General features: G+C 36.4%; 2 protein-coding genes across 2 annotated transcripts; one reads left to right on the forward strand and one right to left on the reverse strand.

Moving 5' to 3' along the window:
• The first annotated feature begins 11,514 nt into the window (after nt 1-11,514).
• RXFP1 (relaxin family peptide receptor 1) lies at nt 11,515-60,276 on the forward strand. Its single transcript, XM_026848152.1, has 18 exons — nt 11,515-11,700; nt 29,707-29,862; nt 42,378-42,482; nt 43,323-43,428; nt 44,634-44,705; nt 46,313-46,384; nt 47,417-47,488; nt 48,295-48,366; nt 49,151-49,225; nt 49,496-49,567; nt 50,515-50,586; nt 51,323-51,394; nt 52,366-52,437; nt 54,847-54,918; nt 55,150-55,379; nt 56,492-56,902; nt 57,411-57,629; nt 59,682-60,276. The coding sequence occupies exons 1-18, from the start codon at nt 11,652-11,654 to the stop codon at nt 59,981-59,983; spliced, it is 2,301 nt and encodes a 766-aa protein (XP_026703953.1). The 5' UTR covers nt 11,515-11,651; the 3' UTR covers nt 59,984-60,276.
• A 1,303-nt stretch (nt 60,277-61,579) lies between these two features.
• On the reverse strand, nt 61,580-63,112 carry C4H4orf46 (chromosome 4 C4orf46 homolog; the record flags this gene model as incomplete). The annotated part of the gene is made up of 2 exons (XM_026847958.1): nt 61,580-62,865; nt 62,963-63,112. Coding segments are annotated over 2 exons (306 nt in total), but the record flags the coding sequence as incomplete, so codon positions are not given.
• Between the last annotated feature and the right edge of the window lie 2 nt (nt 63,113-63,114).

A 63,114-nucleotide genomic window follows, 5' to 3' on the forward strand; every position in this document is an offset into this window, starting at 1 on the left:
AACTTAGCCAGATGTTCGAGGCACCTGAGGGTGAAGATCATTGGGCCAGAACAGTAGAAAGATATTTATTTACGTATACCCAAAAATATTATTTACCTTCTTTCCTCTTTTTGTTGCTCTTGTGTTGGCCATGTGATCATCTTGAACTTTTGAGTAAAAACATCCAGATAAAGAACATTAAACACTAAAATACAATTACATTCAACAGCCTTCACAATACCATTTATCTGTAAGCACAGTCCCAATTGTCCTTTCATTTTAAATTATGTGTCCAAAAATTTTTTGTTCTTCTTGATGTCCCTTGCTAGTTGCACGTCATTTTGTCCTTTTGACTATCTAATTTTGGCCAGCATGTGTGAACTATACCTTTGTACCTTCACCAATCAGATTTCATTTCCATTTCCAGTACAGTCCCCTTTTGTATTAGAAGGCAACAAAAAGTTACTGATTAAACCCAACTTATTTTTCATTACTGCCTTTCTTCCCCCCAGAATAGTATCATTTCCACTTTTATTCTAAATACTGAATCTCTAAGGAGCTGTCATATTTCTTCAGCTTTTTATTTTAGATCGGTATCCCGGAAGAGTTCACCTATGAAATCTCTGATTTATGAAGTCTGCTTTTTGAAGCCTGCTATTTTTATTTTGTACTACACCAGCTTTTCAAACCAAAGCTTCCCCGCAGCTGTATTTTCTCCAAACATGTCAAAAGTTTCAGACCATTTTGGTTTTGTTAAATTACATGCGGATGCTATAAAGTAGCAATAACAATTGAGTACATGTAATAAGCATGAGGGAAACAATGACTGCCTAAAGGTGGCAGCTTTCTTGTCAAAATATTTTGTGATATTTTTTATTTCACCTCGTGAAGAAATAAACAGAAGAGAAAAACTTGCCCCAAAGGAAAAAATGTATGTTATTGCAGCAATAGCAACATTTTTAAAGTGCATACAGTAGTACATACAGCTAAAACCACATGACCTGAACTAAGCAGGAATCTTATGCCAAAAGAAACACAAAACTAATTTCAAGAAAAACAAAATTTATTTTAAAAAAAATTTGAAGAAAAGCCTGTCTCAATGACTTTTCGTGGTCCATCCATGAAGAAAACCTCTGAGAAAACTCTTGTGTCTTGAGTTGTTTTAATAAAAGTTACTCGGACTTGTATCTTTCCTGAAGATGAGATGTCCTAGAACAGATTTGACCTGTAGCACTTGACAATGAAAAGGATTCCATGGTAGTAGGAAGAGCAGATATCTCATGTAATATCTTGAACACACATTCATATGAGCAGATTTTGAAAACTTGAGAAGAACTGCTAAAAATCTACTGAATTCCTCTTCCCTGATTACTGCTTTACCCCCCCCACACACAAAACCCTGGCACAATTTCCTAAATTTAGCAACAGTTATCAAGAAGAAATTCGAAAAATGTATTCAGTGTTTGACAGTCTAGTCCTTCAGACATTTATAAGAATTTTGATGTTATAATACTTGGTTTCCATTTTCCAAGGCTGATATTGATAAAAATACTCTAGTTTTCCCAATCCCAGTATATTTGACTTTAAGATGCTTCAGTAACAAGAAAGTGTTTGTAAAGTTATATACTTAAGGGATAGGGAACTATTTCCAAAGTTAAAGATACAAAGAAATGACAAACATGAGCCAGACAGTAACATGGGACTGACTGGTAACCAATACCAGTGCATTTCTACCACAATAATATGTTGTCAGGCTGTTTCCTTTCAAAATAATAAGTTCCATGAGGCTACAGGATGAGTGAATTTAAGTCATATCCCCAGCTTCGGGATGGACGTATTATTAGCAGCAAAGACAACACTGTAAAAATTTGTAGTTTAGAGAGGGCCATTTCCAAGTGCTGCCTGCATTCCTAGAATCAGATAATAGATTAGATTATCAGTGCAACATTTGCAGATATCTCAGAAAAGGATTGCTCTATCTGTACTGGAAAATAGTATTATTAATTCCTACTTGTCAGCTGCTCAAGATAGGGAGAAGAAATTCATTAAAGCATCATCTGAATTCTTACTACTTTCAGATATTTTTGTGTTGCCCAGTCCACGCAAAAAATTATTTAATCAGTTGTTATGACCAGTGGAAAAGGAGCCCAAAGGGTTAAACAAATTGCATCCTAAAATAGTGGAAAAAATAAGGGGAAAAATAGTGAATTTTTTTTCAGAACTTGAAAAAATATTATATATTTCTTATTATCCTGAAAACTAACTTCACCATTTAATAATTTTTTACTTGTTTTCTAACCTGTTCTAAAAAGAAGTAGAACAATGGAAGAATTTTATAATAAAGGTCAGGTAGGAATAAATTCATCATCACACAAAAAGATCTACTTAAAAACCTCCCCTCAGAAATCTGTGTTTTGACAAATGGAAAAGTGTTATTCTCTTCACTCTAGTGTTTCTATGTTGTTCTGAATTATGACTGTTCTTGGGGCAGGTGTATTTGTAATTAGAGGACAGCATGTTCTGCAACCTTCTTAGCCATGGGAGAGGAAACTATTGATATTCAGGAGCTGAATAATAACCATTTTTAAAGAAAAATATTCATCTGGATCAGCAGTTACTAATAAGAAACTGATTTACAGTTTGCTGATGCAAGTAAAAAAAAATTAGTAAAGTCAATGCAAACATAGTGTGCTGCTTATGTCAACAAATTAACCACTGACCTGGTACTTAGGCATCGTGTGTACTACACTTAGAAATCAGAGATGGTATTTGGGCAGTGCACAGGAATGCAGTGTATTGTCCTCATATTTCCCAGCATCCAGAACTGCTGGATGAGGTGTGTCAGGGTGTACAAACCTGTCTGGACCTTCTGGAGACCAATCATGACCTTGTTGCCCTTGACTTTACCTAATCCCCTTTGAACTGTTGACACTATCAGGTTCCGCAGCAAGTTGAGGACTGCTGAGTGAAGAGTTTGGGCTGAAAGGAAATGCCCGGGCCCCTGACCAGGCCATGCTAACAGACCAGGATTTGTGAAACTGCTGACTGTGAGAGATTACACTGTAAGAAACTGCTGAAGGTCACAGATAGCTCCCCTGAGGGAATGGTGGATTTCAGTGGAGGGGAAGTTTGGGGATGCTGGTATCCCCATGTCAGGGCTGGTCCCAAGACTGATCGGCACCTTCCCAACTGCTTCATGATGCAGAGATGCTGGTCTCAACACCTCCAGTACCGCAGGATTTCCAAGACATCAGGATTTGAATTTTACTCTATTATGCCTCAGAGCAATAGCCTAATTAGTGACTGGTTAGAGGCATAAAAACCTATGTGCTTTTGGTCCAGTTCTGTTTCATGAGAAAACACATAGTTTGATGTGAGGAAAAACTATTTCAAGAGAGATTCAGGGTAGCAAGAGCTGCTTGCTCCAGTCCCAGGGCAGGATGGTCTGTAAGGCATTTCATTCTCCTCAGCATTTTCTAATGGCCACATCAGGAAGGCCCATGCCTCAAGGGCTGCCATTTGTACCTGCTTTCATCTTCCCATGTGCTTCTCATGGCTGTGAAGTGCAAAAGGTTGCAGTGGCAAAAGTTTAGGCACTGTAGTTCTTCAGTGGTTGCAGGGATGTAGCATCAGCTGTGACAAAAATGTGTTAATGGAGTTGATAAAATTCAGACCGTAGCCTATGTGACAGCTGAAGGTGTTGCTATAAGTTGCATAGACTCACTTAAACCAGCTTTGCATTAGCCAAGATGAGTATTATCGTACTGTGGCCTTGGAAAAACATCCCAAAAGCCTGACTAGTCTTACTCTTCAAAGTCTTAACTGTTGCCAGTTGTGGCATTATTAAAACCTAGCTACCCGACTTTAGAAGCAGGTATATGTTTGTATGGATTCCCACCACATTTTTAGACTGCAGGTTACAAATACTTTTTTTAAAAGGTGCAAATTTCCCACCATGTTCTGGAAGGGCCCGGTGTACCTCTAGCTGTGTTGAATACAGACAGTCCTTATACCAAGTGCATTCTGCTTAGGTTTTTTGATTTATACTCTATATTATTGGAATTCAATTATTTATGCTAAAACTATTTTAGCACACAGGTATTGATTCATCTTTTAAAAAAAAAAAAAAAAAGCAGCTTTATATATTGATAGAGAAATACAAATCTGGAGAAAGCCAACACTACTACAGAGGCATTTAAATGCCTGGACAAAGCATGCATAGATCAGAAATACAATAATTGTTGCTTCTTAGCATTCAATCCATCAGTTCCTATTTATTTGTTTTAACATTTTGGGCAAAAAGTCAAAAAAGGAATAAGAACTGTTAATCTGTATTTCCTCAGAGTTATGAAGATAAAAGCCTTTGGGTAGAAATGTAGGTAGTCAAAAAACATACATTAAATTGTGCAAGATCAAAACCTGTAGAAATGTACCACATCTTACAAGCAAGCAAAAAGGGCTGAAGATAAATAGGACATCAGATTGCTGAAATCACAAAACATCTATACTAGTAGAAATCATTACTAAACTGCTGCTTCCAGGCCACTGGAGACACAGTTTGTTATCTTGAGGTTAACGCACCTGCAAGTTTTATTTCACTTTACTTTGACAGGATCCAGAAATTCAGTATTCATCTGCCTGAGCCCTCTGAAGACTTAATTTCAGAGCACAGCTATACACCAAAATAGAGCCAGCCTCCATACAAAGCATAATGATGGCCCCTGCTGTTTCCTTTAACCTGTGTGTGTGTCAGCACCAATCAGTACTGATCGTATTGCCTCCTTTCATGTCGTAGCCCAACGTTTAAAGCTTTTAAGCAGGATGCGGAAGATTTCATTCAGTCCTCTCATATCTTAGAGGAGCACACAAGGGATCAATGGGAAGAGAATGAACTGTCTCTATTACTGAATCTACATTCCTGAACAAAAAATAATCCCAGACGGAGCCAGAAAGAGAGCACAAGCTATAGCATGCCACTAAAATGTTAATGGTTCAAGCACTTGTCTAGGATTTTGTCTTATTATTCCTACTACAGGGATATTTTCTAGAATTAACATGGAAATCATCCTGGGAAAATGCATTGTTTAAAGTTATCTCACTATCTGTTAAGATTATAATTTATATTCTTAATGGTATTATAACCTTCAAAATAGAAAAAATATCACCAAGGAGAAAAAAGATTTTTATAGTGTTAGTCAGCCAAACAAGTGGGGAGAATACCAAATATTTTTACTTGAAATGTTTATTTTGTAAAACTATCAGTCTTGCAAACCTAGCAGTTTCAGCTGTATTTCAAAGTAAAATCAGAAAACAAACAAGAAAAAAGCTGGAGGTCATAACTTCCTGTGGCTTAACCATGCATTCTGCACTGTTACTTTGCAAATGTTTTCTCCACTTGTATCAATCCCAGCGCTTTAGAACTGTATGATTAATATTGAAGTCAATTCCTCATTTTGGCTCAAGCTGCTCATAGAAATATTGATTTTTTTTTTTTTCATGCACAATTTAGTTGGAGGAAAAGAAGAAAAGCTCACCTAAATAAAGAAATTTCTGTTAATATAAGCTCCTTAACTACAGTCTATCAGCTATTCCCTAAACCAAAATCTTTCTTAGCTCTGTCAAACAATTTTCATTTTATGCTTCCCAAAAGCTGCAATATTAGATAGAAATAAATGTTATGCTTTCTTTGCTGATTGCATCAAATGTGTATGTGTGGCAAAGAACAAATCCAAATAACACCCCAAATCCCTAGTAAATTTAGGTCCTGCATATTTACTAACAATAGGAGAATATTATTTTACTGATCACTTGCAATTATATAGCAATGACCTTGGGATTTCTGAATTTCACCGTTCCCCTCTGCTCTTTCTGGTCCGTTTTCTGCAGCCTGTTGCAGAAATACAAAATTAGAAGTGTAAAATAAGGTATTACATAAAAGCCACTGGATCGGAAATCATACCTACTTCACAGAAGGCGGGTTCACTTTACACTTTATTTTCTTCACAAATGTGCAGTGGAAAACTGCAGGTATGGATTGTCCTACAAATAATCTCTCAAATGCACTCTTCATTTCAGTGGTTCCTACTTCTGATAGTGCCTTCTCATATTATGTATTTGCCCTTTAATAAGCCCTGCTTCCTCATACTGCAACTCTTCTCCTCTTCCTTCTCACTTCTTATAAGGTTTTTGGTGGTTTTGGTTGGTTTGTTTGTTTTTTGGTTGTGGTTTGGTTTTTTGGGTTTTTTTTTCACTTTACCATGTGTTTATCCTACATGTCTAACTGGCTGTTCTTTTTCTTGTATCTCAGTTAATTATTTCCTCAATTCAGTTTATACCTTACAAGGAACATTATAGGTTCACATGTAAAAGCATCAATGATTAAGCAAGCTGTAAGCAGTCCAGGAGGCTCTTGGAGTGCATTGAGCATAATTTTTTTAATCCAGGTGATAGACAGCCTACCTGTATGATTGTTCTGGCACCACACATCTATTTCTTTCTGACTTTAAAGTTGACTTTGATAATTCTCTGACACAAAGGTTCTCACACCTCCATTATTGAAATGCCTTGCCTTCTCAAAACTATATAAACTGCATATTTTTAGAGTTCATTCTATCAAAGTACTACTTAATTGTCAGTTATCATATGTTTGGTACCTTCTCATGTTAAAATATGCAAATATATTGCTGGTGAACTTTTTATGAACTTCACATCTTCCAATATTGTATATTCACCTATTCATATTTGGGAACTTTGCCTTTTCTTCTAGAAGATTAGGTATTGTAAAAAAAAAAAAAATTGCAATCCTCTAAATACAACAGAGATAACGTGAAAAAAGAGTCACACAGAAAATGCAGAATGCCATATACAATTCCTATGACATTCCCAAATGGTATAGTAACAATCATAGAAATACTGTTACAATTTTTAATCAAACAAAAGGCTGAAAATGGCTGATTAGGAAAAGATATCATTGGCAAAACTTATGTTTGGTTATTTTGAAAGAAATATACATTCTACATTCCAGCAGCAGATTTGAATCAAACATGCTGGTGAGCTTTAATTTGATTTAGCCAAAACACCCAGCTGGAACAGACATCTGGAGAAAACTGGGGAAAATGAGGGAAACAGTAAATGTTTGCTCTGAGTACCTTCCTTCACACCTCACACACTGAGGTCCTTCACACACTGAAGTCCTTCACACACTTCACACACAGCTATAGAAGGACAGCTGAACAGGGTCACCAAACCACCCAGCAGCAGAGACCACCTTTTGCAGAAGAAAGGAAAGCATTTTGATGATCTCAGAGCTAGCTAGATACTGCTGCTGGCACACCATCGTCTACAGTCAATCAGTGTCCCATTTACAAATAACAGAATATGTGTAAGGGAGAAATAGTCATCCCTGAATCCTTCCTCTTATTCTGTCTGCCTTTTTCCTGTGGAAAAGTGAAACTCGTTGTTTACGTTCCCTTCCATAGCTACAGCCATGGACATAGAGAAGGAGGATCATTATGCAACTGGGAGTTGGCACTAGAGGCAAACCTTGTACAATTGCTTTAGCTGAAAATAAGGTTGACAGAACTGGTTTCTGTTTTGAGACACTTGGTGGATATACATATGTATCCAAAATTTTTTTCTGTATTGTCCCTGAAAAAAAGCCCTTCAGGAGAGAACATCTAGCTCAGGTAGTTTCTCCGGCAGAGGAAAGTCTCTCCCCTTTCTCCAGATGCAGATGCCAGTAATCCCAGCTCAGCTGCAGCTGTGCTGATAAAGAGGGTCTGGAGAGGAGAATGTGAAGTGAGGAGCCCCTACAGCAAAGGTGGCTGCGTGGTTAGTTTGGCCTGTTAGGCCAGGTGTTGCTGGCTCTTCAGGTTTGGGGAGATAAATCCTATTAAATCTCTGCAACTGTGCAATGGGGAAGAGTAATCTTTATGAAAAGATAACACATTCTTGCAATACTTGTTGAGTCACAAGTGTATGAGATAGACAAAGGTACTGCAGTAGTGCTTACTGTTTGGAAAGAGCTGTTGTAGATGAGGTCTTTTCTTATCTTTCTGGGCTTAGACTGCTTAGATATTCTTGTCCTTTCCCTAAGAGGTCGTTTAGTTTGCTTTGCTCCAAACTCAGGGAATCTGGATGTAGGTGTTAAATAATGAACAGATCCTCCAAAGGTAACAGTTGCCCTGTAAAATATAAATGTCTTATTCTCAATTACACTGTCTGCAAAGCATACCAATGGAGCTTTGAATACAATGTTAATTAAATAGAATTAAACTAATTATGTTCATTTGCACAGTTAAATCTTTTGGGTTGTAGAATTGGCGTGTAATGGAGGATTTAAATTTTAAATACTATGTTTTGAAGCCTTGTCTGTACATTATTTGCAATGCTATAATACAAAACCTAAAGTTTGGCCATCAGATGGCTGAGAAAGAAAGAGGTTCACTTCTTGGGGTGTCATTTCTAAATGTTAATTATATAATCTTCATTACTGTGGATAGCAACAAGGGCCCAGTTTTAGTTTCAGTGCTTCATTCTGTGCCTTTTGTGTTTCACTAGGGTAGCAGAACAGCTTACAATCTAGTCAGCATTTTCAACTGAAAATTTACCTTGCATAATGAGCAACTCTTAGTTATAGAATCACCATTGACATACCTATTGTCTTGTGGATCTCTGACACATGACATAAAACATCCTTGAAACTATTCTTAATCAAACCAAGGAAAATTCCCACATAAGGAAAGATCAGACATATCTCTGAGACTCATACTAATCAGTATTTGGAGCAGTATGGTAACAGGTAGAGCATGTATACATACAATCTGGCCTACGTAGACTAAAATTTATTTAGAGATCCGTTTGCTCTCACCTGTACTGAATCTGGTTGAAGCTTATCAGCTGTAACATTGAGCATGCTAGAGTCAGAGAGTCTGAGGCAAAATATTTGTTAACCTCCAAGGGAGCTGTAGCTGTGGGTAAGTAAACCTTTTTTTTTTTTTTTTCAAGCTGAAAAGGAATTTTAATTTATTTCTGCAGTAGCAGCAATTTATAGCTTATTGTATTTTTAGTGGTGACACTTACAATGATGATGCATATAACTCAAAGGTAAACATCTGTATCATAACCCATGCTACAGTTTTGTGTGATATTTTTGGAATTTCAGTTGCAGAATTGCTGTAAGTAGAAATACAAGCACCCTAATGAAGTTGAATATCTTCTCAAAGTTTTTGAAACGAAGATCTAATTTTGATGTGTGATTTCTTTGCTCTGTAAGGAATTTTCAAGAAAACAATATGTTTTATATGCTAAGAGAGTTCTAAACCACCAAAATGTCATAGCTTTTTACATTTTAGGCGGAAGGAGGGAAGTATTTATTGCCTTTCTAATGCACAGATGTATTTCTTCAAAGAAGGAGGAAAAATGCTTTCAAGTAAGGTAAGCCAAAACTATTTTTCAAAAGCTAGTAATGTCTTATTTAATGTTTTGTTCTAATAATGAGCTTGCCTCCCCTCCTTCTTCTGCTCTGCATTCCAGAGTTCAGCAATGTGTGTGTTTGTAACGCTAGCTTCTTGATTTAAATATAAATACACTGAGACAATGGGCTGGAAAGTGCTGTTGTTTCTTTATGTATTATTATGAATGTGTAAGAAATTTAGAAGAGGGAAAATCTCAGTGGATTTTCCATAGATCAAGTGTTTGCAGCAAAATTAATTTTAATGACTATCCTTGCTAAAGGTCCTTGAAAAAGGGGAAGGCAGGAAAGTGACAAATCCCATTAGGCAGAACTTCAGAAAAATAATGTGGGTGGGATGTATCACGTTTTGGGGTTTTCCATGTTTATCCTAAGGTAGAAAATCTTGAGCATTTGTAGTGGGGTCAGACTGCTTTTCGAGAAACAGCTTGCTTGATCTATTGTATTGTCAGGTAAAAATAGTCTATTCCAAAAACCTATACAGTTCCTACACATCTCAAACAGATGTGACTAAATCAGAAGCAAAAAGCCACAGAGGAAGCTATACTAAAGAACTTTCTTTAGAACATCAGTTCTGTCTCATCCTGCAGTAAAGAGGTAGAGCTTCTATTTTAATTTTCATTGAAAGTATATTTCTCTTATTCTTCCCATTCTTGGTTCAGTTTCTTCCTCTTATTTTCACACCTTGGAAGCCCTTTTTTTCAGTTTAGACATTAGCCCTAGACTATCTAGGTATTAGCTTAACTCTTGAATAGTTGTTTGAGGCAAGTGTGTTTTTACTTGATGTGTTCCAAAACTAGTCCCCACCTTATAAAAGAAATCTTTTATAGGTCCCTAATTCACTTTTGCCTGTACACTGCCTAGTACTGGTATAGTAGATAACAGCATACTACTTGGGGCTTCCATAGATAAGAACCTGTTGGTTTACCCCCTTCTATATTTTGTATGATTTTATATTAGAAATCAAGAGACTGGCAGTTAATGATCTCTATTTTATAGACAACTTTACCATAGCAACAATGTGAACTTTGTTTTTGACTATGATATAGATTTTTCCCATTCTCTCAACTCACCATTTCATGTACGTGTCCATGCACGCACATATTTCCTTGGTCTGAGAGACTTTCTTCCTTAGGTACCTGATGTAGCTGCTGACATGTTACCAGTGCTCTCTGACCCTTGTTATCCTGGCAAGCTGTTGAATCTATCAAGTTTTTGTTGGTGGTGTTTGTTGTTTTGTTTGGTTTTGTTTTTGGTATTTTAATATTTAAAAATCTGAATCTCTTTGAGGGCAGGTAAAAGTTAGCTCCTCATCTTGAGTTCATCTCAACTGATCAACTCATTTTGAAATAGGTCTTGCTGTGCTGATGAGTGCTAGCCTTCACATCATATAAAAGATTTTTAACCATGCAATTGTATATGTGGTGGAGTATATCATGGTCTACTGGTTACAGCAAAGTCACGAGCCAGATAGGAATGTCTCAAAGTATTAAAGGAAGGAGAAAATCTATGAAAAATGTTGTCCCCATACAGTGTATGTTTCAGAACACCCTTCTTTGCTCTTTCAGATTGTTTTCTTCAGCGTTAGTTGTGAAGAGTGGTTAACATGTAAAAACAGTGACATGTTGTTATTGGAAATAAACTGTGCATTTTTCTGTATTTCAGTGGATGACTGGATTGCTACAAAGGGACTGTGTTTATAAATTTCACTTCCCCATCCTTGAGAAACTACCAGCTTTTGTCTAAACTATAGCAAATGTTTGGTTTCAAACAGATGTGCCTAAATAAAACTGTACTTTTGGGGCCTCTCAATTATTGCAACTTAAGAAAATTGGACTATTGATGACAATTTTCTGGACCTGGCTGTGCTTTGTGCAGCAGCAGCTTTCCTTGGAGCAGACTGGTGTCCATGCATACAGCCCAGCCTTTGCCTGCCACAGAGCAGACCCCATCCTGTAAGGGAGAGCCTGAGGAGCTGGTGTGATCCTGGAAACTTTAGTGTGTGTGTGCCAGAGACGGGGGAGAGAGGGAGACCTAGTGCAAAGGAGAGTAAAGGAGGAAGGCAGGGGAGAGAAGCGAGCTTGCTTCGTGCACTGCTGAAGGCTGTCAGAAGCAGACCATACGAGCAGCACGCTGGCTGGTGCACAGTTTAAGGGACAACGTTCATTGACGTTATTCAGTGAATTGCTGAAGGACAGATATGACATCCGACTGCTGCTTCTATATGTTCTTGCTTATTGGTACCAAGGGTAAGTGTACCTGGCTTTTTTTTCTTGTTTTGAGCATTGCAAAGCAGATAGATATCTGATAAACTTCAGTAGTGGATTTATTTTTTTTTTTAACTATGATATCTCAGTTATTTTACAGTTCTTCATGGTAATTATCCTTTGACAGAATTGAAGTTTAATGTAGTACCTCAAGGTTACTAGCTACTTGCAAGCATCAGATATTTTTGTACTTAATTCATTGAGAGTTACTAGTAATAGTTATGAACTGAAATTAGAAAATAAGAGAGTGTAAACATTGCATAAATACTTGCTGTAAAGATTTAATGAAAGTACATCTAGAACAGACTCATTTCAGATGCCATAAAATCCACATTTTAGACAGTTCAGTAGTTTGTAGTGGTACTGTGCAAGTGCTGCTAGAATTGGTAGCTCTTGAAAAGTAGATTGTGTTCAGGTAGCAGGAATTTTTACCCTCTGATTCAGCATGATAGGCAGTACAGCGTGCAAGATGGAGGCTGTATTAAATTTAAGTTTTCATTCAGATGCAAACCACTTCAGGGTGGTGGGAGTTACACCTGACCTTCTGCTTACCTCAGTAACATTTTCTTCATTTCATTCGAGTACCCTGTTTGTAAGTGCTGCTTTTGACTTGTGTAAAGCTGTCCCTGTGAAGCTGCTGATACTGATCTATATGTGGGTTTTTCCTAATGATTATAATTTTCTTTAGTTATAATTTTTATATTAAAAGTTGCTTTTTGTTGCATATCAGTACCAAAATAACTTTTTTAATGATTTTGTAGATGAAATAGCTACCCTTTGCAATATCAACTCTTTTGTTAAGCTAATAGGAGCACAAGGTTGAATTCTGCCACCTTCTTCTGTATTGAACAATAGCTTGCACTCTCTCCTGCTTTAATTCAAAAGCTTTTGGGTTTCAATGTGCATATTATGCTGCTTAACATAAGACTTGTAAGGGATACTACACACATTAGGAGTCTGGGAAGTAGAGCTCCACTTACAGTTATTTTTACAGTTGCAAAGCTTAGTTAAATCTGTGGAAAAACTCTAAGCAGTTCTATTATGTTTTGGAGGAATACATAATATGTGAGCTGCAAGCATGAAAAAACAGCAATATTAATGTATTTGGAATTAAGCAGGCTATGATAATGAGATTTTATCAAGCCCGTGAGCAAAGTCTGGCTTCATATGCACCCATGTTATCCATGAGCAATAATCCAATATTTAAAGATAGTGCCTCAAGGTATGCAGAATAAAAGCTAAAGGATTTAAACAAATTAAGCCTTTCACATTACTTGTTTCTATACTAAAACAGTAAAATATTGAAACATTCGTACATGATGTGCAAATCATTGTTGGTATCATTTATGCTGGGTTAAATTAATCTCAGTTGTGGAATTTATAAAATCTATCAAAATATATTAAAGCATACTACAAAATGGGATCGCAGATGAGGACTGTGAATGACTACAGGTCTTCTGGTATAATAGCTATGATGGCCATTTAGGTGTTTACTGGCTCATCATATATAACATTTTATAACACTTATAAGAAAACCACACGGCTCATCTAGATTTGTTACAGAGAGAAGCAGTGCACTCACAGATTAAAGCGCATGCATGCCTGGAGCCTCTGCTGCCTGTTAGTGTTCTGTTTTGCACCAAAATTAGTTCCTGTTTAGTGCCGTTTCTCCTGACTGCACTCAGCACACAATTCATAGCATCACTACCTTTGAGTTTTAGACAGAAATCTGAATTGTAACCACATCTATTAACTGGGTGATTTAATCTGCACAGTAGATTTAAGCTTTGCTCAAGACTAGCCAATATTAAAACAAATACTCCTGAAGTATAGCTGTGCTTAGAAATTCAATTTGTTGTTTATGGACTGCTAGAAGTTCAGCTGTAGAGTTTTGTTGGGGGGGGGGGGGTGTAATTGTTTTGGTGTTTTCGGGTTTTTTTATTATCCAAAACTTAGAGATGCTCCTGATTCCTTAAAAAAACAAAATGAGAAATACCTATTGTACAAAAAATTTTCTTGCCTGACCCATCCGTATCAATTCAACCTACATGTGTTTAGTTTTCCATTCAACAGCTAAAGTTGCACACAAATAACTCCAATAGCTCTTTTATTTTACTCTTTTCCTTCAGATTCTTCATTAAATATTTTTTATACTAAACCCTTTTCTTCCAATATCCAAATAATTAAACTAATACAAATAATTAAACTTTTTATGCATGAGCAACTCTTGGCAACTGCCTGACTACTTTCCCATGTGGAATATACCATACCAGGTAGAGGGGTTCTTTGAATACAAGGAAGCATCTATACCATGGTTCTTGCCAGCACAACAGCATCAGTTGTACCATAGAGAAAAGTAAATTTCAGATTCCGGTTGCAGAACTGGCAGCACTGAATGGGTAGCCAGGATAAACGTCTGCCTGGGTGGCTTGCCCCCTTTGCGAAGCTAGCAGGTCACTTAGGCATGTGGCTTCTGCCACATCTTTTCTCTTAGTAAAATAATCAACTGTAATCACTGCAACAACCATAGTGCACATTTGTGTACTTAAAGTCACTTTGATTAGCTTTCTGGGGACAAAACTCTTTTGTCCCCCTGGACTGGAGAAGTGACAGACTCTCAATTCATTTATCAATCATTAAGAAAACCAGAATATTAGTATCTAAAACTATGCAAAGTGAATTCAAAAAGTGATTTGACAGACTTTTAATGGAAAACAATTTTGACTGTTACTATTTTAACCCTGTATGCTGTGTCCCTACCTGAAGTTTTCCAATCCTATTTCTGCTTGTACTTACAGTCCCCCTTCTCTCCTCTTTCTTTTCTTCCCCTAGCATACTTTTTTTTTTCCTTCCCTTCCCCTCACTTCAAAATGCCAAGAAAAACTTTTAAAATGATCTGAAGCTTGTTCGCCCTTCTGGTGCTGCATGCATGTGACAGCTGTTTTCAAGGCCAGGATCTCTTAAGCCAAATGCTTTCTGTCAGATGTGGGAAAGAGACCATCCCGATTCATTTGGAGAAGTGCAAGTTTCTCATTGTGCAGGACAGTGCCCTTGTTTACATAGTCTGTAACAAATTTTAAGATCCCTTCCAGATTTGTAAATGGGAAAGTGAAATTACTTCAGCCTTTGCACAAGCTCAAACAGTCATTGTGTAATAGTACCTTTAGTTTATTTATTCTTTCATTTAAATTGGGTATTAATCTGACTGACTTCCCTGGGGATAGAAGAATAATGTGCATTTTGTATATCTATGTGTATAACAAAAATTAATATTTTTACAGAGTATCAGGAACGGCGACTAGATTTCCTGAGGAAAATTTCCTCTAATGTCAGTTATAGGGTAATGAAAAGTCTACTCATAGGTAAACTGAAGCTCTGAAAGTTTGATCATTGTCACCTGCACAGGCTGGTCTGCCTCCAGCTGCCGTATGGGGCGGGCTGCTTGCACCTGTCCATTAATAGCACTAAGGGCTAACCAACTTCCAAATCTGTCTTGACTGTTTATAGCAACTCTACCAGTCTTGAACCATTTGCTCTGAACTTTTATGTACAATGTGGATTATTTTTCACCTTGAGCAAGCAGACAATGAAAGCTTTACCAAAATCATTTCAATTCTTTAGAAAGGGAGGAATCAGTACTTTGACTGTGTTGAACCGTTCTGGGAATCTTGTATTAATCAGTGTCTTTTCTTAAACAAATAAGGACTTCTGCAGTATTCTTCTACAAAATTACTGTGTCTGAGAGACAGTCCTCTGACAGGCCATCCCACTAGAGCTAATGAGCCTAATCAAGCCTAGCTGCAGTAGTGTAAAAATTAACTTTCTCCAATGGATGCTCCTGGATGATAGAGACCAGTGTGAAACTCATCAGAGGAACTGTCACCAGTGATCTCAGAGAGGGTTTCCTGGTGGTACTGTGTGTCCTATACTTTGAAGACATCAAATCAGACTTTGAAATGACTGATTCAAGACAGGGAAGTGTAGGAAGCTGAGAGGATCAGAAAGTCATATTTGTTGCATCTGAAAGACAGAGAAGGTGAAAATGTATTGGGACGAACTGAATGAGGAGACTGAAAACAAGGGCTACAGGAAGAGGAAGGTGGGACAAGGGAGCAGAGAGATGGGGAAAAGTCAAACGATACTGAGAAAGAGGAAAGGGATGTACGAGAGGGAGCCAGCAGGGAACAGTGAATTAATTAGGGAGAAGGACAGGGATGTTATGAGAGAGGGGAGTGTCTGCAGAATAAAGTCAGAGGATGGTGAGACCAGAACTAGGACCCTATGTGGACAGGAGGAGACAACAGGATGGGAAGCAGTTAGTGATTATGTAAAAAAGGGTAGAAGTGGGGTAAGCAGCCAGGGTAAGCAAAAGACGAGACTGAGCAGAGAAAGGACCTGTTCTTGGTGGGGTGAGCACTATGCTACAGAGCCAGAAGGAAGCTCAAGATTGTCCTGTTGCTTACTGTCTCCTTGCAAAGTGTCGCCTCCTGCGTAACACCTCTGCTCAGAGGCTGGTAATTAATGCTATCAGATCACTCTACCCTCTCAAACACTGAAGGACTGGAGAGATAAAGGATCTGAACTAGTGATGCAGCATGGTGTTATGAAATGTCAGAGGAAAACTGATTTCTTCTTTTGATGCCTGGGATGTTACCTATATCAGAGAACATCACTCAGTTTGAAAACTCAGTGCTTAGGAATCAAGACGAAGGATGCAATCTTAATTCATCTTATGTGCACATATTTAATTTTCCTTATGCTATAGCTCCACAAAATATTGTGCTTTGTGTACGGTATTCAAAGAATGAATCAGAAACGTATAGTGAATTATGCTGCCCTGTGTGATCCCTTATTCATTTGCTGTAGAAGATAAAATGTAAATGAGGCTGGGGATTACAAAATGATGGCCATGTGATGAAGGCAACTGAGCTCTGCTGTGGAAAACTGATTTCTATTTCTGTTTCTTGCCCCAGACAGTGATGTTCTAAATGCTTTGTAACTGAATAATAATTATATGGCAGGCTTTCTAGGTTCTTTGGCTTGATGATCTTGATGTGGCAGTGTTCATTTCCCAGCTGCCACTGAAATCTGTAAAAACTGTGTTTTAATTCATCTGTGAAGCTGATCCTGAAAGTAGCAACCTAAAATTAGAAGGAACACTTGGTATACATATGTTAATGTGTCAGCCCCCCATCTGAGCAATAATACTATATTCTAAACTGTAATCTAAGCAATCTGTGAGGACTTAAAAATTAAGTCTAATTATTCTAGCTGTATGACCGAATTAATGAGGAATTTAATATTGTAACCTGTAAGTGGTTAGACTGTAGACTAAGCAGCAGGATGTCAGTAATCCATTAGAAGACTAATCAAAGTGTAGGCAAAATGCCTGCAGTATTATATGGAGATGTTTGCAGAAATATATGAAATTTAAAGATCTGTGACAGAATTTAAATGTATGCTGCTAATAACTGATGTTGCACATAAAGAAATTACTTTGTATATGCAAAGAATTAATGAACAGTATTATGCTCACTTCCTGTTGTGTTGCCCTCAATGCTCATGAGGGATCCAGCGTGCAGATGAGTTGTGTGACAGGGCAAGATACAGATAGGAGGAACAATGACTGATGGGAAAACATGGGTTTGACTGAGTTTCTGGAGCCATCACCTGTGGCCTGTCAGGGAGACCTGGTCCTGGGAGGGCAACTTGTCCCTGTATACCTGGTGACAAGGGAAGAAGGTGGTCAAGTAGTGGGGAGGAAGATCCCAGCATCAACTACGCTGATCCTGTGGGACTCATGCATGTGAGATCATTTAACAGAGTTTATCCAGAGAGGTTGTTAAATCATTCGGTCCTGTTTAACACAGGTCATTGTGTTCTACCTGCATACTCTGTAGGAATCCTGAGGCTTTATATGGTCAAAATGTTTTTTTCTCAGTCAAGAAATTTTTTCCTCCAGATGAGAGCAAGTACCACTACAGCACTAAGAATGGCAGAAGCTGGACAGTGCCTGAGTCTCGAAGATGTGCACAGGTCTGTCAAAGCCAGTGAACATTGCCTCTTTCTCTTCTGTTCTGCAGAGAAAACAAAAGCCTCAAAGTCTTTTTCCCATCACCGAACTGATTGTCAGCACTGTGCTGAATGTGGGGGAAAAGGCACAGTGCTTGGAAAGATGGTGGTGGTATTTTTTACTTAGAAATAATGTTTTCCCTTTTGTTTTAGTTTTCAGTTGCAATTAAAAAAAAATAAAAACAAAACAAAACAAAACAAAAAACCACAACCTAAAAATAGGTGAGATAGCAATAGACCAGATCTGCTCTCTTGAATCAACTACTAAGTACAGCATCCTTTCATGAAACTTAAATTCTGGCCACAACATAGTTAAAGACAAAGTTTTCTCTGTGTGGAAAAAAAGGGACTACATTAATGAATTTAAAAGCCTTGTGAATGTAGGTCAAGGGCCTTAGTTATTCTGGAGAACTAACTAGTACTACAATTGACAAAGATGATCCTCATTTTTAGAGGTTTATTCAAGAAGGTCCATTACCATGAAAATACACTCCCTGATGTAATTTTCTGATCTTTGATTCCATGTTAAAACGTGTAAATTAACTGTTATGTTTTCTTACCTAGGAACTATAGACACCAGTTTTCAGAAACTTCCATTCCTTTCTAGTATTCAAATAACATTGTAAGCTTCTTCATCTTTTGGTATTTTCTTCATATTTCAAAACCTGTTGCATAATAACATTAATTTCAAAGTGTTTCTCAACTAATGCCTTTCAAATTCCTGCTATGGTTGGTTTGAAAATATTTTCATTTAGAAATGCTATTTTATCTTCGGTACAGATTTTCAGTACTATTCAGAAACAATACAATCACTTTCTTCTTTCCAAATATGTATCAGAAATGGGTATTGAATAGTCAACCTTTTCTACACTCCAAAGATTTGTATGTCCCATGAGGTTTTTCTTTTTCTTAATATGTTTTAGGAAAAAAAAAAAAAAAGTACTGATTATTTCTCTAGCATGCCTACTTACGCATTTTTAGGTTTTAATCACTTTTTTTTTTTAATCTTTAATTTACATATTCACTGCTTTCACATCATCTTTAAACACACTGGTTTCTTGCCCAGAGAAACAGTTCTTGTATGTATGCATGTGCAGCTTTGGAGAATGTAACAGGTATATTATAATAATATTTTATACTAATTAGTCATATCAACAACTCTTCTAAGTACTGGCACAAATATGTTATCCTGATAGAATTGCCTTATTCAATCTATTAAAAAAAAAAAAAAAAACAACAACAAAAACCCGTGGCCAGACTGTGATGATGACTCTTTTTAAGAATTAAATCTTCATTGAGATAAGGTATCATAACAAAAAATCTCCATTTTAGATGTGAAGTTTTAAGTTTTGCTCTCTGGACATGTCCAGCAACATTCTGCAAATTTTATGTAGGGAAGCATTAGAAGATAAGAATATTTAATACATCTTCATGGGTAAACTATAGGTAATTGTACAAGTCAAATACAGTACGGATCTTACAGTTTTAAAAAAAGCTACTATCTTTGATAGACAATGAAACTACCACAGACACACTGACTTTAGATCATAAATGTCCTTTTGCATATGATTCAAGATGTCTGTCAAACCATTCAGCCATGTAACTTTTAAAGACCTTACAAAAGCTGTGCCCCAATACTCTCTCTTATCAGTCCCCTTTCCACTGCCATGCTACAGCTATTGCAACAGACTCATCTCATCCCTGCTGAAAGCAGGGCTGTATTTTTCTAGGTACTCTTCTGCATGCCTTGCCCTGAAAACTTGCCACCTGAGTCAGCAAGTCAGATGTGGGGTGAATGGGGACCTGACAGAAAGGTGTCACAGGACTAGGGTGATGCAGCAGGTCACGGTTAGAGAAAACCTCTCCTCCTCCCAGCCCTGCGACCTGCCTCCTGTGCAAGGACGCTAGAGGTGGACCATGGTGGTCGCTAGTGGTGGACCAGTCTAAGCTACATGTCACAGAGCGTGCTTTCACCTGTGTTCAGAATGAGAAAACCCTCAGCGTCAGGAGTAGACATCACCATGTGTTGATTTAGCTGGAGTGGGGTCGAAAGGAAGAGAAGGAGAAGCGATAAACTATGTGGAGGCGAAATCCATCAGTAATCCATGCAAATGTATTGTTTAGCCAAACTGCATCTAAAATGGAGGCACACTTCTGAATCTAGTTTCTCGTTATCTTTTCTAACTTGGTAAAATTTAATATCCACATAACTTACACCTATGTGCTGCTCATGCAACATTTCTTTATGTACATTAATAGTTGTATAAAATCTAGAAGTTATAATCTTAAAAATCTATAAATCTTAATCTGCATGCACTTTATTATATAACCTGCAAAAGAAACAAACCAGATGCCTCTGATCATAGTTCAACCCGCTAACATTATTCACTTTAAGAAAGTCAGAAATCCCATTAGCATGAGATAATTTCTTGTTTATGGCACTTTAACTGGAGTGTCCTGATTTATAGCTGTGAGTTATGTTTACTCATAGGAAAATAGAGCAGAGATTGGAAAACTTATGATTTTTAAATTGAACAAAATATTCATGAGTCAGAATTCAATAATAATGCTTTTATTTAAGGACAGCGTCTGGAAATTGATTTTTCACAAAAGAGTCCTTTGAGCTCTTAGAGGACAGATTCTCTAAAATACTTTCAAATTATTTTACCTCAAAACAGAACAAATGATTCCAATTTTATAATACTTCAGGAAGGTGGAATCTCATAGATTTATGGGGCACAGCAACCTCCCAAATCTGAACTTGTAAGTCTATATTAAATTTAAATTCTTAATAGTTATAAATGGTTCATAGTAACAAAAGTATGTGAATAAATAAAATGTATCAGATAATCCTATCTCAAGCTCAGCAAGAAATAATATGATTTTATTGTTACAAAATTAATCTTAAATATGCTTCAGAACTTCATTTTAAGTTATGCTGGCACAGTTCCATTGTAAGAACTATCGTTAAAATCCTTTTAGCCTTTGTTAAAGGCATAATGAATGGAAAAAAACGGATTATGTTTCAGATTTTAAATACTTTGTGTAGGGCTCCCTTAACACTTTATTCTGTTTCTCTCTCTGGAGTCTTAGATAGAAAAAGCTTACCTGAGAGTATTTTGCAAAGTTTTATTTAAGACTGTGTTACTTGGGTTAAGAGGAAAAGTATTGTGGCTTCTGAAGTTGTGAGTGATGTGCAGCTTGCTTCGTTCAAGTGACTCTGTAGCAAAATAAGAGACTAAAGAGTAAAAGAAGATGGAGAAAGAAAATAAAATCTCCCACTGCCCCCCATTGGGCTCTTTTCCTCAGTCTGTTGTCAGTCTGGCTCTTCTCAAATCTATTCTTCTATCATCAGTGTTGTAAGATGTTCATTCTCTCAGACTTTTTTTTTTTTCTTTTTTCCATCACAAGAGCATACCAAAGTTGGTATGAAAGAAATCGCAGCTAAGTCATGCAATTCTGGGAGGTGGGGAGGAGAAGGAAAAAAAAAAAAAAAAAAAAAAAAAGGCGGTTTTACCCTTTTTGACCTAAGGAAAGTTAGTCAAAGTGTTATGATATTTTAGATTGTTTTCTATTATGAGAAGTTAATGATAGCCATGTAATTCTTTGATATTCTGTCTGTTTACAAATAATACATTCTCAGAATATTATACATTTAGAATATCAGCAAGGAATTTCCATGTTTGTTGCCTTTCTAATTTAATTCCCTTTTTTATTGCAGCTTTCTCTTAGGGTTTTGCTACAAGTACTTTGTGTCTCATCTCCTGGATTTCTTTTTACTTCCATGCCTGAATGCACACGTACACAAACTCCTCTCCTGTATATGTTATTCTGTCATGAAGTCACTTAAACCTGCCTTTTCTTTAAGGAGACCTGAGGGACATATTACAAATATCTGTTGTTTGTTAATTTCAATAATTTAGTTTTCACTAATCAATGTTTCAATTTTGCTTACTTTATATAAGGCTGACTGGATTAAGGTGCAAAGAAACAAGTCTGAAGTGAACATCTTTACAGTAATCTCTAATTACTGTCTTTATATATTTAAATTCATAATGCTGGTTATCAGATGAAGTGGATGATTTGTTACTTGAGGGACACTAATTTACTGATAGCTGTTTCAAAGAAGGAAAAAATTATTTGAGAAAAATTTCTTTTTATTGTTGGGGTTCAGAGATCCAGCCTAGCACACTCCTCAGTGGTTGTGAGAAAGAAACAGCTCCTGGGAAGGGAGTTTTCATTTACTTGGGCTAACCAGTGCCTTTCTAGGACTTCCAGGTGGGATGGTACTGACTAGCACAGTATATTTAACACATTTACATTGATGCCTTCATTATTGTTCTATGTCTGATGTCACTCAAATAAAACTAGTGTTTCATGTGTCTAGCTTTAGACTTGATATTGCACTACTGTGAAAAAGAAATTAGTGAAATCAAAGGATTTACACCAGTGCTGAACGCTAGGGTAAAGGAAAGCCTACCTTGGTATATTTTCCATTGGAAAAGATGTCTGAACACACAGATAGAACTTATTTCTAAATAGAAATTATAGTCAAGATATCATTTAGATTCTGTGTCTTTGGGGAGAGGAAGAAAAAGGGAAGGGGAGTGACAGAAAGATTTGGCTCTGCTTAATAATTTGTGTCTTTGTGCTGAACCCTCATATTCTGGGAATGCCCTACAAAATTTGAGTTTATGGATAAAATTCATTATACTACATATTGGGGCTTTTTCAAACAATATTATCTCTTTCAGCTCTTTCTGTGTATCAGAATCTTTTTATTCTAAGTTTTGTGTAAGCAGAACAAAAGGACAAAATTAATAAAAGGTATAAGAGCCAAATCCTCTGGCAAGGTGCCACAGGACCAGTTTGAATTGCTCCACTGGCAGTTTCTGGTCCTTGAGTAGATTTATCTGGCAGTTATACAAAGAGGGGTTTCCATCACCACAGCTGGATTAATTAGACTGAATTATCTGTGGCATAACTGATAATGAACTTCAGTCATGTTTTTATGAGATTGGAGTCCATATTTTCAAAAAGATAGTAAAAATGTTCTGGTTTGATAAGTGCTTCTGAAAGGAAAGCGTTGTGAAACCCACAGCAAGACATAAAGGTACTATATGAAATTAAAGTCTGAGATAATAACCAGGCTGGCATGCAATATAGACAGTCACAATATATGCATCTTTTGTGCTAAAATCCTTTCCACTGTATTGCGTTTAATGAAGGCAAACATTTTATGTAGTCAGTCATAAACTTATGTGTGTACTGCAAGTACTACATATGCCTAGAATGACATCTAATAGGGTCTACTAAAGAAATATAATGCAATAAAACTGAAAAAGTAATCCTGGCTGCAAAAGCAACAGATAAAATATAAAAAATTGCTAGTGTTTTAGAAATGAGGTTGTTGCAGCCATTTGGCATGCTGAATAAATGCTACTGTGTTCCTTGCAGCCAATAAAATCTAAAATTACAAACATGATGCATATGCTATACAGATATTTAGAAAATAAGGGCTGAAAAATTAGCAAAGGAAGAGATAAGCAAATTACAGAAAAGGCGATGTAGTGATAACAGTTTAATTATACTCCTGTGGGGACCCCCTACAGTTATTTAAATCTTTAAGCCACTGATGCTTTGCCTCAAGGTTTAATGCTAAGGTGCCTATTGCCACTCGAGCAAGATCTATTTTGGTCTACAACTTTTGCCCAAGGGGTTACTCCAAATATGTACGCTAACAGCATTAAAGTTCAAGTGCATAAACTGTTTTGTATTCTTGTATGAAACTAAAATCTATTTTCAATATGTCATTTATGGACAGTTCTTAAATGTTAATACAAATAATTTGGGTAGTATGGTATTACCATTACATATTCACAGAAATCACTAGAAAGTTTTTCCTGAATGAAATACCTGGTTTAGGACAGTCTTTACAAAATTATGTACTGAAAATAAATGTTTTCCCACTGATAAAGCTGTAATAAGTTAAATAGAAACATGCAAAAAGTTAACTTTGTATTTCTATCCTGAAATACACTGTACTCACTTCATCCTAGTCTCTATTGTAAATTGCTCTAAAATTCCCTTGTTTAGTAGGAAGAAGCTGAATAATTCAGAATAAAACCAGGAAAATTAATGTAAGACTGAACTAAATATCACTTGCTTCTAGATGTTATTTTAATGGACAAATTCAGACAACAAATTATTTTTAAAAAAAACCCAAGATCATCTTAAGATGTCATATCTTCTCTTTTTTTTTTTTTTTTTCTGCCACTTGGTGATTCAAATGCTTCTGATCAGAGCTGGTCAACTACTTGTCACTACTATTCCTTGTCAGTCATTAATTAATAGTTATAATCTTGTTTTAGAGCCTTGTTCTGATTATTTATCTTTGAAAATAAAGGTTACAGGCCTATGAGGTCTCCTGCTCTATATTACGCTAAAGGTTTTTCGAAGACAGCTCACATGTCCTTCAGTAGAAGAGGAATTTTTTTAATCAACTGTCATCTTGAAACATCCAGGCTAGTACAAAAGTGACGGGCAAAATTGATTTCAACTTCAGTGTCTCCTTTGTTGACTCTTTTCTGTTTTAGTTGAAGTAAACATTCTGTTTCAAAACAACCATTTCAAATTACTTTCAGCCTTCACTTGCTCTAGCCCATTTCCCACTGTGTCTAGAAGCACAGCAACTACAGTAAATTATGGGAGGATGGTAAAAGCCACCATTTGAAATTTGAATCAGCCTCTTTGAAAACCTTGGACTTTTGTAAATAAAATAATTTTCCAACATTGTAAAATAATAATAATAATAATAATAATAATAATAATAATAATAATAATAATAATATGTTTAAAAAAAGTAATCTTCCATCATTCAGGGTGGATTCTTCAGTACCATCATCATGCCTTGGTCCTTGTCATCTAAGGACTCCTTTTTAAAAACAGTTGGATTTCCTCAGCTCCTAAATTCTATCCTAAACGGATAACTTACTCCAAGTGAAGAAAAACATCTTACCTTATTTGGCTGATGGAATTTGAGAGTCATTTTGGACTCATGACAATGGATCTTCATGAGATTCAAATCTTTGAAAATACAAAGATATTGTCCTGATATTATGATATGCCCTTATGTGAACCCATATGAAATGCAGTTGAATCTGGCATGACTAGCAAGAACCAAGCAATGACTCATGCTGCTTTGATTAGTTTAATTGCTTATGACTCAGTCTAATCAGCCCAGTATTGTTCCCATTATGGAGTCATATTCCCTTGTTTAATGGAAGCTACAAGTAACGGTGTTAAATTCATGTTGTAGTGCACATATCCCTTATATGGTTTCTGAAACAGCACTTGTAATGTGATCTCTCTTTCAAAAATTTTGTGCCATTTTTCAAAGAGTACACAAAACCAGTGAGCTTCATTAATGAATTTAGTTGGAAGGAAAACCATGTTCTCCTGGGAATATCTTGCTCTTGGCTTTCCCATATGCGTTCCCTCTTTTGATTTCATTTTAAGACATTAAAGAGGGGCTGTCGTGTTCTTTCCCCAGGGATTCTGCGTCCATGCAACAGAGGAAAGAGCCTACCAACTCATACTAGATAAGAACCCAACTCTTACTTGTTCCTTTAAAAAAGAAAGCAATGGTAAATTAGTGTTATATTTTAAAGACTAGCAGGAAAAGAGTTATCCATTTTATACAAGCTAGAGGAAAGATCACAGATGTCTGCCTTAGCAATAACTGCCTCAAAGCAGCAGGTCTGAACAAGCTTAAAAGGTGTATCACATGAGTTGTTTTCTTTTTGAAAGTCTGAGAAGACTTGGAGGATGGAGGGGACCCTAAGTACCTGATATTCAGAAATATTTCATTTGCAGAATCACGAACATGCACTACTGGATAGAATGTTATTCTGTATTGAGACAACAAATGTCTTGTCAGAAAGATGCTTGTTTGTGGTTTTGCCATTTGTACTGATACCAGTTCACCTATTTCTTTTCTATTTGTTCTAGAAACATTGCAAATATTTTAATATTTACTCTGATCACTATGACATAAAAAAATTTGCTGGTACATTATAGCTGAAATGTGTGAAATTATCTCTGTTACTGGAAGGCAGAAGATCATTTTCTGTATGAGTTATACAGAGATTTTTTGACTTGGATTATCTATAAAAGCAAACCTTCTGACAAAATCAAGTCTGTCACAGATTTATACTGTTCATCTTCATAACTGAGGAAAAAAAAAATCTGTCCTGTTCCACTGTTTCTCTACACCTATATATCTAAACCTATAGATACACCTATACACCTTTATATCTAAATTATTTATACACAGTTTAAAAATTTTTAGTCTTCATTTATCTATCAGTCTATGTTTGCCATATCTCTGAAGGGCATCAGTTGTTTTTTTTTTCTGTTAACTGTGTAAGGTAACAATGTTGTCCTAAACTTACTCATTACAAAACACAAAAAATTTATACTAATCAAGCCATATTAGTGTTCAAGTGGATTGTTCATATAGTTTACTGATGGTACTTCTTTTGTGTTATAGAGGGTCTTATGCTTTTACAATACTAGTTTGGTGGTAAAAAGAAAAGCTGAGATCCTGGATGAGACATGAATTGAGAACCTATAAAACACAGAGGTACCTTTGAAGCCAAATACATGTATGGAATGGAGACATAACTTACGGATTAATAAAAGGAGTAAAAAATAACATTTCTCTTAATTTAACAGGAACATGAAACAGCCAGCGACATGATGTAGTGAAATAATCATTAATCAATATTTTTTAGAGCTATTCTATCAGGAGGTTTATATGCTTAAAAAATGGTCAATGAAACAAGATGCTAGAAAAGTGATTAAATATTTTCATAGTGGAAAATCAGTAACAAGAAAAGTCAACACCTTTAATATTGCATCACAAAGATAGCATAATAGATCATTATCTTGGCGTGATAAACTCCAGCCTCAGTAAAGTTTATATTTACAAAATAAGAAGCATATTTTTATGTTGCTGTTGTTGCAGTGCTATCTTTTCCTCACATAAAAGACACTGGTTTTATTTCCTTAATCCAAAAAAAGAATTGCTTGAATATTAGCTAGCATTTTACAATGGATTTTACTGTCTCATCTCCTGTCTACCTTTGTCAGCTTTGTCAAATATTTCCTCAGAGGATTGGAGGGTTTTCCATTCATAAATCTCCTGCAATCTACAGGGTCCAAACTTCTGTCTTTTTTTGCATAAACAAAGTGAAGTTAACAAGTCAATGGACAAAGACCAGTGCTTCCAATGATTGGACTAGAATGAAGTTATTAAGTGTGGATGCCTTGTTATCTTCTTTCCCAGGCAGGTATTTACATGCCAGAGTAATCTGACATAACACAGAATGAGTAACGCAGATTCAGAATAGATATCATCAAGACTATAAATTTACAGAGAATTCAAAACTTTAAACACAGTTAGGGATTATGTATCTTTCACAAAGAATGATTTCTAAACTGTGACAGTAAATTCATTAATTAGTTCAGGGATTAATATTATTTGACTAATTAATAGCAATTCCTAGAAAATGTTATGAAAATCCATTGAATGGTACTGTGAGAAGATAAATGCTACCATTTGAAATTTAAACTGCATGGAGATCAGCCCCTTTAAGCACAAAGTTCAGCTCAGTCTGAATATATCTTCAGCGTGTAGGATAAAGGACTTGCCAAAATATAGGGGGTTGTTTCATGGGGGTTTGTTTATTGGTGTTTAATTTTTCCATATTGTCGCCTTTTACCAGGTGTCTTGGTAGTTACTCAGATTGTGACAGACAGCTGCACTGAAGGGAGCCTCAGTTGTCTGTGACGTCTACCTTTTTGCAGCATGACACTTTAGACACCAAGTACTACACGTATTCTCTTTTGCTATGTCTGTGTAAGATTTTTTTACTACTTGCTTTGGGTGGAACAGGGTAAACGTAATATTCTGAATACAAGCACAGAACAGCAGAGAGGTTTATGAACAATACAAAAGTGTGAATTCACCCTGGGATTAGAATATAGCCTTATTTTCAGTACCTATACATAAGAGAGATAAAGAACTAAGGGAAATGACTCTTTGAGCAATTGTATAGGTTTTACATTTGTGGATAAAAGCAAATCAACTTTTCAAAGTCATACGGTGATTGTTAGTTGGAATATATATGACTTTCTCTGCAGAGCACTTCTGACAGCAAAGATAATTCGATAAATAGGGGAAGAACAGATTATTTATCTCAATTTCCTTCAAATACTACTCCTGCATATCAGTTTTCCACAGTTATAAGCACTATCAAGTGTTTAGTACTTGAAAGTTCTTCCAGAAGAGATTTCTTTATGAAGCTGAAACTCTTGATTCAATTTCTGGTGATTCCCTTAGTCCAGGAGAAAATATAGCACAAAAATCAAATGTCGCATAATAACATATTTTTTGTTAATTTGAAAAAGTTGCATAAAGGATTTATCCTTTGTCTATGAAAATAGCTTGGAAAAACAGTTGCATGTTTCCAAAGTAGCAATCTACTGTCTGAACAAACATCACAGTTAATAAGTTTGTATAGAGTATTTCAAGTGCTCTAAGCAATGAAGCAAAATATAGTTTGTACTGGAATTTTGTGTGTGTGTGTGTGTGTGTGTGTGTGTGTGTGTGATAGCATTCACTAAGTCAAATGCTAGCTATAATGAGGAAGTGATATTCAAAAATTAAATTAGCAGGCCCTTGCAAAATGATGCTTTCCTAGGTAGATATACTGAAGTTTTGGGAGTGCAAAGAGCAGTAGGTAACATTCTATGCTGATGATCATTTTCTCCATGTGTGATATATTGGAGACTGAACAAATTTAATTCCAGAGTAATTTGAAACCCTTTCCATAGTGTGTTCCTGAGAAGATGTGGATCTTGTATGACAAGAAATCTGAGTTGGCACCCTGCAGTCCATTAGAAAAGCAGTAGATCGGTTGCGCTTACTCTGGAAAAAACTGGTGGTGGTAGAATTTGTCCCTCAGGTGCAATGGAGGGACTGGTAAGACATCATGCATCTGCAAATGTGGGTAATCAGAGCTGCTGTAGTACAGAGAACTGAGGAACAGAGGACAGGTAGGTTCCTCCAGCTGCCCTGGCTGGCCCTCATCAGATCCCTTTACCTTTCCCCTCAACACTGCTTGAATGAAGTCCCTATGTTCTGTGAAATTGCTTCCTATAAAGCATGGTCTTAGCAGAACAGAATCTGTGTATCTAAACTTCAGACTGGTAAGATTCTGAGCAACATCTCCAAATTTTTTGGACAAGGCTGACAACTCTTTGGAAGGATTCATAATGGCACCTTTACGTTGTCTTACTTATTCTTCAGCAAAACCGCATCACAGATTTGATCTTACTCTTCTTGTTCTTTCATCCTTGATCAGTTTGCATCTAGTGAATGCTTTAAAATTAGAATACATTTTAAAACATATAATGCTGACTTTGTATGAAAGGACTTATCTATCTGACTCTAAATTTCCAGCACAACCCATATCTGCATAGCTTATCTGATATATTGCTCTAATAAATTAATTTCTAGTGCAGAGTGAAACAATCCTTTTAAAGTGGCCTTAGGTCATTTGTCTTCTATGACTAGCATTTCCATCTTATTACTAGGATGTGTGGGGAGGAATCACCTGGTTGCTTTACATCAAAGCAAATTTTAATTAGCTGGTGATATAAATGGTTTTTTGCCAAGTTAACAAGTATTGAATATACTATTGTAATTGCATGTTCAATGAACTAATATGTATTTATCACTTGATATTCACATTCAAATGCAAATGAGTATTTATAAAAGCATAATCTCAAAGATCTTTAAATGTTAAGTGCACATTTGAAACTAAGCCTATTCTTTCTATTTCTGTTTAGTCATCCGTGACACTTTGGAAGATCATGTTTCTGGAGTTGGGGTCAGGTGCCCCCTGGGCTACTTTCCATGTGGCAATATCACCAAGTGTTTGCCCCAGCAACTTCACTGTAATGGTGAGGATGACTGTGGGAATCAGGCTGACGAAGACAACTGTGGTACGTGGTTGAGACTTTTGTTTGTGTCTAGCACCCACAGTCATTGAAACCCATGCAGCACTCACACTAAATAGAGAATTGTTGAATGTTAGGAATAAAAATGTTAAATGTTTTACAAAGAATAGAGCAGTTCTTTGGTTTAGTTAATAAAGCCACCCAATAAGCTATTTGCTAGGAAAGAAGGATGGACCATGTTTTAGTTTGTGTGAGGTGTCACTTCATCCAATTTTATCCCTGCTTTGAACTTGTTTGCATGTGTCATTTAGATGTGTACAAATGGACATATGTAATCTAACAAAGATATCTGCTGAGGAGAGGTAGATGTATGTGCTAACAGAGTTTATATACAGCTTAATGTGACTTTTAAAGCTGGGTGGGAAACATACTTTAGAAGAATTTCAAGATTTTTCAGATATTATGTCCTAATTTGGGAGAAAAACCATGACTCTGTGTGCTGTGCAAGCTTCACTGCTACCAGGCTCTGGGGTTTGGAAATGTCAAAATCTCAGGGAATACACATACTCAGGTCACTGCTACCTGCTGTTGTGATCCTTGTCAGTCCTGTCCCCACCACATGTAGCTGTGAACTTGACTTGGTTTGTGGGCTTTACACCAGCTGCAAACTCAGCAGGGCCAGGGCATGGGCTTTGCACCGCATGTCCCATGCTTATTTGTGAACATGGCCCTGGCACAGCTTTAGTCTGTGTGGAGCAGCATCTCTCAAGCCGTGCTTGGACATGGCTCAGAGGGTGGCACAGACCTGCAACACTCCGGGAAGGGCTCCTTATTACTCTGTGAGAGGAGAGCTTAGCCATTCTCTCCGCAGGGAGAGAAAAGTGTGCCCCAGCACACTTTATTTACTGGTATTGTCAGCTTACTAACAGCCTGGATACTTTCAGAGCTACTCTCCAGAGCTGCTGATCCATAGCAGATAGGGAAACTAGACTTCCTATTCCTTAGAGGCTCGCCTGTAGCCATGGAGGGCAGCCAGATGCATGGTGCTTGGCCTCACACGTTGCCTCCAGCTCCCCAGAGCCAAGTAGGTGAGTGTTTGTCTGTCCCAGCCAGGCACACTGCCATCAGAACAGCAGGGTGTGGGGGTGAGGTGGATGTTAAAATATTAAGAGAGACTTCTAAATTATGTATAACAAAACAAATTTTCTGAAAGAAATTTAAAACAAAATAGGGTAGAAGTATTTTTCACAAGCATTCTCAGCAAAGTCAGTGAGGTTTTGTAAATAGTTGTTCTCATGGTATATCTGTGAAGATGATTTTTGTACGTATTTGTAGTATTATTCTTATAGCTATCGAATTTCAGCATACTAATCCATGTGAAAGTCACTTTTAATTCTAATCCCATCGAATGGACCTGCAGCTTTTTCTAGTTTCATGTCATCTGCTAATGCCAGAAACATACTTTCCATCTCCAGTAAGCAAAATCCCCAACAAAATCGCCTCTTGTTCCACCCTTCTTCTCTAATTATCTTGCCCTGCAGTGACAGAAATTGCTGACAGTGGTGTCCTCTTACATTTAAGAAGTCTAAGCACTATAAACAGTTGGTTTATCTATGTTTCATTTCCGTATAGTACCAGGAAGTCTGCCTTACAAAGACTTGCTGAAAGTGTACAGCTTGATCAAACGGCAATTAGGATATTGCACAGTTTCATAATGGGATGTACAAGACAGTATAGCCTGCAAGACAATTCAGCCGTGATATTGAATCCTCATCTGGGTATAGTAATTCAGGAATGAGCTAGCCTCAGTCTCTGAAAACCTAACATACAAAAGATGAAGAGCCATTTGCATTACTGGCAAAACTACGCTATTAGTGTTTTTCTCGTATCTTGACCCCATATTCTCATTTAGAAATGCATGCCATGTATAACACTTTAAGGTCATATTTAGTGGTAATGTTTTCTCAAAAACTGCTGCTGCTGTCTAATTTTGTTGTTCAAACAAAAGAAGAGTCACTTCCTTGCATGTGAATATGGAATATCTTGAGATTTTATGCGATGCCCCTACACTGTAGTAAGAGTCAGGATCTTTGTGGGATAACTGTTTTGTGATCATCCATCTTGCTTGAAATCCAAGAAAGAAAGCCTCATTGATTAGCTCCCAAACAAAGAAACTATCCGGCTATTATTTTTGGCTGCAGTTTCCCAAGACTGTTTTGGTATGCCTGCCTTTTGCTAGCAGTTATATCTAGTTCCTTCTACCCATTTATTAAATATACAGCTAGTTTTCAGTTGAAGTCATTGTTTCTGGTTACAGAAAAGCAATTCAAAATTAAATTGTTCCAGTGTAGTAGTTGTTTCATGCCATACCATTGGAAATTTTAATATTCATATAGTACTCTAAGTAGCTCAACTTTTAAATTTTTCTTGGATCTTGCATAAATTTGCATTTTGGTGGGTAGTCTACAACGTTCAACCCAAAAAAAAGTTGGGGAGTAAAAAAAAATCAGTTTAGTCTCTCAAAGGGATTCAGATTTATTTTTTTTAATGCATCTTTCTCAAATACAGCTAAGTAAAGCAACTGTTTTACCAATGATTTCTTCAATAATGATAAAGCACTATCTTAAGCCTACAGAAAAATGTTTTGTACAGACCAGTATTATAACATAAGGAAACACAAAAAACCCCTGTCATGGACAGTATTTCTTTCTGTGATAGAAAGGACAGTACTAATGAAGAAGAAAAGGAAAAAAAACCCACACTATAACCCCGCAAAAACCCTATAATATTGCTTTTTAAAAAAAAAAACAGGTATTCTAACAAGAGAATCCAAAGTCCAGCTGTTCAATACAAGCCACTAAGCGTGTTGAATATTAACAGCGATTGCAGTTACTGAAATAGCACTTTTAAGAAACATCAGTGAATGAAATGAGCAGAGAAGCAACTAGCTTAAAAAGCACACATAGATCTTCCAAGAGAGTTGCTTTGTAAAAGTCTTTAAATGCCCTTGAAACAAGAAGTAAAAGGCATCAGTGCAAAAGAGACCAACATGATAGGAGCCTCTGAAAATACTGAAACTAGTTCAACTGTCTTGAGCAATTCTGTCCCTTTCCTCTTTTAATGAGTGAAGTCCTCATTCCTATAGAGATATTCACTGTAATCTTTGAGACTATTTGCAATATTTGTCCTGTTACCAGGCATGCAGTGCATGAAACAACAAAACATGATTATAAATATTTCAAACTAAACTGAATAATCCTCGCTGGGAGATGTGTTTTCAGATGTGCTGTAATTGCTGTTCACATCCAACCCCACATCCAAAGATTGGCTTCGTGGTGCCTTCTTTAAATCTATTTCCTCTTTCACTTCCACCATGATCTCCATGTCCAAATAATAAACATAAAACTATGGTCCAGAGAAGTGAAATGACCTGGAATTAGAATCACGGGCAGAACTGGGAACAGACTCTAGGTCTCAGACTGCTGTGTTAGTGCTTAACCACAGGGTGTGGACATGCTGGTGGTCAGCTCAGCTTCAGCGTTTCTTCCACCTCCGGAAGGGGGTGAACTGTAGCCGATATGTTACAGTAGAGTAAAGCCACTCATCTTTGAAACTCACATGCCTCTATCACCTAGCTGGGTTTCCAAAACCTGTAAAATACTATGTGTGATATCCAGATTGGGAAGAGCTTGAAGCAACGTAGTAAACTGCAATAGGAGGAAGAGACAAGCAGTTCACCATGCCTGAAGTGGTGCGGGGTGTCTTTTCGAACTATGATCAGATAACTTTAAATGTGCATGGAAGATACAATCTTACCTTTTGAACTTGAAAACATAGTCCATCAGGTAGAAGTGGGTGTCTCTGCAAATTTGACATGTATATGGTATTTTTAAATAAAAATGATTTTAAGTTTCATAAATTGTCATAAAATCTCATGGTTTTGAGAACTTTCCTTTTTCAGGCTTGTGTACGGCAGTAATTTTTCTCTGCTGTCCTGCCCCATGCTTGTCCTTTCTGAACCATCATGTTCTTGAAAAGTCTGAATGCATTGTTAAACAGTTTAGCCTGTATCACATTTTACTTTGAATTATTTTTGTACCTGTTAGGAAAATTCAAAATGTGTGGGGAAAAAAAAAAATATCAATTCCAGCATCCTTCTGTGACCAAGCTTGCTGAAAGCTTAAGTTGGCAAAGCAGAGTGAGTTTGACAGTGGTTTGTCCTACTTAGACTATGTTTGATTTCATAAGTAACAGCTTCAGCCTAATTTTTCAAGGAGGACCTTTTCCTGTTTATTTACAGCTGTACTATTTGATTCTGTAGCTACTTGATATTTATAGATGGGAGGTTAGAACTTTTGTTTACTTCATTGCTTTATTAAACCTGAGAAGAAAGGATAAGCACTACAAATAATCACAAATTATGCTCACCTAATACTATGGCAGTGTTGACATGGAAATTGTTCCCAAAACAAGTAAAATGTATTTCTTATATCAAATACATTACTGCTGCAACGTTGCTGTCAGTGTGTTCTAAACAATGTCTAGGCAAAGACTTTTGAAGCCCAACAGCATAGTAAAAGTGCCAAGTAAGTATTCCCAAGTACATATTCATGGAAATAAGCATTTTGGAATCTCTGCATTCACAATGATGCTTTATGATAAACAAAACAAAATTAAAACTAACAGCAGTAGATAAAAGCAACAGTTGATTAATGTAAACCAAAAATAACAAAACAACAGTATTTGTGATGTAGCTTTTTCACTGAGTCCACATGTGTTTTATTATCTTAAAGTGCATGTTTGTTTAGATGAACAAATTCTGACATGTGACAAGTTGCAAAAACATGAAAAGTTAAATCATAACAAATGTACTTTACAAATTTGGACAGAAGACAAGTAATGTTGCCAGTAATCATCTATGAATAGTGTTTTTTTTCAAAATAACTCTCTGAGTAGCTTTAGAGAAAAAAAAAAATCCTTAATCTGTTCCCTAATTATTTAAATTTCATAATTTACACATAAGCACTTTACATTATCTTTTTTAAAGTTCTCTCATGTGTCATCTACTTAGAGGGCTGAATGAGCAAACTTTTGTCCTAGATAAGGGTTACTTTTCTCTGAATAAAACTTTCCTACTATTACATGCAGTGATAAAAGTGTAATATTATTAGTCTAACAACATTTGTGTAATTATCTCTTCCAGAAACATCACTGGGTCAGTTATAATTTTGTAGTCATATCATGCTAATTACAAAGTGCTGCAAAAATTCTCAATGCAGTTAAATTTTAAATAACTGAGAGACTGAATATTTGTTTTTTCCTGTGTGATCTTCTAAGATCTTTATTGCAATTGACCCTAATATTCCAGACATTTTGCTGGATAGTCAGCATGATTTGTTCATCATAACTGTGAATTAACTGTAATATTATATGATGCCAGTTCTTGGGAGAAGCCTCCCAGTAAATTGCAGTGTAGCTCACCTCAAGTTTCTTGTTCCAAAGCCACCTGTCAACTCTTGAATTTAATTTGGTACAAAATTGTAAATGGAGAAATATAGAAACATAATCAGATCTCAAGTGGTACTGAGATTTTCTCATTTCAAGGGAAATTCTGGACTTTACATCCTACGTGTCCAATTTGAATGCATATTTGTGATATGTCTTGAAGTCTAAAATTAAGCCCTACGGCTTTGTCTTTGCAATTTAGCACTATGTGTCAGCATCCTGTAGTTACAGGTTCTGAAAATCCCTTGGATGTAAAGTACAGGTGCACTCATTTCTTTATAAATAGTCCTGCTTTCAGATTTAAAAGCTTTTCCTTTTGTTTGAGAGTACCCAAACATGCAGCCACAATCTATGTAGTTATTGGATTTAAGATGTTCTGTTCTAATTTAAAATGCAAAAAATATAAAATCTTCAGTCACACAACCTAGGCTTTTGACCACAACATGTCTTACCAAACAAGGCTGAGTCTGGGGAGAACTGATGCAGACTGACTCTACTAAAATCAATGGAGAGACTCCCACTGTCTTCAGTGAGCAAAGATTCGTAACTTACGTAAATTAGCAAACTATTGAAAAACTCACATTTTTTAAAAAAAACAATGTTTTTGACTCATGTGCTATCCTTCCTAAACAGTACTGGATAAGACTGTTCAGAAGCACTGTGTTAATAGTGATTTTTCTTTTTTTTTTTTTTTTTCTCTAGCAGGATTAAGAAATCTAAGTTATCATCTCCTGCAGTTTGTCACAGAAACATGAGATATTAAATACAGTATCTTCCCATACAGTCTGGGATATATAACTTTCATAAATAAATACTTTAATTATTCTTTTCTTAAGCTTAATTGGAAATTGAGTAGATATGGTTTATGCTTTATTTAAATTACGGTTACTGTCCTTTCACACCACTCTATAGCTTTTATGGTCTACCTAAGAACTGGTTGTTGAAATAGGTCATTTATTACTAGTAAATCTCTAGAGGAAATGGATATCTGCAAATAACACAGGTGTAAGTGGTATTTAGAATAAAAATTATTTTAACATAAGAGCTGTTAAAAATGCAACACTGGAATTCTTAATTTCAAACCTAAACCCGTGTTCATTGGGCCTAATCCCTTGCACCTTTGTAGACCAGATTGTTTCACCGTGAATGGGGCATTAAAAACCCAACAACTACTGTTACATATTTGACTAGCACTCTACTTACTAGCTATAATAAAAAGAGAATGGAAAAAACACCGTGGTAGTGTGTTCCATTTTATCTTTTTTCACAAGCAGGGACTTTAATTATGTAGAGTAGTTAATAGAACAAAATAGTCTAAGCTGTTTTGAGAGCACAAGTTTCCTCAGTGTTTAGAAGTTTGGCTTCTGGACAATTTTGCTGATAGTTCTGCAAAACTGTTTTTTTGGCAGTTAGGCAACGGTTGCAGTGTGCCTGCATTTGTTTTTTAATCACAGTGTCATAGCCACATTTTTCCAGCCCAGTGAAGCAAGAACAGGCATGCAGATTTAATTTAAGATGTTTCTGACTCTCTGGAGGAGTGCTTCACTGACTAAATGTATTTACCATTGTGTTGCTCCCAAGCCTGAGAGGTCTCTGAACAAAAGGCAGCATTCAGCTCCCCAGTTATAAGTTCACTTATAGATGTTCGTTAAGCTCTGCCTAGCTCATAAACTGGAAATCACAGAAGAGTTTTCCAAAAGAACTGGGGCAGGGAGCGGCTGTTTGAAGTCTTGTACCTATTTAGCTCTAGAAGCACAGGCCTCATCTGTTACTGTGTGCCTTGCAGTCTTCGGGTGACTGACTTGCCTTGTTAAATATAACATACCACCCCTTTTTTAAAAGGGCCGATAAAATTCAAAAGGATGAAAATAATAACAATCTGTATAGATGTCATGCTGGTTTCATATCTGTTTCTTTGAAGGTCTATAAACTTACAGAGAATTATTGCAGTTCTGTAGATTCATTAAATCATCTTCTAGATTTCCATAGCAGAAATCTAAATTTTTATGGGATGTCTCAAAACATCTATAAAAAAGATATATGTTTTAATATTACAAGATTGCTCATAAGGGATGAGAACTTTCAGAGGGTCTGTGCTTCCCGTTTTTGCCTCAGCACATTGAGGAAGAGCTTGATGACTTTGTATTTCAAATTAATACTAATAATGAATAATGTTATAGTTAGTCTCATCTTTTTCTGGCATGGCATTTTTTTTCCAGCATACTTAAAATGTGACATTTAAATGTATGAGGCACCGTTCAGTTTTGAGCCCTAGACAGTAAATTCTGTTTATAAAGCAAAAAGAAACACTTGGAAGTCAGCAGCTGCTCAAACATAGTAAATACTTGACAAAAGATCCATTTTTTTAAGCTTCACATGGAAATTTTATGTATATGGCAAATTTTTCTTCTCACTGTCATTGCTCTTCATCCACAGTATATGTACTGAAATAATCAGGCTTACACTGATGTGCAAATGTCAGCAAATGGAATATCTTTGCTGAAGTTCTGGAGGCCTTTAATCAATTTTGTTACTGACATCTTTAAATATTGTTGATAACTGAGGAGAACTTTTACATTTCACTAGGCTTATGTCTATTCTGGTCTCCACTGTAGTGGCTTACTGCCAAGGGAACTTTCAAGCAGCTCAAGGTTTTAAAGATGTATTCATACCATTAACGTGTTTAAATTTATTCTGTAACATTTATTTTTAAAATTTTAAATACTTTGAGAAAAACAGAATAGAAAATTGTGTTAATCTATATAGATTAAAAGTATTGTTATTAGAAAACTATGCAAGTGTTTCACAGGAATACAGATACAGTATGAAGAAGTTATCTTTTGGAAATTTGAGCCTACTTGTTTTCTTAAAAGTTGCACTGGATTAATTAAGTTGTTCAAAAATCAAGAATAAACTTGTGTAAGCATGTAATCTAGTTCATCCAGAGAAATGTAAACCTTATTTGAATTTATTTAATTGCTCTTTATTTTTCTGTGATTGCACTGTCCCATATAAGTAGGAGGAATAGGACACAGTTGATGTGCAGTGACACACAGTTTGGTGTGGAGTAAATTGTCTTTGCCTTGACTGGTAGGTGTCCAGTTTTATGTTCTTCATTTTTTCCACTTGGGTATCTAAACCGGGGCCGTGAAATTCACCCCCAGAGTTGAATGCTCCAGGCACTGCAACACTCCGCTTCGTAAAATCTCGGTGTGGTTTTGGTCTTACTGTAAGTTATTAGACTGTATCAGTATTCCCCAACACCGTGGAAAAGGGCAGTTATATTCCTTCATCTGTAAATATTTTAAAAGGAATTTCTTCTTGTCTGGAGGACATAGGTTTTCCCTGTTGTACTAAAAGATATCTTTGTGAAAAGCCTGAAGTTATCTCTTACAGCAAGAGAAAGTATATTTGAACAACCGCCAGAAAGAAATATGACCACAGATTATGACCACTAAGAGCAAAGATGAAATCAAAGGGTGACACAATGTCTCTTTAGAGTGCTTATTCATTTAACTGGTAGCACTGCATAATAACCCATGAAGACATGGCCGAGAAAAGGGGAAACTCATATAGATAATGTCCTGTTCATAAGCTTCATACTAAATAAGAGATGTGTCTTTAATTGAGCTAAACTGATATTTTCTTGGATCTGTCACTGAAAGAATTATTCAAATCTGTAGTTTGGCAGGATTAATTTACTCTTTCTCATTCCTTTCTCATCAGAAATAGTAATTGACAACTTTTAACAAGGAACGCTCTATTAATCTGTAGTCAAATAAATCCAGTTTACAATTACTTATTTCACTTATCCCATGTAGGGGAAGATTTGCTGATGCCTTGTTTTCTCAGATCTCATTTTTTTACAGAAGTGCAGCCAACATAATCTATTTTAGTACTGGCTTGAGAAAAAGCAATTTCTCATCTGAGCTGTACTCCCCCAAAAGATAGATTTGCGTTTTCAAGATCAGTACTATTACCAGTCATTTCTTAAAGTGTTTGGAGAAACTCGTCTTGACAGAGGTAAACAGGTCACAAACCTACGACATAAACTCTAAATGATCATAAAGTGATTTACAGTTCTGGCTTTGAGTACTTAACAGAATGGTTGTACTAAATATAGTTATTTGCACAATACGTTCCTCTGGGATTTGACAGAACAGTTTCTATAAAATAAAGACTGTCCCAGGCTTGAGCACAAAGCTTGGCCCAAAGCAAACATTTTTGAAGGTCAGAAAACTTTTAATAACTTGTTTTGTTATATTCAGATATTCCTTTGTATTTCTAGTAGAAGGCAGGAAAATCAATGCCATAAGAAAAGACTGTTATTGAAAATGAACTGACCAGAAACTCCAGACAACTGGAATGCTTCCAGTACAAAACAGTCCATCTTCTCTCTTCTCTGTACTTTTTTTTCCCCTTCTCTTTTATGACCACCCAAAAATACAGAGCTGCCTCTCAACTTCCTTGAAAATGCTGATGAACTTCCCCTTTGTAGTGAACTTCTCCTTCATTTCCATTAGTGTAGGAGACATCGATTTTCTCCACAGATGTGAACTGCAGTAATAGTCACCTCTTGTATGTGCTTTGTCACGTGGCAAAGCATTTTAAAAAATACTAAAAGGTGGAATAAAATCTCATCTATCCACTCTTTAGTGTCAGAAGCAGGGAAATGCAGAGAAATGATACTTGATATGTTCATTGGCTTGCAGGAGGATTAGAATTTATGGCTTTTAACTATATATTCAGAATCTGCAGATGAGTGATTAGTTGTCCAAAACTTTCCAAGGATGAAATTATGAATTAGAAAGTCGAAACATCTTTTGAGACTGTATCCATGACTGCAAAATATTTGATATGATTATAAGAATAATCTCATTTTTAATACATCATTACAAATTCCTGTTTTAAAAATCCTCAATGAAAAGATTCCTTTGTTTTTAAATCTCCACTCCTCTGTGTACATTGTATTTCCACTAGTTTCTTTAAGTCCCAGTTGCTGGATCCAGCCTTGCAAATGAAAGTCAAAGGATGTGCTCCATTTAAATATTCAGAAATAGTGATAGGGGAAACCTTATTACAGCCCTAACTATGGAGCAATAGGTTTATAAGGCATTGACTGCTTGGCAAAGGATCTGTTCTCATCACTTCATCAATTGCAGATTCCATGTTGCAGGTAGTCCTAAAACTGAACTTCAGCTGAGCATTTGAAACAGACTAGAGCAATATTTCTGCAGGTTTGCCAACACATTTAATTTTGTCCAAAATGCATAAGGCTGCTTCTAAATATCAGCTCAATGATCTAACCTGGAAAAACTGCTAATGGATCAGAGCATACCAGGTGCTTTTTTTAATAAAATGTGCTTAAATGCCTTCTTCAGGTGGGAATTTGGCTTTCTTGCAGAGCGTATATTCACATTAATTTTCGAGTGACTAAGTCACGTTTAAAGTCTGTCTTTTCTCTTAATGGAGCAGTTCCTGAAGACAGATACTTTGGTTTGCTTTGAATCTTTTATCTTGAAAATATTTATGTGTAAAAAATGAATAAGTATATAAAAAATGGCTTGCCTGAAGTTACTTAATATTTCATAATATCTATTAATCAGCATGTATAGTAAATCTTTGAAGCTTAGGCAGTGAAGAGGCAGGCATCTCTCGGAACAGCTCTGTCTGCTGACACTCCATGGGCAGGCTTTGGGAGATGTTTTGAAGGTAGTTTCCCTACCTAGCTGAGAAAACAACTGAGTTGTGACATGAAAAATGAGACACCATTTCAGAATGGGAGAAGTTGCAAAGAAGTAAATATATTTTATTTTTCCCTGCCTATTTTGAAGCCAATAGATACAGTAGTAATGCTTACTTGAATATAAAGATTTATAGAGAAATGTCTGTGAGGAATTGTATTTTAACTAAACAATTACCATGTGAAATTGCAGGGAAAGGACTGTTGCTAGCATATCATAAAAGTGAAAATAAGACTGTAATGACTAGCAAAGCAGAGCCATCCTCAGAGTTCTCTTATAAATGTTGACAGTAGGTGTTTTTACAAATTAATGCTTTCAATTATCACTGATGCTTTGACTCACAGCTAGTGAATGCCATCCTAAGGAGCATTTCTGCTACTGGTGCATATTCATTAAATGAGATGCTTTAAACTAAAAAGGTCTGGGTGTTGGTCAAAGCTGAAGAGAGACCAGACTCAAATTATTAAAACTAAAACTGAATCACAGCTTTTAAAGGGCTTTTTTTCTTTTTTTTTTTTTTTTTTTTTTGGTGTGTGTGTTATGTATTCCTGCCCTGTTCTGGAAGTGGTTACCTGATCATTTAATTTGTCAGATATATGACAGACTTCCAAGAAATAAGTCTGTCATTATTTCCAGCACCATTGTATCTGGAAATCCCCATTTGTGGGAAGGAACTGAAAGGTCTGCTATTCAATTTTCACCTTTCTGGCCATAAACCACCCTGTTCCAGTACATCTATTTGCAGCAACCAAACTGGTAATAGGGAATAATGTTTTGTTAAGAAGATGCATAGTAAGCTTAACTTAGACATACTGACTTGAATATGTTACACCATGTCACCCATTTTCTTGAAAAGCACTGTTCATTTGGCCTTCACCTAGATTTTCATAAAAGAAATTATAGGTTGTGATAGTGTGAGAAAGCCCTCTGAAAGAAGTAGTCGCGGTCATAGTAATCATTTGAGCTTTACTGAACAAAAACCTGCACAATTAAGGAAGTAGGAAAATAGGGTTGCCTCTTGTTTGCAGACTCCTACGTAACAAAAAGTTCTGAAGTGAAAGGTAATACTTTTTCAGTGCAACTGTCCCAGAAAATGTTGTTGAAGGTATAATAAGCTGTTCCTACAATGCAGCTCATAATCTCTGTACATACGTGTGATTAGGCAGCTGTATAAATGTCATCTAATGGTCTGTGAAATGTTCTGGAAAAAACATGTTATTTAGATAAAAACTGGATGCACTAAATTTAGTGAAGGTATTTTTACCTTCTATTTCTGTTCTAACGTATCTTCCCTTTGTGTTTTTTAATTAGAAGACAACAATGGATGGTCTCTGCAATTTGATAAACATTATACAAAAGACAAATACAATAAACTGAAATCTCTGTATGCATTTCAGACAAAGACACCTGAGTGCTGTAAGTATTTACAGATATGATTTGTGTGATTATTACTAATGACTTCTTGATAGAACTACACAGCAAATATGCTTGTCAGGAAGAGAAATATGGTGCAGTTTCATTTATAGAGAAACAAAATTAATGTCTCAGATGAACAAATGCATTAAAGCTAATTTCAGTTCTGTTAAGACTTAGAGTCATTTTCTGTAGAAGTGTTAAACACGTGCCAGTGAGGAGGGCAATATACGTTTATCTGAATGTATTAATACTGCTGGAAAGACCATGAAACGCATAACTTTCAGAGTGAAATGCAGGCAACATTCTTCTAAATTCACTTCTTCATACATCAAATAATTCTTGCAAATCCCCTCCTCTGCAGCGGACATTCATCCCTTTGTACAGATTTGTTGGCTCTGCTGTCAACTACGAGCACTAACTTAAAGCACAGAGATGGGGTGAAAGGGAACAAAGACTTTCTGACTCATTTTCATCCCGTGTTCACCTGGACAGAGTTGTGCTCATTTTAGTAAATGTAAGAAGACTAATAATCTAAAAAAGAACCACAAAAAATCCATGCCAGATTCATGTATATCTAGCCTAACGTTCACGAGCTTTTACAAGCTCTTTCACAGGGGTCAGAAGGTAACATAATTTTTTGTGTCCCTTTATATTTATTGTTGGGGTCTTCTCAGGTCTAAATCAATTACATAAAACCATGTGCCTTAATTTCTGTTTCACACAGCCTTATTATGTTTGTCTTTCTGCTCACTGTTCTTTCACACCATATTTCTTCTCTCCACATCACATCACACCACCTATCCCACCTTTTGCCACAACCACATTCTCGCTCTCATGCAGCGGCGGGTGCTGTGCCAGCAGAGTGTACCTGCCACGGGCTGGAAATCTTCTGCAATGCTGCCAAATTGCGTGCTGTTCCATCAGTCTCTTCAAACATAACCATAATGTAAGTAGAGCAGAAAAGTGGTCTCTTGATCTGTTCAGGTTTGATTGTCAATCCTACAGCCTTTTCACAACTATAGCCTTATAATTAAGACCAGTTGGCTCAGCTGGTGCATGTGAAAGCACAGGGTCTCTTTGCTGGCAAGTCCTTTAATGTTTTAAGTGCAGCTTTTCCCTGAATAAAAGGAGAGAAGAGGAACTAAAAAACTCTGTGTGAAGTGATCATTTCAGTTTTGTAACAGTGACTTGAGCTAGCAACACTTTCAGGAAATCTGAAGAAATCTTTAAAAGAAATGTTTCCTTTTAAAATACAATGCTTAGGACCTTTTTAATATTCTATGATCCTGCCAATATTCCTAGTCTATATTCCTGCCAATAAAGTCAATAACCTTGAACTCAGTGGAACTACCTGCTAGAGCAACTCTTTTTAGGTCTCATCTGATGTCTCTGAATACACTGTTATTTAAAAGAATTGTAATCATAGAGATATGCATGTGTAAACCAAACTTTTTTAAGAGATCGGGGAATGGTTGATATTGCTCTTAGTTTGCACATCACTGTTTGAGAGGTGCTTTTCTGTGTGGTGATCAGAGGGCAGTATCACGTGTACTAACCTGAGGATCTTCCTTGTAGAGCCAGGGGTACGGACTTTTCTGTTCGGTACCAGTTTGTGTTTGTGTGTGGATGAGGTTCTTCTAATTGGGTCTGTGTTTGAATACAACAATACTTTATAACGAAGATTGATGTGGAATGTCAAATAAATATTTTAAATGGCTGTTGGCTCAGAGTCAACAAAGACTTCAAAAATAATGGCCCAGTTATAACTTTAGAAAAAGTAGTAAATCAGTTCAGCTGGATTTTGGGCAGACTTTCTTGTAATCCAACCATGCCCTGAACGTTTTTTTTGTTCTTGATGGGGTACTTGAGTCAGTTTTTTTTTTTTTTTTTTTTTTTTTTTTTAAATTCTTAGATTTAACTATTATTTTGTCAATTGCTCTGGCGACCTGGAAGAATATTTTTGATGATAAAGTGTTCGGCTTACTGCTTAAATAGATACAAATATTCAGGCAAACAGAGGTAGCATATTCAGATGGTTTCATGTTGCGTTTATTATTTAGCAGTGTGAAAGCTGCTCTTATTGAATAAAAAAAGTGGCAGCACTGTAGGAAGCTGGGAGAGTAGTTTTACTGTGTGCATTCATTCCTACAGGTCTCTTCAGAGGAATCTGCTAAGGAAACTTTCTGCTGACATTTTCAAGAAATACCAAGACCTTAAAAATCTGTAAGGGAGTGCTTCCACTTAAAATATCTATTTAATGCCTTAAATATTCATCCTCTTCCTCTCACATACACATACACACAGAGAACTTAACATCTAAGTGACAACCCACAGTTTATACTCTAAATTCTATTTTGTCTTACCCTTCAGCACCTCATCTAATTGTGTAACCAGTTTGGCTCCAATAGCTTGATTTGACATCTTTCTTTTTGCAAAGTAATAATTTCTGCATATTTTTTAAAATATATTGACTATTTTATACCAGAAAAAAAAAAGTTAAACTTTCATTGTGTCTGAAGGAAGTTAAGTTTATAATGAACAGTAATATGACAAAAGAAATTAAAGTAACTTAATTCATTTATTCTGCAAAACAAAAGTTTGGAAACTTAAACTTCCCATTGTCATGGGAAGCTCACTCACATAACTTGGTTTTATTCCTAATTAGGTCTGGTATCAATGTGATAATGCCTCAACTAATAAAATTTAATGGCAACACAGTACTGTTTTATGTTTTATGATGTGTAACACATATGTTGTTCAGAAATCATAAATTTTAGCAACTTTGCTTTATAAAGAATTAGTGAAATTAAGAATTAAATACAAAAGTCTAGAAGAGGGCTACTGTGTCACCAATTCAAGGCATTTAATATTCCTAGAAAACTTACAGGAGTGTAACTTTTGGAAACTGTACTGTACTGCAGCACCATCTTGTGTTCACACAATTAAGTGCCATTATGACCGTAAAGTCTTGAAAGCTACGTTTTTCTTAAAAGGAATATATCCATATCTACTTGTACAATACATTTGTTTCTAATATTAATTCCACATCTTTCTGATCTATAACTGTACATTTTCGGAAAGCTTTTGAACAGTGTTTGACACAAACCCATTTCACAAAAGCCCGTGTCAGATTTATTACTGCTTTTTAACAAGAATGCATCTGGATAATTTATTAACTTCAATTTAATTTAAATGGTTTAAATTTAAATATTTCTCAGAGAATAACACTATAATGCTTTAAAATTATTTGGATTTAATGTTTGTAGTTAATAACATTTTTGAACTCATTATTTCATCAAAGTAGATATAGAAAAACAGAAGGAAAAATTATTTTTTAATTTACAGAAGATTAGTGAGATTCGTTCTACATTTTTATTATATTAAAAATGGAGCATTTTTAAAATTCGTACTACAAACAAAATTCAAAAATGCATTTTAATTTGACATTTGTCATACAAAATTTTGATTGTAGCAAGGTTCAGGGTAAACATGAAGATCAACTCACACAGGTGAGAACTGCAAGGTTAGGACCTGAAACAGGAGGTCACAAAAAAACACTTCATTATTCATCCCAGGTAAACCAAGTGTCCATTTGAATGATTTTTCTAATTCTGCTGGGGGAGTGGATATTTATTTCAAAACACCTTTGCAGTTTTTTCAGCTGTAGCTGTGAAATGGTTATTGCCAAATTTAAGGTGTAACAAGTCTGAGAACTGGATTTTAAGTATCACACTTGCATTCAGTTTAGTTGATAGATTTTCACTGGTTAGTTATGCTTGCTTTGACTTTGCGTGCTTAGATAATTAATTGTTGGGTATGTATCTTCTTAGGTATCTTCAGAACAATAAAATTAGAGCTGTGTCTGAACGTGCTTTCAAAGGTTTATACAACTTGACAAAACTGTAAGTATTGCTTTTCAAATACTGAAGTAAAAAGCAGCAGGAAATGCTCTGAGAGTCACTACAGATGTGTCGCTCATTTGGTTCAGTGTTAGGAAGTTGCAAAATGGTCCAAATCTTAAACTCAACGATTGGATAGAGAAAGAAAAGATAGACTAGAAGCTCTCTGTGCAAGTTTATCTGACAGGACAATACTTTGAAAATACAAGTGGGCTCCATACTTCACTCTTATTCCCCAGATCCTCAGAATGGAAGAAGTCTGGTAGTTACCCTGCAGAAAGTCAGAGAGAATGAAGAAGCAGTAAAACAAAAGCAAGAGCTTGTGATGGATGAAAACTCTTTAACATTGTATTTTGGTTTACAGAAGCAAACCAAATTAACCAGTATTGGTAATGAAAGAACACTTTTTTCTTTATTGTGCAGCAGCTTTTTGAAAGGTGCTTCTAACTTTTAAGGAAAATGCTTGGTGACAGACAACACATAAATTACATTGTTTGGTTCAGGTTTTTATTTCTATAGTATTTTTAAAAGGAAAACTTTAAAATATTGTGCCTTTTATTTTTCCATTGCACAAGTGTGGTTGATTATCTGTTATTACAGCTGCTGCTATTACCTTCCCAGACCATTTACAGTACCCCTCCCCCTTCATTTCTCAGCCTTTTTCCATAATTCTGGTATCTACATTTATGACTAACATCCTTAGCAAAGACTGAAGGGGGTCCTGGGAACATTCATGGTATAAATCACTCCACAGAAGGAAACTGGGAAGGGCCTAAAATATCACAAAGTGAAAATATTTAACTTGCTGCATGTAGACAAAATGTTCTACATGACTGCTCTGAAAGTCCTTAATAGGAGAGCATCCCATCCTGCCTTGCTCTCAAAGGACATTAAAATTATCAGAAATGATCATTATGAAAAATTTTAGTGGTATTCTGATAAATTATCATGGAACAGAAGTCTTAAAACTAATTTTCATGCATCTGTTGTTAATTTATAATTGCATTCATTTATCTTTGTTTGGCCTTGTTTTAGATACCTGAGTAACAACAAGATAACCAGTTTGAAGCCTGGTGTCTTTGAAGATCTCCACAGACTTGAATGGCTGTATGTTGTTTGCTTATTTTATGTTTATTTTCTCAATGAATAATTAAAGCAAGACAAAGAAATACTTAGATTGCTTTCATTTTTGTGCATAGCAGTACTTGATACTACATAATAAGGAACTCCTGTTACAGTGTGCATGGTAAAAATCTAATTGACTTTGGTGAGAGCAGAAATTAGTTCTTGGGCCTTAGTGACTTCAATAACTGATGACTTTTACAATACTAAATAATGTTACAAATTAATACATTAAATAACTCGGATACTATAAAATAGTGGAAAGATAATTTTTTGGGGCAGGTCTTTCCCGTAAGTAGTGTTTGCAATGCCCCAGACAAAATAACTGTCATAATCTGAAATATTGGTTTATTACTGCTTTTCAGACAGATGAAAATTAATACTATTTTGACTCAGTAAAGTTATTAAAAATAAGCAAGTAATAAAATGCCTAACATTTTTCTGTGTGTCTAGAACTGCTGGATTGATGTGGAACACTGTTATGTGGTGCTGCTTTGTTTTTACAGAGAATCCATTCAAAGTGATCAAAGAATTTTAAAAACTAGCAGGAATAAACTTTTTCTAAGTTGGAAGTAATTATTTTCTTGAATTTTTTTTTTTAAATTAAATTCTTCTGAAAGGAAATTAATTTATTGAATACCCTAACCTGCTAAAGAGTAGTCTATTAATTTCTGAAGTAGTTTGAATGGACTTTTGAAGAAAACTACTTAAGTGTTTTACTTTTTATCATCTGTTCAATTTAAGGCTGCAGTCAGTTATCAGTCTGATACATGCTTTGCTGTAATTTATAGGATAATTGAAAATAATAGGATAAATCGGATCTCTCCATTAACATTTTACGGACTCAAATCACTAATTCTCCTGTAAGTATGGAATAAGGACCAAAAGTGCTATTTAAAAGAACAGAACAAGAAAGGACAGACAAATATAAAGACTTTTTTTAATGGCTGTGCTTGCTTACCACAGAGTGCTGGCAGTACACCTGCTGCTGTTTCTTACCCTCAGGCAAAATGTGCTGGAGTAAGAGGATTTTGGCAGCAGTGGATGTGCAGCGTCTAGAAAAGTGTAGGGAGATGGGTGGGAAAAATGGTGAAAAGACAGTGTCACTGAGGGGCAGGGATGTGGCAGCTGCAGCAATCGGTAACAGTTGTCCTTCAGAGCTGCGGCGCAGGAGGTGGGGTCCCACAGCTCCTTGCCCCTGGCAGCAGCCCAGCATCCCTCCCTGAGACCCTGCTTGTGACCTGTCGCTGTCCTTTCCAGCCCTACAGACGAGGGACCCTCTTCCCCTGCAGCCCAGAGGGAAACCTCCCCCCATACCCCACTTTCTCCATCACCCATAGAAGTTACATGTTACAACCCAATGGTCAAAATATGTGTGTTGACTTGCTATGTTTTATTTCAGTAGCAGAGAAGTGAACATCTTTCCTTTACCTTGTAATTAATGAGTTAAGGATAAAATACTGCTCCACAGAATGCCACCGGGAAAATATGGGGAAGTTTAAGAAAATAAAACTACTATCAAGACTATGAGAAACAAATCAAGCTTTGACTGCCTTTTTTTCAAAAGTAAAAATATGAGACATGAATTTTTTATAGAATGTAATTTCTGACAGATACAGCTAGCTATATCTTTTTTTTTTTTTTCAGAGAGATGATGAATAATTCTCTTGCTCGCTTGCCTGATAAACCTTTGTGCCAATATATGCCAAGGCTAAACTGGCTGTAAGTCTACCTTATTTCACTAGAAAAATATTATTTTGTTGTCCTTGTATGACACTTCCATGACACTTTATCTAACGGGGTGCTGGATCCTATAGAGTGCCTGCTGGGTCACTGCAGAGTTGATGACCTGAAGTGTCAGAAATATTGCATGTCTGGTTCCCACTCTCTTCCATGTAGTCATGAAGTTCTGGTAGTAATTTTTCTTTAATTACCTTAGAATAACTGCTTGAATTTCTTTTCAGTGATTGATGTTTTGTTTTTATATCCCAGAGACCTCGAAGGCAACCATATTCATCATGTGAGAAATGTCACTTTCATCTCCTGCAACACTCTAACTGTACTGTAAGTAATAGGATATGTTAGCTAGCCAAAGTGATATGCTTGTGCTGAACAGTCAAGTGATTCATTACAACTAATACAAAAGCTTTCTGAGTATCATGGTCTTTTAGATCTCAAGGAGATTTAATGAAAATGCTTGGTTTTGAGCGAGTGCCATATAGAATAACCGTTGTTTACATTTATGACAAAGTTCAGCATTGATATATGCAACTAAACTTCACTGAAGTGATTTTGACTGATATTAAGATTTAGAAAATTTCATTCTAACTTTTTACTTGGAAAAGGAGGCAAAAATATCATAATAAAAAGCAGCAAACATACAAAATACATAGCTGGTTTCTTCATTTTAAAGAGTTTGATTTGGCTGACTCATCAATTTTAGAATTTTCCCTAAAGTTTCTTCAGTAATGATGTAATCATCTCCAGAAAATCCCTTCTTTTTGATAGATTAGTAGGCACCATGGTACCTGTCACTTCAACTCTTGTGCAGTACCCATACTCTTGGCTTTGTCTTTGCTTTTAAAATCCAGGTTGTTCATTTAAGGAGCAAGCACAGTGGCAGGTAAAATACAAATGCAGGAAAGTTTGCACAGGCATGTACCTGTGTCCAAGACATGGTTAGGCCACAAGCCTTCCAACCCACTTAATCTTCCTCCTGCCCTCAGCCAATTTATACCAGCCTCCTATGGTGTGTGTGTATATATATATATATATATATATATATATATATACACACACACACACACGTACAAATACATGCATGTATAGGCAACAAAAGTTATTTATCAAATGATAAAATGGTAAGCTTCTAGATCTGATTAGCTTGTTTACTGAATTGGGCAAATATCTGAAGATGCAAAGAAGAGTGAATTTTAAAATTTTATAAAAAGTTTCTCTAAAACCAAATAGATGTCAAGAAGCAGCAGCATAAGTTTGTTTTACTTTTCCAGGGTGATGAGACGAAATAAAATTAGCTTTTTAAATGAAAACAGCTTTTCTTCTCTCCAGATGTTAGACGAATTGTGAGTAGATTTCTTTTACTTGTACAAGTCACAAAGTTTATAATTTATATTACAAGTATAATTTATCATAAATTCTATTTCATATAACGTGCTCTGAAGATAGCATACATCCTTGGGGGGTTTTCTTCTGTATATTTAACAGGAAGAAACAGTTGACAAAATAAATATTCTGTATCAATAATATTGTTGGTTTTGCTCACAAGACTGTTATGTCCCCTGAACAGGATAATATTAATTAATCTTACATTACCACAGTCCAAGTGCTTGTGTGCCTTCAGTGTCTTTTAGAACAGTTAGCCAGTTTCAGTCAGACTGAGACCTTTACTCCTCTATTCACAGTTATTAGGATTTATGTTTAGTGAAATTATGGAGCAAGGTAGAGAGAACAAAGATTAGTCCATGCGAAAGAATTCCCATCACAGATCAGTACATTTAATTCATTTCCAAGCTCCTACAACCCAAGTTGTGTATTTTACTTTGATATAAATAAACCCATAATTAATTATGTATCTAATGGAATATCTGAGCTGACTAGATAGAGTTCTGATGGATCTAGCTTTCCACCTTGTTTTAACAGCGTTCTTCTATATTCCAAGTTTCTGATAACCTATATAATAAACAATATCCTATTTGGCAAATAGAATAAAACTGCATGTCTTGAAATTGCAAAACTGTTTGGTAAAATTACTGAGTGCAGTAAGAGCTTACTGTATCCTACCTGTGGCTGTTCCTGCAGAGATCTGGCTAACAACAAGATTGAATCACTTTCTCCATATATATTTAAGGATCTGAAGGAGCTTTCACAACTGTAAGAATTCTTGATTACTATTTTTATTATTATATATAGCTGTATATTACTCATTTGATATGAAACTTTCAGTCATGAATGCTGAGAAAAGCACCTTTGTTTGTACACATTATTTAAGATATGCCTAAAAAATACTTATCCCAAAAGTAACTCATATATAACATTTTGCCCGGAATAGTTTTGTATAAGATGCGTATTTTCATGTCCCAAAAGATACCAAGTTCAAATTTTACCTTTTTCTAGATCTTATTAATATATATGAAATGACCTAAGCGAGGCATATCATAAGAAATTAATGATTCGATGGGAATGTTTAATGTGGTGTCAGGATTTGGCTGTAAAAATAGATCATAAACATGTAAGAACATCTACAGATGACTCATTTGCAACTGCTTTTTTCCTGTGGAAGAGTTCCAAAAAAGTGTAAGGTATCATAAAACCAGAAAGATAGTCTCTTTTTCCCATGAGCCATATATAGGCAAATTCTCAAATGCTGCTGCTGGAAAGTCACAGTCCTTCCCTCATAATCTGAAAGAGGCCAGAATCAGAGGCCAATCTGGACACAGAATCAAAGACCTCTCCAGAAGAGAGGAGGTAGTATGTGGAATAGCTTAATTTTGTGTTTTTTCAGCATCCTTAGGATCTATCACAATACACTGGGGCAACCAAGTATGTACAGCTGCATTTATTGAGCTTGTGCATTCTAGTTACAATATCAAAATGAAAACATAAGGAAAAGTTACAGGGAGAAGAAGAAGGGGATATACCTAGAAACACTCTTACACAGAGTGATGACATCTAATATTAATGTCTATTTTTACATTCCACTGCCTATGTCTCTAATAGGGTTATTACTAGATGATCTTCAAGGTCTTTTCCAACCTAGATGATTCTATTTAGTATGATTTTATTTTTAGAACAAACTATAAGGGAGATGTACAAAGTTACTTATGTCTATGTTGTATTTACAGGAACCTTTCTTACAACCCCATCAAGAAAATACAAATAGATCAGTTTGATTTTCTAATTAAACTCAAATCCCTGTAAGTATCAAGTTTTTATACTTTAGCTATATTTTCTTTGTGATTATTCACATCTCCTTCAAAATGAAGTGATCCAGAATATGTTCTGTAAGAAACTGCCCTTGAAAAAGTTTCTAGTTTTGTTGATGATCCCCAAAAATGTGAGCAAGGAAAATAATTACTAGCAATACTCAAATTTTCCTTCCTGAAAATATCCATTTCATAATAGAAATTTTTTCAACAAAAATAGATCATAAATTCATCTTAGAGGACATTGTCTTTTCTGCTATTACAGAACAAGATTAATGCAACCTTTATTTGACTTTGCACAACTTGTTCACAGGGCTTAAGGGTCATGCAAGGTCCAGTTGGGGCTATTAACACTATGGGCAGGTATCATTAGGATATGTAAAGACAGGAATTATAAAGGAATTTGTACAAGTTTGGGGATGTATTTCCATTCTTACAGAATCCACTGCTAACACAAAGAAAAGAGTAATATAAACCAAATATGATTCAGCTGCCATGTCACAGGGAGGTGGGACTTTTACAAACCTTTTTGAAAAGTTATGGAGGAGTTTTTGTGGGCGCACTACCACAGCAGCTCTAACGTGAATTCTGCCAGCAGAGGTCTACCTAAAACTGTTACTGCACTATTGCACAACCTTGCAAATCTGAAACTATCCTGTGGTAGATCTGAGTACCTCTTCACAAGCCATTGCACATCTGCAATAACCAGCTTGGTAGAGCACAGCATTGGTTCTTGTTGGTCATATTTTCAAATTCTTAGAACTGGAGAATCATAGAACAGTCTGTGTTGTAAAGAACCATTAAAGGTTATCTAGTCCCACCCCCCTGCAGTGAGCAGGGACTCTTCAACTAGATCAGGTTGCTCAGAGTCCTGTCCACCCTGACCTTGAATGTTTCCAGGGATAGGGCATCCACCACCTCTCTGGGCAACCTGTTCCTGTGTTTCACCACCCTCATCATAAAATCTTTCTATTTTATACCTAGTCTGAATCTACCCTCTTTTAGTTTAAAACCAATACCCCTTGTCCTATCATAACAGGCCCTACTGAAATGGTTGTGGAGATCCAAAAAGAGATGTTTCCTTGGGTAGGAACGTAATATGAGTTTATGATTTGACCCCTGAGCTGTAGCCAGCAGAACACATGCCTTTGTTGATCACTCCAGCTTCTTCACAGTGATTTGGTAAATGGCCAACAACCTGAAAATACTAAATCTATACAAGTTTCATGAAAATATGCAGCTAAGCACAGAAAAGAATAATTAATTACCTCCCTAACAGTCAGGCTAGAGCATATATCCATTATTTAACACCAAAGAACTCATGCAATTCAGTGACCATGACCTTCCATGTTTTTAAGTTAAGAAAGCTGTCAAATCATGAAAAATCTATATAGAAAAATCTGTAGATATAGAATCTTGTTAAATCTATAGGAAACTGTATATTTCAGGAGTTTGTAGAACACCAGTTGCCTCTTTGCTAGTTTGAAATAGTAAGAATAGCTGGTAAAGCACATGCTAAAGTTCATTGCAATGCTTAAATAAAACTAACACACTTACACATTGGAGACTTTTTTTCTTATCTCCTAGCAAACCTGCCCACCAGCCCACAGCAACTAACCAGTAAGGCTGGTACTTTTCTCCACTGCTTAAAAAAATGTGCTCAGAACTCACATGAATATTGCATTCAAAGCACTGGACAGAGAATTTCAAATCAGGCTCCCCACAAGGAGAACTCTGACTGGTTACACATCTAACTAGCAGACGGGATTGACTGGAAGAATATAGAAACTGAAGTTCTAAAAGAACAACTTACAGAGTTACACTTTACTGATCTAGCACTGCAGGGGAAATAATAGTGTCATTTTCAATATATTAAAAACAGCAAAAAAAGAAATCCCATCTATGTGTCACAAGAAAGCCAGTGTTTTCCCTTACATGCCATGTTCTGTGTCCCAGCTTCCTGCTGCTCTTGACACAATGAAGACTGAATTCCTGCAGTGGTTTGTTTGTCTAGTAAAGCTCTCCCTAAGATAAAAGACAGAAGAGACATGTAAAATATTATTATTGGAACAAGTTATTATTTTCCCAGAGATAATGAAAGAATATCAGTAGAACAATACTTTGGAAAGGCAACATAATAATCAGAGATTACACTGCTGAGAGCCTTCTTCATGATTTTGGAAGTATGGCATGTTTATTACAATTAGCTGCAATTTATTTTATTCCACTTCATCTTTTATGTAGACTTTCTGTTCAAGTTTCAAAGGCATGACAGATTAGATGAGATTAAAGTTTATCTCTAGTTTCATATAATCATAGAAGCACAATTAAATGATCATAAAATTTGCTGCTTTACTACTGAGTTTCTATGACCTTTTATTGAGAGTATATTGTTTACAGCAGCTTGGAGGGCATTGAAATTGTAAACATCCAGAGAAGAATGTTCAGACCCCTGAGAAACCTTTCCCACATGTAAGTAGAATATTCCAGTTTGCTTTCTTTGGGTCTGAATTTTACAATTTACAGAACACTAGATAACTGAAAACAAAAGTGTTTGAAAAACAGCATGTGAGAAGTTGTCAAATTTTGACAGTTTGTAATTAATTTTTCTTTTTTTCAGAATATGTTTTCTGACTAGTTACTAGAAAGTTTTGGTAACCAGACTAGAACCATCTCTTACCTGTTTTTCTTTCTCACAACCAGATATTTTAAGAAATTCCAGTACTGTGGATATGCCCCTCATGTGCGCAGCTGTAAGCCCAATACTGATGGGATTTCATCCCTTGAGAATCTTTTAGCTAGCATCATACAGAGAGTGTTTGTCTGGGTTGTATCTGCCATCACCTGCTTTGGAAATATTTTTGTTATCTGCATGAGGCCTTATATCAGATCGGAGAATAAGCTCCACGCCATCTCAATAATGTCTCTCTGCTGTGAGTACTCCATGTGTAAAAGAATATTGCTTTAATCTGCTCATAGCATGTGTGATATCTGTTATTGTAATATAGTGACATATTTCCAGCTCTGGATTTGCTGAACTTTCATGCTGTTGCAAGTGACAACACAAAACACTCTACCTTACTATGCATTTTTGAGTAAATAGCAATTTGCACATGTAAATACTGGGTTCAAAATAGTTACTCTATTTTTCACATGAGCAAAAGGTTACTTATGCGATTACAGAAAATCAATCATTCCTAGCTGCCCAATATTAAGCATTAGGGTGGTTAACTTTAGTCCTAAAAGCAAGACAAGTTTATGGATGAACTATTTGGCATTACAGCCACTACAATCTTGAGTACCCTGTCTCAATACAGGAGAGTCTGTAAGGATTTCACAAATACAATTAGTTGCATTTTGAAAGGTAATTGTCAACGGTGTATAGAATGATTACATTTCTAAATACATCATGTCAGTGATCTTGCAACTTTGTTGTTTCCATGGAAACAATCTGAATACTGTACAAAGCATCTAGCCAAAATACCTGAGAAGCTTTCAGCTCTATGTTGACAGCTCCTCTTCTCTTACTAGTCTTAGAAGACTATGCACATCAGTTTTGAACTAGCATAAGTTGGACAAGCTAAAACAAAACTTTGAATATAGCGGAGATGCCCTACTGAAAGCAAATTATCTTAAGCCATATGTCAATAGCAAAAGGAGTAAGACCCAATAAAAAAAAGGGTTGCAAGAATATTTCTATAAGTGAAGCCACATCTTTTTCTACTTACCGACCAATTTTATCTGAGCTTCAAAAAATCTGGTTGGAAACAACTATGAAACATAGACTGTCAGTCCAAATGAAAATTAAAAAAACCCCAAACAAACAAACAAAAAAAAACCCCAAGGAGGAATAGGACTGAATTATATTGCCTTAATTGTAATTCACAATAACATTCCAACTGTAATATTGATTTTATCTCTATATACTAGCTGACATAAATATGTACTCTTGTATACATGTGTATATCTGTTTTCCAATATACATACTCACAGAGAATGGGAAATTCAGATGTGTGAATAATGATGTTGAGCACTGTGCCCACAGGTGCTGACTGTCTGATGGGAATATATTTATTTGTGATTGGAGCTTTTGATCTTAAATATCGCGGAGAATACAACAAGCACGCTCAGTTGTGGATGGACAGTATTCATTGTCAATTGGTGGGATCGCTGGCTATTCTGTCTACAGAGGTGTCCGTCTTGCTGTTGACTTACCTGACTTTGGAAAAATACATTTGCATAGTTTATCCTTTTAGGTGTTTGAAGCCCAGAAAACGCAGGACAATTTCCATTTTGGTTCTTATCTGGATAATTGGGTTTGCTGTTGCTTTTATCCCACTGAGCAATAAGGAATTTTTCAGGAACTACTATGGCACCAATGGCGTCTGTTTTCCTCTTCACTCAGAACAATCAGAAAGTTCAGGAAGTCAGATTTATTCTGTTGTCATTTTTTTAGGTAAGTTGCATTTCTTCTTTATATATGATTAGAGCTGCAAATGAACTTAATTTTCAAACTAATAAAATAGCTTTGCTGTGACATTCACACCTTGTATTTAAATGCTCTAGTAAGCACTTAAAGACTTATTCTAGCCTGAATATTTTACTGTATTAGATAGATACTTACATATCTTAAAATGCATGAAGGACTGAAAGGGTAGAAAGAAATTAATGACTATTAAGTTCCTGAATGAACAGACTTTGTTAGGGAAGTAGAGCAGTAAAACTAGAGAACTACATAGTTTGAATCAGATGGAAGCCATTTGTCAAGTGTCGATGAACGAAATAAATACCTGAGGTGAAAATTCATTGTTCAGGTGAAGGCAGACCCAGATTTTCTGGCCTCTTAATCCTACAGGACTAGAAGTTTAGATGAAACATTTTCCTTTACTACCCAGCCTGCAAATAGGTGATGTGGAATTGCCATTATGCTGTTAAACTGTAACTAATTTTAACTTCTTAAACAGGTGTAAACTTGGCAGCTTTTATCATCATCGTGTTTTCCTATGGGAGTATGTTTTACAGTGTTCACCAAACAGCTATTACAGCTACTGAAATTCGGAATCATATTAAAAAAGAGATGATCCTTGCTAAACGTTTTTTCTTCATTGTATTTACTGACGCACTATGTTGGATACCCATTTTTATTTTGAAACTCCTTTCTTTACTTCAAGTAGAAATACCAGGTATGTTCTTTCTTCTATGAGGTCTTTTTCAACTATGTCTGTATGAAGAGTGATGGTTCTACTTCAGAAGATAAAGAATTGAATATACTGAACTATATTACTATAACTTTATGTTATATGTCTATATATATATACACACACAATATAATGAACTACATAGTTTTACTACTGAACTATATTACTATAATCATCAAAGATTAAGTTAGCCAAAAAAACCCAAGAATTCAAACTGCTCGTCTGTCTCCATAAAATATCTATAATGTAAAAAAGGTATTTGAAAACCAAGGCTGAATTGCATTGGCTTTTCTAATCCTATGGCTTTTGTTGGTTATGTTGCATAAATATGGCTTAGGACAATACAGTGTTTCCTATATTGATTTAACAATATAATTGCTATCCTGAAAAAATAGTTCAAAACATTAAGTTATATAAAGCTCTGCTTACCTTCTTCATGCTGCGAATATATTCCCATGTAAAAATAGCATAACCTGAAAGATTAAAAATCACACTTTATTTTTTTCCTTCTCTTTGCAATGTCAGTACTTGCCAGAAAAATAGCATCTTTATGTAGGGCTTGTATACAGTGTTCAAAAGAACTTGTGAACATGAACAGTACCATCAGCAACTGCAGATTCAGACTCAATGTACAGCTATATGTCACAATGCTATGTTAGCAAGAAAACATTTTAGCTCAGAGGATTTTCTTTTGTGCTGACCCAGGAGTGTTGGGAGTCACATTTTCAAAGTTTTCACTTATGTTTCAAATGTCTAGAAGTTACGCTGATTATGTCAAACATTTTCAGTTATTTGAAATCTTCTAAAATGCTTCTTCACGAAGTTATCAAAACTACTAAGAAATTCTAAAGAAAATATTGTGAAAAGTAGAAGCACATGTATTCTGAGTCAAGAAACCTTGAAGAAATCTTACTGAACCACAGGATGATCTTGGGTTCAGCAAATAAATGTTCCATGTAAACCAGATTAAACAGTAATCACTCATTTCATAAAATTAAAGACACAGATAGTTGTCCAAATTTACGGAAGCTTTGAACACTGCTGGTAGCATATTTTTTTTCTGTGGGGATACATTGTCACAGGTTTTCAACTCAGTATCTGCTTGATTCCAAATGTGTAGCCAAGGTGATGGGCATCAATAGGAAGGTATTAATACTGCAACAAAGTTGTAAAGCCAGAGAAGAGGAAGAGAGGGGAGGAAGGGAGAGCAAATTATTCTTTCTGTGCAGCTTGGAACAGTTCTATAATTGTTTTATAATGCAAACAATGCAACAGAGGACACCAACTAATATCTTTCAGCACTTTAATACTGTCCCTTCTCTGTCTGCCCCTCAGTAACTTATCTCCCAAACAGTAGGGATGAGAAGGGGATGCTGTGAAAATGCACACAGACTCTGATGTAGGTGGGACAGCAGGAAACCTTCAGAAAGGAAGATGGTGTGAACACAAACCATCACCAGCAGGGCAAGAAGGAAATAATCAGGATGTATACAGTGCCCTTTGCAGTGGGAAAAATGGCAAAATCCTGATACAGATGAGAAAACAAGCCTCTAAGGGTATGCAGGGACTAGAGGATACTGCTTTGCAGGAGGACAGGACGTGAAGGACATTGTTAGGATTGCATGTCACTTGTCATGGGAAGAGGATGGAGAACAGAGATCACGGGAAGAGACTAGGGAGCAAGGCAGAGACAAAACGTTTTGGAGCAAGAAAGTGGGGCTTGGGCTGAACAAGAAACGTGCCAGGGCAAATAGGGAGCTATGGTACAGAAAAATAAGAGGGATAAATGGAACTTCTGGGAGAGTAAAAAATGTCAGGTTTTGATGGGAGTCATGGAAACAGAGGGATGCAAGAGGGCAGTGCAGACATAACAGTGAGAAGAAAAAGTACCTGTTGTGACATGAACTCAGCCTCGGAGAGTATGACCAACCCTCTCACCAAGAAGCTGTGCTGCATGGGCATCAAGTGTTTGCCCTAATTAACAGGTGCGAACGTTGGAATGCATATTACAGCTTCCTTTTTTTTTCCTTCCCTAAGGTACCATCACTTCTTGGGTGGTGATTTTTATACTGCCAATAAACAGTGCTTTGAATCCTCTTCTGTACACTTTGACTACACGACCTTTCAAAGAAATGATTCATCAAGTTTGGTATAATTACAGACAAAGAAGATCCAAAAGAGGTAAAGGCAGTCAGAAAACATACGGTCCATCATTCATTTGGGTAGAGATGTGGCCAATGCATGAAATCACACCAAAGGTAACAAAGCCTGTGCTTTGTACAGACTCCTCTGATGCTTCAGTGACTACACAGTCAACAAAACTAAATTCATACATGTAAATACATTTTGAATCTTCATAGTGACATCTGCACTGTGAGCTTCATTTCTGTGGGCTTACTGCTTTACAGCAATGAGGAAAACTGAGGGAGGTATGACACCTGGGCTCACCTGAACCAAAGCAGGAAGAAGAGGGAGCAGCGTGTCTGTTTGCAGGTAGAACTGACACAACAGTAATTGTACCATCTCACAACAGTACCTGACATTTTGACTACTCCTCCTAGATCAGAATGAGAAGTCAGTTGTTTTTTTCCTCCCATAAGCCACGAGTGTGGAAAAAACCTCTTTTAAAACATCTTACCCTGAAAGCAGAATGTTTCAAAATAATCTATTTGGGGGGGGGAGGGAAGGTATTTTTCATTAAACCTTTATATTTTTAAATCTCCCATTTTAACAGCTAAATTTTTTTTAGAGTTGATTGGTTTCCTCATTAAGATTTTTTTTTTCTTCCTCAAAATTTCTGACTGGCTGTATTTAGACTGCATCAGCTCTTAAAAAGCTTTAGGGAGCAATAATCCTAAGAAAAATATTTAAATTTCATAATTAGACTGGTTTACTATATTTGTCAAAGTCAAACCAGAGAAAATTTTACTCCTTTTAAAAATTTAGCATTTCACTCATTTAAAGACAATCCTGAAATTGTAATGATCATTCTAATTCAGGCAGAACCAGAACTATGAGGAAGAAAAAAAGAAAAGAAAGTCTTTTTTCGTAACTGAGTGTCCCCCTAGCTATAGCTGGTGCAAGTTTCCCCCTTCAGAAGAGCCTCCTTCCCTGGAAAGACTGGACTGAGTATCCCAACATCTTGATGCTGCTCTTTCCCTCACTGTTCCTTAACGGGCTACCATAAGTAGCTCCCCACAGCTTGCAGACTTCAGCAAATTCCAGTCTTAAGATGTTTTCCCCTGTACATGGAAAAATGGGCAGTGGCCAAATAGAAGACTATTAGTCTTAATAGGTGTCACGACAGCTACATTTTAATCCCCTTGTGCATCTGCATATATTTATTGAAGGGAATCTTTCCCATCATGAATTTCTACAACTTCCCTTCTTTCAGCAGCATGCTCACAGTCCAATAGCCTAGAAGCCCACAAAGGTGAAAGATCTGCTTCTTTTTGTATTGACAATTTGAAGCTTTAAAAAATGAAACTAAAAGATACTTCCAATGTTTGCACTTAACTTCTTAACAGCATAAGAAGTAGAATTTTAAAGTGTGCCTCACACTTCAGCTGTTTACAGAACTTTGGATCATCTTGAAATCAAAGATTGTTAAGGATCTTGTTTCCACTACTGTATGTGTTGTTGAAATAAAAGATTATCTGCTGAACAAAACAACTACTTTTTGAAATTGCTTAGCAACATTTTGGGTTGTGGGGTAACTGAAATCCTGCCATCTGGATTGCCTTTAAGTGAGGCAATTAGAACTTAATTTATTAGAAATTGTGTACTCTGAGGTGCCAAGCCTTCTCAGTGACTGTAACTGCTTTTGATGAGATGTACAAGGATGTTTGTCCTCAACATTACTTCTGGTTTTCACTTGATTATGGGTATAGTCAATATGATCTTTGTTTCTATAAGTAACATAAGAATAGTCATTATTTCAAATTTTTTGTAACATCTTTATTGTTTTGATAAGAAAACTACAGTTTGTTTTTTTAAAAAACTCCTACCAGTAAAAAATAAGGCTGACTAATAAACCACAGTAGAGCCATGTTCTCCTACAGCCTGCCATTGCATTTCAGTATTGCTTTTTTCACAGTGCTCTGGTAAAGGTACAGGAGTTTCAGTACAGCTATTTATTACAGATTAGTGAACTTTCAGGCCAGCACACTCTTTTAACAGTACACTCTAACTAACTAGTAACTGCTTAAGGCAAAGATAAAAAATAGGACCAAATACTGAAAAATGTCTAATGTGCTACTCAAGAAAGGAGAAAATACATTTCACACATACAAATGGAAGCGTTTACTTATAGTTCAAAATAATCCATCCTATCAGTAAACAACACTGTTAAACTTCTATCATGCAGAGATATATGGTCCACCATAAGGCACTTTATTACAACAAAAGGTAGTGTAAAATTGTTTGCAGTAATCAAACACCTTGCAAAAAATCTGCACCTTTATAGAAATATATTGCAATACTGCTAAAAACAGTGAGGTTTGGGATATAGGGCTTATCTAAAGCTTGTAAATAAGCCACGACTTGCCATAGTATTCTATCCTCAACACGGAGAAACAGCATGCATAGAGAAAACCTGAAGTTTGTTCAGCAATTTCCTCTGGAGTTGGCAGGGTTTCTGCTAGTGGCAGCTCTTAAAAAGGAGGGCTGACAATACCTCCTCCCAGGACACCACTTCCCCACCAGTAATGAGTTCCGGACGTACCATACATACTAACTTGGCATCCACCACGTTAGCCACAAAAAAAAAAAAGAAAAAAGAAAAAAAAAAGGCAGAGTATTTCATGGACGAGATGGCTTAAGCTGCAACTGAAGAGCCTAGAACTGATGTCCTAAACAAAGTTATTTTACTCGGTGACTTACATACAACAACCATGCGAGTCAACAAGTACTTCTGAAAGAACTCCGGGCTCACGGGGAGCTGCCGAGAGAAAACAAAAATCCACGTGGACTCCTTATTAAGGGGTGGTTTAACAAAACCCCTGATCTCAGTCCGACACGAGCAGGCAGCTCAGCGCGACCCGGCGGAGCCGCCGCGGGGGCAGGGTCAGCCGCTGGGCTTCAGGGCCTCGTAGCCCTCCCTCAGCAGGTCCCGCCATGTTCTGAGGAACCGGGCGTTCTCCGAGCACTTTGTGGCGAGCTCCTCCACCTGGGCCGACACGGCCGACGTCGCTTCCAGGACCTTCGCCAACGAGAAGGCGGCCTGGAGGAACGACAGAGGTTGGGGGTCACCGACGCCCACCTGGCACCACCCGTGAGGGGATCCCCGCCGCCCGCCCGCCTGCACTCCCGGCACTCACGTCGCCGATCTGCATCTCCACCTCCTCCAGTAGCTCCCGCGTGTCGCCGGCCGGCAGCTCCGGTGGCCGCGACCCCTCACTCCCACCACGGACCCTCCGGGGCCCAGCGCCGGGCGATCCCTCGGGCAGCTCCGCGGGCGGCAGCGACCCCG

The sequence above is a fragment of the Athene cunicularia genome, assembly GCF_003259725.1.
Source record: "Athene cunicularia isolate RWA chromosome 4 unlocalized genomic scaffold, athCun1 chr4_part2, whole genome shotgun sequence".
Classification (NCBI taxonomy): domain Eukaryota; kingdom Metazoa; phylum Chordata; class Aves; order Strigiformes; family Strigidae; genus Athene; species Athene cunicularia.

What these genes read in the sequence shown, in the direction of transcription:
- RXFP1 (XM_026848152.1), top strand. Translation starts at nt 11,652, where the DNA reads ATGACATCCGACTGCTGCTTCTATATGTTCTTGCTTATTGGTACCAAG. An exon ending in TACCAAGACCTTAAAAATCT is followed by an intron (nt 44,706 to 46,312) that starts GTAAGGGAGTGC and finishes GTATCTTCTTAG; the next exon opens with GTATCTTCAGAACAATAAAA. An exon ending in CTGAGAAACCTTTCCCACAT is followed by an intron (nt 54,919 to 55,149) that starts GTAAGTAGAATA and finishes TCTCACAACCAG; the next exon opens with ATATTTTAAGAAATTCCAGT.